At 38.7% G+C, this 72,089-nt stretch overlaps 2 protein-coding genes across 3 annotated transcripts; one reads left to right on the top strand and one right to left on the bottom strand.

Moving 5' to 3' along the window:
• Positions 1 to 2,961: 2,961 nt before the first annotated feature.
• DKK3 (dickkopf Wnt signaling pathway inhibitor 3) lies at positions 2,962 to 22,135 on the top strand. The gene is made up of 7 exons (XM_088525787.1): positions 2,962 to 3,157; positions 4,882 to 5,019; positions 5,535 to 5,618; positions 16,558 to 16,650; positions 18,134 to 18,278; positions 19,497 to 19,653; positions 21,442 to 22,135. The coding sequence occupies exons 1-7, from the start codon at positions 2,966 to 2,968 to the stop codon at positions 21,680 to 21,682; spliced, it is 1,050 nt and encodes a 349-aa protein (XP_088381913.1). The 5' UTR covers positions 2,962 to 2,965; the 3' UTR covers positions 21,683 to 22,135.
• Positions 22,136 to 24,687: 2,552 nt separating this feature from the next.
• USP47 (ubiquitin specific peptidase 47) lies at positions 24,688 to 70,618 on the bottom strand. Of its 2 annotated transcripts, none has more exons than XM_088525798.1 (28): positions 70,512 to 70,618; positions 57,414 to 57,617; positions 56,365 to 56,478; positions 55,376 to 55,514; positions 53,267 to 53,363; positions 52,468 to 52,613; positions 51,548 to 51,627; positions 50,919 to 51,068; positions 45,498 to 45,593; positions 45,249 to 45,401; positions 43,065 to 43,232; positions 42,459 to 42,590; positions 41,470 to 41,546; positions 41,110 to 41,165; positions 38,379 to 38,491; positions 37,406 to 37,510; positions 36,307 to 36,514; positions 35,778 to 35,893; positions 33,344 to 33,463; positions 32,192 to 32,969; positions 31,674 to 31,849; positions 31,416 to 31,496; positions 30,771 to 30,886; positions 29,794 to 29,912; positions 28,056 to 28,186; positions 26,595 to 26,642; positions 26,383 to 26,513; positions 24,688 to 26,124 (listed from the first exon to the last, which is right to left on the bottom strand). In XM_088525798.1, exons 1-28 carry the CDS (start codon positions 70,548 to 70,550, stop codon positions 25,950 to 25,952), a joined length of 4,068 nt encoding a protein of 1,355 aa, XP_088381924.1. In that variant the 5' UTR covers positions 70,551 to 70,618; the 3' UTR covers positions 24,688 to 25,949. The 2 variants fall into 2 exon arrangements, with proteins under 2 accessions (XP_088381924.1, XP_088381925.1); XM_088525799.1 differs by having other exon boundaries at positions 43,065 to 43,229.
• Positions 70,619 to 72,089: the final 1,471 nt, after the last annotated feature.

Here is a 72,089-nt window from a genome sequence, read left to right as displayed (position 1 = left end):
CCACGTTTCCTATACCCTCTCTTTGCTCTTCTCTGCCTCTCTCCTCCTCTCCTTTCTCCTTCAGCAGGGAATTTAGGCTTTCAGTTTCCGGGATTTGTGCCTGCTGGTAATAGATTTTGTCTTTGTTATAGTGTTGTGTGATGTTGTTTACACTCCTGTACCTCAGAAGGCTGCCTTTTCTTCTCATATTGTAGCTTTCAGATTAGCTAGACATCTTGCTATTCTTTTTCCCTGCCTCTAATTAATTGATAGATTGTTCACAGTACCAGATCTACTGAAAAAAGAAGTCTAATAATGAAATGGTAAATGAACAGGCAAAATAACAGCTGTCCAAACCACAGGAAGCAGAATATAATGTACTGCTTTTAAATGATGTTTGAGGGAAAACAAACAAACAAATCAACCATGCCCAGCTTTCTACCCCACTGCTTTCAGGTACATGCTCTTTGTCTCAAAGTTCATTCAACCAGGAGATGGATGGTTTCTGCTCTCCAGAATCAGTGATTCAGATGATGTCTGCCTTTGATACGGGTGCATTCACCATGACAGGAGAGTTTTTCACTCAAATCCACCCTTGGGATCTTGTGTGGAGGGTGACCTAGGAATTGCAGATTCTTTCACTGGTATATGTTGTTCCTAACTATACTCCCAGGTAGAATTCTCCCAGCTCACTACATCTTTCCTTGTTCTCAGACCTGCAAGAATCTCAGTAACAGTCATATAGTTGCTGGCTTTCATTTTCTGCATCTGCTTTGCCTTTCCTCTATATCCATCCGCCTCTTGTGTTAAGCTGAAAAATTACCAGGCAGATAAAACAGGCCTTTTTTTTTTTTTCCTCTCAAGAATGTTGTCCTAGTTCACTTAGTTCTGTATGTGTTCAGGAGGAGATTTGTGTTAGATGTATTATTTTGTCCAACAGAAATATCATCTCTTTGGACTTCACCTTAACTACGAAGAGGCGTCACAGTCCAAAGCACCTTGTTTTAACTAACATGACAACATTGTGCACCAGTCTGGCTTAAGAACATATTATTCTTAGTTATTCATACTATTCTTTCAAAGCAAGCTTTCAAACAGAAGCAATAATTCCAATTCCAATTCTTCCTGTTTTAGAAATATACTGGAAACTACACCGAGCAGAGCAAGGAGCACTGAGGGAAAAGCAGCCAGCTCTACACGCAGGGAGGAACGTGATCAGGTCAGGAGTCACATCCAGGTGCTAGCACAGCACCGTGGCCTAATACGTGCCTGCCTGCTTTCCAGTAAGGCTAATGAGCTCAAGCAAACCATGTGGTCACAGCAACCCTACCGAACAGAGCATACGCCGCAGCATTTCGGTACATGGTCAAGCAATGCATGGCCCTGTAGCCTGCAATATATCTCACCAATCTCAGCTTTATTTACAGCACTGTCATCAAGGCAACATGGGAGGGTCTGGCCTGCCAGCCGGGATCTGGCACCATGGCCATCATCACTGAAAAAGAAGGTATTTAGCTCTTTAGATCCACCTCCCCTAAAGTATTTAGGCAATTAACCTCTGTTTAGATTATTCAGAAAATTGGTTTGAGGCCCAGATTTACAGAGATATTTAAGTATCTGGTTTCTATTTCATTTCCTCAGGAGTTAGATGACTAAATTCCTTTGTGAAAAGACCTTGGGTCATTTTGAAATGTTTTCAGTGCATCTGATCTGATGTTCTAGCCAAGATCCTTAATTACTAGTTTTATATTCCTATACACCTCCCCTGAAAAGGAGCACTCTTCCTCTCTCTGCCCCTTTCCTAACACCTCAGCACCACGAACATGAACAGAATCTCCACGTCTGCCTCCTCCACTACCTATTCCCAATAGGCAAGCAACAATAACCCAGCAACAGAAAACATTTAATACCTCCCCACAAAAAAATGGCTACTCCTCAAAGCTTAGAAAGGTAAAATGCTAAATATCACTGATGTGGTTTGAATTATCCTCTTGCATCTGTACATTGTCAATGGCAATACTACTAAGCTGATCTGAGACACTGAACGAAATGCAAACCTGAATGAGCCATAAAGGTGGAAGAGAGCAGTAAGTGGCCTAAACATGTAGTCCCTTCCACTACAGGACTGTTTCGTGTGCTCAATTCCTGGACTGCAATGGAACATAGCTAAGCTATTAATTAATTCCAGACAACTCTCAGCACTCTATGTTCACTGCACTGCGTAGTCCAAGGAGTTTACGTACAAAAATCAAGCTATTGTAGTAGGAAACCAAGATTTATGGCATGTCCAAAATGAAAACTTCTGTGGCACCAAAGAAGTTGGGGGTGCTGTGGCTGGGAGACCAACGATGGTTTCTTTCTGGGGATGTGGGACCTTCCTATCCCAGGCAGCCTCTCCAACACATCAACAGGCATTCAGAGCTGGCTGAAGCTGCCTTAGGCTGCCACTAACCTTGAAATTTATCTTGGTAGACTTACTACTGGCAGACTTACTTAGAATATTGGATATTGGTAGACTTAACTATTTTGGGCAGATATATTTTACTCATTATACTTTTTTACTCCCCAGGCTCCAGAATAAAATGAAATTTTGAAGCCGCGGTACAAGAGGGTGGCCCGGGCAGCTGGCCGGCCCGTGATACAGCGCAGGGAGGAACAGGGACCGCGGAGGCCAGGGAAGATGCTCACAGCAGAGGTACAGACCGGTGGCGCGGTCCGACATTGCGGAGAAAACACGTCGGCCGCCCCCGCCGCACTGAACCCCATTATCCGCCCTCGGCAGCGGGCAGGTCTCGGCGGTGCCGGCTCCTCTCCTTTAGCATCTCCCCCCGGCCCGGGCGCGCGCTCTGCCCTGCCCGCCCTCGCGGGGCCGGGCCGGGGGCCGGGCCGCCATGCGGGGCGGCCGCTCCCGCGCGTCCCCGCCCCGCTCCGCTCCGCTCCGCTCTGCTCCGCGCCGGCTCGGGGCAGCGGCGGCGGCGGCTCGGGGATGCGGCGGGGAGCGGGCGCGGCGGGGCCGCGGCGGCGGCGGCTGCTGCTGGCGGCGCTGCTGGCGGCGCTGTGTTGCGGGGCGGCGGGCGGCGCGGCCCGGCGGCGGGCGGCCAGCCTGGGCGAGATGCTGCGCGAGGTGGAGGCGCTCATGGAGGACACGCAGCACAAGCTGCGCAACGCGGTGCAGGAGGTGAGCGAGGCGCCGCCGCGCGCTCCCCGCCGCACCTGCGCCAGGGCGGCGCCAACGGCCGCCCGCGACCGTTAAACCGCCGCGGGCGCCGCTCCCGCCGCGCGGGCTGTGCTCCCCTTTGGGCTTTGTGTTTCTTGGTGCTGTTTTCGTTTCTTCTTCCCGTCCCCCTTTTTTTTCTTTTTTGTCAAGAAGAGCTCCTTTCCGGGGCTCCCACGCAGCGCGTTCCTGCTATTGTTGCTCGTGGCTGCCGCAGAGCCCCCGCGCTGCGGGCGGAGCGCGAGCTGCGGCGGGGGGCGGGCGGGCAGCCGAGGGTCGAGCTGCGGGCGGGAGCCCTGGGGCCGGGGCTCCGAGAGGTGCCTGAGCATCGCTGCGCGGCTGGGAACCGAGACAGGGGAAACCCCCAAAAAGGGGTTTAGGTTGGTGAGGCAGTCCTGAAGACGCGCGGAGAGAGCAGCTTGCTCGCGGTGTAATTCACTGACTCGGCCTCAAATTACTTGCGCCAAGTGTCGCAGGACCCGCCTCAAAGCTGGAAGGAGCGAAATCTGCATCCTGAGCCGTTGGCTCCTGTCCCCAGCAAAAGGTCTTCGGCCCCAGCTCCTCTCATTTGTGGGCTTTTATGTATATATTATATATATATATATACACACACACACACACATATGTGTGTATTTATATATATATATATATATATAAAACCTTCTTAAAAATCTTTTAATTCTGTCTGTGAGGAGGAGAAAAAAAAAAAAAAACCCGAAGCATTTTACTGCTAATCCACTAGAGAAACAAAGGGCTGTCCATTTTAATTATCTTGTTTCTAAAGTTCTTTTATCATCTGGACAATGACTCTGTTCTGTCCCTGGCCTGCATTTCATTTAGGCTGTAAACGCATTGGGAAGACCCACATCTTTTAAAGTGTGCTTTGCAATGTCAAAAATAAGCTCAGTCATAAATAAGGTTGTAGTTAAAAATTCTGTTGATTTTACTCTTTGCATAGCAGTGTTTATTCTGGATTGAGGCCTGGCCTGTTTATGGCACAAAACAGGGAGTGTTGGAGCTGCGTGACAGCAGATTAATGCTTCAAACGTAAAAAAGTTTGCAGCTGTCATTTAATACAAGCAGACACACCAAAAGGAAGCAATTTTGTTCTGGGAAAAAAAATTGCTCTTCAGCCTGGCTGAATTTACAGCCTCATAGCTCTGTTGCAGGGATTGCAAATGACAAAAGCGACCAAACTTCTTCGGAGTTTGTACTGTTTGCGGGACTGGGACCCTTTAGTCATGCTTGTCCTTTGCTGTGCTTATCCCTTCTGTGCCAAGCCTCCCTCTGGCTGCCCAGATGGAGGAGCACATCTGGGTGCATGTGCCCTGATCCTGCTGTGAGGGTCAAGGGCCCCTGGCTACGGCTCTTTGTCCTGCCGGAGTATTTCCTCTCCGCACTGTTGGATGGGAAAATCTGTCCTGACCATTTGGTTTGTTTTCTCAGCAAACATTTTCCTCGCTGCCTACGTGAGCTCAAGGGTTTAGCCCTTCAGTGTTTCTCTAGTCCATTAAAAGCTCCCGTGGCCACTCCCTGCACAGCTGACTACGTGAGATTCTCCCATACAGTGAGGATCTATACTAATAACACCATGTATTTAAACAGGCTATTACTAGGGGCAGGATGAGAAGTTACTTGTTCTGTTTTGCCTAATCATTGCTGATTTTCAGTTGATTTAAATTTGCCAGATGGAAGCTGAAGAGGAAGGAACAAAAAAGCTGTCTGAAGTAAACTTTGAAAACTTACCTCCGAGCTACCACAATGAGTCCGACACAGAAACCAGAATTGGCAATAAGACTGTTCAGACTCACCAAGAAATTGATAAGGTATGAGAAAACAGGACGCTGCTGGTTCTTACACAACCATTTCTTTGAAAGTAATAACAATTCTGCAACTTTGGGGGAAGAGTACTAGAATCTGAGTGTTAGCTTCCTTTGGTGATGATAACTTGGGGGTTTGGATGTCTTGATTTGCTTGCCTGATCACTGTGCAGCAGCATATGCGATAACGGTTAATGGGAAATAATTTATTTTGTTAAACTGCTACCAAAAATGTGTGCTTCGAAAAGAAATACCTGCTAAAAATGGAGCATGGGCATGGTCATTATATGGAGCAAAAAAGAATGATCATCTTTTGCTCATTTAGCTTCCTTACTATGACGTATTAAATAGACAAGGAGGTCTTGTTGCTGTAGGCCCCTCTCCCCCGACATGTTTTTATCTTTGTGCCAAGAAAATGGGGGGTGGCAACAAAGGGGAGAAACACTATTGAAGAACATAGGACTGAGAGTAACAAAGGACTTACATGGTATCACAGTTTGATTTATCGTTCCTCTTGCTAGGTTACAGATAACAAAACTGGATCAACAGTTTATTCTGAGATGGTTATTACATCTATAAGAGATGGAGAAAACAAAAGAAATCATGTAAGTGAACATGCATTTCCTTTTGCTAATTAAATACTTGGGGTTCATTATTCAGAGGAAAGTGATACAGTTAATAAATTGGCTTAGCCAAATTTCTGAGTATTTTAAAACATACAAAACTGTTAGGTGTAAGTGGTCAGAACATTAAAAATAGGGATATTATTTGCCTGAGTTTTGCAAAAACGATGCATTTCCTGCACTTTGCTGTTTGTCAATAGTCTCTTTAGAAAATCCTGTCTTAAATGCAGGCTTTAGGGCTTTTATTAGCAAGACAAGAGGTGGTGAACTGGATGTATCAAATGGTGGCTTTTTTAAAAACTTGTTTGCTTTAATTTCTCTCATAGGAAAAGTTCTCTAACTTTTTTTTATAAGGCATGAAACATCTATGGGGACAGTTCCTGTTTTTAGTAGGAGTAAAACCTGAAATCAGTGCATCCTTTTTGCTAGTATCTCTGCCTAAATTTTCATTCTTCCAGTTGCTATTTTAATATTGCCATTAAACTTGAAAATGACAAGTGGCAACAATAAAGTTGCTTGTGTATCCTGCTCTTGGATTTTTTGTTTGTTTGTTTCTAGCAAAGACAATGAGAGGAGGGGGTAAGTCAATTTACAAAATAACCTGTAACTAATTCTAAGCTATGGTTTGGTTTTATATACAAACTGTTACATTTAGCATATTCCAAAATGCTTTTTGATAACGAAATATGTGTAAATGAAGGCAATTCTAGTTTTTTTTTTTTTATGGAGTGAAAACAGCTTACAGAAGTTAACTCTTCAATCTTTAGCAGTGGGACACAACACTCAGGTGTTGTTTCACAATGTATTTTGTTTGCTAGTCATAAGCATCTATCCATTCATCACAACTGTGAAAATATTTTTAAGTTAGCTTTACTTCAAAGGTCATACACAGATTCTTAGAAGCTCATCATAAATGCTTCATAAATGTTCTATCTACATTTTACTTATGGGAAAGTTGCCTCACTTACCAAACTGGTGTTGCATCTAGACCCAACATCATGATTAGTCTTGCAGCTGAAGAGTTTGAGGGCAGAATACAAACTTCTGTCAAATTTCCTGGGAGCAGCCCATATCCTATTATGATGAAAGTGTAGACAGAACTGACGATCAAGTTAACCCCGAATCATTCAAACCCTGGGAGGGTTCTTCATCAACACCCTCATTGAAGCTTCTGATGAAACAAAACCTTACTTGTTAACTTCTATTTCCCTTTCCCACTTATTTTGAACTTTCAACATCAAGGGTACAGACGATTTATTTAGAGGTTGCCAAGTTAGAGGAAATGGTAAATGAAAAAAACAACCATCAGATATATTTGGTTGTTATTTAAGGAAAGAAGACTAACATGCATAGTTTGACAGAGATGCCTAGCAGAAGGAAGTCTAAAAATACTTGAAAACTGTAAATACTAAGGAGGAACGTGAATTACGTAGGGTACTACAAAGGCAAAGAACTGTTCTAGGAGTAGTGGTCTAGGACTGAGAATTGGACAGTGGGGTTAGAGCAAGAAAAAACGTGCTGCCAATGAGACACCTATGAATCAAGTGTAAGGAAGATTTTGTACAAATTAGAAGGTCCTATTGCTTACATCTGTAAATTTAAGACAAAAAATACTGGGAAAACTATGCAGTGCCGCATAGGTCATTTTTCTATACACAATTTTCACATTTGAAGTTTTGTGACATTGTGGAAACCTTTTGAAATCTCTTTGGAGATCACCACTCTGGACCTCTAAACATAAGTAATATACATGCTGTTCTGTAATACACATTCTCACTACTTACCCGTGCTTTATCTTGCTGCTTGGTGTTGTGTAGCAAAAACAATAAGCAGTTTATAATTGTAAGTAAGTATTGAGAGTCATTTGAAAAAGGCAAATGCTGACATTTTCTAATAAAGCTTTTTGATGGAGAAGTTGGTAGTAGAGGCCAGCCATTTGCGACAGGATCTCTGTTTTGCTGCTACTAAGGTAGCCTTTAGACTGGTGCTCTCTTTAGAGCTTCTAAAACTTCTGTTTGTATTTTGACTCTGCAAAATATAGGAAATATGGGAAATATAGGAAATAGGCATGTGGTACCACAGCAACTCTAGTTTTGTGCTTGCTGGGACATTTTGACTGCTGAAAGCCAAACCTGTTTCACAGGCTCAGTTTATAGGCTCAGTTTAAAAACTTAGTTTCTGAAAGTTAAGGATTCTCACAACTCCTGCTCTTTGCCTACTCTTACTACAGTTAAGTGCTAAGCATGAAAATTTATCAAACAGTCTAGCAAACCACCTACTCCAAAATGTGAATTCTGTACAACTTACTATGGCAGTAATTAATAATTGCAACTCCACAATAAACATACGTATATATAGCACACACATACAAATAAACTGTTACAGAAACACAAATATAAACTGTTACAGAAATATTAGGGATAATCTTCCCCTATACTCTCTTCTCTCAGAAAGTGTTTCTTTTGGGCTTTGCAGTGCACAAGCATTCACTTTAGAGTGTGCTTACTGTTACTAACTGATTTGGTTGACTGTATTGTGCTGGCCAGAAGACTTATCAGTGCTCTGAGGCTCCAGAACTGGGCTGCTTGCCATTTCTGGCACAGAAATCCAGTTCTTGAGAGGTGCTGCATTATTTGGAGGTGCCATTACATTCTCAGACTAACATTCCCGTTCTCGGATGTCAGTGAGGATTGACCATCACCAACACAGTTACCAGGCTTAGATCCAACAGCCTTGCATCACTAAAGAGGCCAAACAGAGGCTGATTTTGTGGGTTTTTATATCCATGAAGCTTTTTACACCCACTTGCACCTGGGCCGACAGCCCAAATATTCTGTAATTTACTTCTTTTGGGAACACTGGTCAGCATACAAGTTAAAAGAGTTATTACAGTAGCAAACTCAAGTGATGAACACAGTTAAAGGAACAACACTCATTAGGTGCAAATGTTGCCTGTTGAGGCACAACTGTGCCTTGTCATTAGTTAAAGAGTACAGGTCTATATTTCTTTGTGGGAGAGTTAGGAGAGGAGCTTCCCATGCAAGGTGCATGGGAAGGTGCTTCTGCACGGGACACAGTGTCTGTACACACACGTTTGGTGCCTGCCTTCTGCAGATACAGCCAGCAACTAGTCAGTGTTTCTGAACAGCCTCAGACCCTTAGGAAATAAGGCCCGTGATACCAGGGCTTTATTTCCATGGCTAGAGAATGCTGGCTAGATCCCTGCAGCTCTGGCTCCTTTACCCCTGTGAAACCTCTTCTGTACAGAGCAAGCTGACTTGACAGGTTCTGGAAGTGACTGTCCAGGGGTTGTTTCTGAAGTAATTATGGCCTTGGCCTTGATGTGCTTATTTAACAAAGTTGCCTAGAGAATAAAAGCTCAAATAATTTTAAAGATTTATCTGTAGAGACAAAATAGATATCTTCATTATAATGGCTTGTTTAGAACTTCTTTCAGCCTGTAAAATGTTTATCTTCAATTAAGTATTAAAATAGTAAACAGAAAAAAGAAATAGTATATATTTTTCCCTGGGGTTCTCTTTCCCCCATAAGCGTGCAAGGCGAGATTTTCTAGAGAAAAAATTCTAAATGGCTAAGCTGTGGCACTTTGTAACCAAGCATCCAGTTCTCTGGGTATATCCAGAACTGATAAAATAATGTCTGAATTTCCTTTTGAGCAACTTATCTATGAGTTTTCTCTAAGTGTGTTCATGGCCATATATTGGGAGCTGTACTCTTGGAGATTCATGCTGCTCCAAGGAGAGGTTTCCTATCAATACTGAAGAGAAAAGAAGCTTTGAAAATTGAGAAGCAAGCATTAATGGGAAGGAAATTGCAATTTATCCACCAGCAGCACTGTGGGAGAGTAGTGAATGGCAGGAATCAGAGCATGTAACATCTTGGTGTTACCTTCTGCTCTCTGTTAATGTCTCAGGAAAGACACTTGTTTTGGTCATTCCAGCCCCATATTTGAGTCCAATTTTTTTGTTTTATTTTTTTCACAGAATTTCTAATCCCTGGTGATTTGTAGTCAAAAGCTCTAAACTATCAGTAGAGAGACTAAGTGCATTCTTGGCTTGAAATTCTGGTCCATCTCATAAGAGCTAAATCTGCTGGGTTTTCTGTCCTTAACCATTAGTTTGCACTTTTAGATTGCTTGTCAATTAACTATCCAACCTGCACTGTTGACATCTCTTGTTACATGCATCAGCTCTGGTCTAGTACATGAGCTAACTCCTCCCGTTAGGCCATTTTAAATGTAGGGGCAGATAAAGGTCCACAGTTTGTTGCATTTCTTTACTAATGATTTGAGAGATTTAACAAATCCAAATCACACACTAAACAGAGTAGCTCAAATAAACTACATTTATAATGTAAGGTTTTCTGCAAAATTCACAAATGGCTTAGAGCAGCAGTCATTTTAAAAGGCACACCCTATCTCCATAAGTTGTTCATGGGCAGAATACCCATCTGCTGTTGTGTTATATTCCTCCACAGGCCATCCCTGTGAGTACTTCTAAAGTGCTCAAAAATTGCCTTACATTTTAGAATAAAAAGCCTCTTGTGGACTAGGTTCCCTTCTAGTCTCAATCTGCCTAAATTCCTGCAGCAAGACTACTATGTCTTTTCTTATCTTACCCTACAAGAAAAAACTATTGCTTTTCACTAGCAGATCTACCCTCTATGTCTTTCACTCTCTTTTATAGTCTCTGGAATACCTTTAGGGTATGCACTGTGTTTGTAGAGCAAGACATATACCCTTCCTGTATGGAAGTTGTGCCCGTGTATGTGATGCATACCCTTGAGTGTTCGTATCTAACTCCGTAGATATAAGTACTTCTTAGTGATACATAAGAGGAGGTTTAATTTAGCTCACTGATAAGATGGTCTCAGTGCAAGTAACAGCGTATCTATAAGATGAGAATTTTATTGATCACCTGGAGTTCACTGGATGGCAGCCAAAAAAAACCGAATGTTAGCCTCAGTGAATGAAAAGACCTGTCAGCAGCAGTTTGCAAACATGAGCATTGCCTCTGATCCTGCATGAAGAAACTTCTGCAGCGAGGAATGATGGGGAAGCTATGCCATCATCAGCAGGGACGTGCATCACAGGGCTCTGCTCACACCTTGATTTTCTGACCTTAGTGTGCTTCAAGGTGGCTTGTCTCCTCAGGGAGGACACTGCATAGAAACCTGCAGATAGACATGGAGAATCAGGAGGTGTGTGCAAATACATGATGTTTTTGTAATGCTATAGCGCTGCAATAGCCATCATGTGGAGAAAAGGGAGACCACAGTTTCCATGGACTTGGATATCACGCGTGGTGATCCTGCAAATAGGTGTCAACAAATAGGTGTCAACAGCTGCTAGACCTTATCAGAGTGAAGAGAAGCAAGGTGCCTTTTGCTGAGAGATGGGGCAACCTAGGCAGGTGTTTTGGCTGAAAACACGGTAACTAAAGGTCAGGGAACATGGCTCCATCACATGTTTCTTATCTTAAATAGCAGCTCACATTTACAGGAAAAGAACCAGTGCAACAGAAAATGGGATCCTCTTAATTAAAGGTATCAAAATCCCACTGCGATAGACATGACATATTCCAGTGCTTTTCTACCCTCACTGAAAAGGCTCTGTTGCTGCCATTTAAACCCTGTCTTGTCCCATCTACACTGAGGAAAATAAGAGAGCCCTTTTTCTCTCTGGTAACAGCAATCTCCCACATAATCATATCTGCTTTAGGCACAGTCTGTTGTGGATGAATTCTTGCCCACGTTTGGTGCTTCTGTTCTGGTGTTATCTTTGGCTGACACCTAAGCACAGTAAGTAAGGCTATGGAAACTTTAAGGCACCGAAAACATGAATCACATAAGAACAAATAAGAACATAATGCATAAGATTCAAGGTTTGAAATAAATTTTAAGTTGAGGACAGTTGGCAGCTTACTGTCTGTGCTACTCCTCAGTTCAGTGAGTAAGATTAATAGGGAGCTAATAAATATAGAAATCCTGTTTTATGCTGGTTCTCCTCTCTCACAGATGTTTCACATCCTTTCTCTGTCTGTATGGCTACTTTGGATTGTTTTGCTTTTATAAAATTTCAAAATTTACATAGTTTGGTAGTGAATCATGGAATCCTTGTAGCAATTTCCAATTGTAGAGAGGAGACGCCTGCATAGAAATTCAGCTTCTGGGCACATCATTTTATGAGGGCTGCCTCTTTACATGATTACTAGCGGTTTGGAAATAATGGCACTTTTGAACTCAGCAGCACAGGTTTACTGTGTTCCTGTAGTTCTTACTGTTTTTCAAGTTACTTGGAATAAAAACCACAGTCCTTTAGACCACAAAGTTTTAGACACATCTGGATATTAAACAGCAAAGAATTACTGTTCTAAATTAATAGATCCACAGGAAGTATGCATTTTTATATATATATTTTATATATATATATAGTCTTTCAAAATTGAACATTTCTCCTAATGTGCTGCTTCTGATACTACTGCAAAATAGACCAAAATAAGTATTTTGCACTGTGTTCCTGATGGTCCATCTCTGCCAATGCACTTTTCAGGAGCATTCACAGAGACTGCAGTCTTAGTTACGGTGCTTACTGAGGAAAAGAGGGAGGGTGGGTGATTTTTCAGAAGGACCCACTCTGTAATCATTACTGGGCATGCAAGGCCTGGAGGGCAGATGAGCAGAATGTCATCTGAACACTTCTGAGGGGCCGTCGCTTTGACAGCGGGCGCTGTTACGGCTTAGAGGCCTTACCTAGATTAAAAGCAGGCCTGCCTCCTTCAGTTGTCAGATGGTATCGGAAGGCTTGTAGTCACAAACTGAAAGAGGATCAGAGTAAACAAAGCTCTTTGGTTTCCATAGGGAAGGAAAACATGGCCCTTTCATTTGAATTCCTTTTACTTTTCTCCTTATAGCTTCACTGCCAGAGCAATCAGTGACCTTGGTAAAGAGCTGCTACCGCTGCCCCTTAGCCACAGGCGTGTTTTATGCTCCATACGCTTCCCCCTTTCACGTGTAGACTTTAGGCTTGATAAATGTATTAATTGCCACTAAAAAATGTGTATGAACTCACCAGCAGCCCTTTCCTTGGGGCCTTCTGGGGTTCTAAGCTGAAGTGCAAAGCCAGGAAGTCAAAGGAAACTCATTCCAGACAGGCATTTGCTTGTCCCAGACAAATATTTGCTGAAGATATGAGTTAGTGAAGAGAGTTTTGTTTAAAACTATCTTTGAAGAAAGAGTTTTTCAGTATGTGGGATGGAGGGTGAAGAGGAAGAGTGGAAGAGACTAGTAAAACTTAACTTTTCATTTAAGACTGGTTTCATTTTGAAGTTAGGCAGTATCAGAATAGATTTGAGCATTTTTTTAGTGTTTTCTGAAAAAATACAGTTGATTAGGAATAAAGGAGAAGAAAAGAACAAAGCAAAATAAGCATAAGTTCAGTATATACTATATCATCAGCAAAGGAGCATGTTAAAAACATTATCATAGCAAAGTATAAAACCTCTATGAATACTGCAAAGGAAGGTGGGTTTCTGTAGGAGAGGAGATTAACTCTGCCCTTAGAGCTTCTCCTCTTCAAACTCACTGCGCTCTATGGGCAGAGAATGGCATGGCCCCATCCTCCTCCCTTCAAACAGGATCTGCCCAAAGCCCAGAGTGCTTTGAAGGCCAAAGACATGCCAGGGGCTGACACGTAAAGACCGTTTGCCCTCTTACATCGCAAGAGGGCTGCTTTGCTGCTGTGCTTTTCCATGTGCTGCAAACATTCAGCGAGGAGGAAAGCGCTCCGCTCACAACCTGTTGCACCACTGGGACTTGTGCCCTGCGGCGCCGCTGCATGGCGCACCCATTGGCATCCGCTTCGTTTGGCTGGTGGCTGTGTCACTACCAGGCTCCACTATCACTACAGTCAGTAACTTCTTAAAATCCCAAACGTGAAAGCTCGCTGTTTCTTAAGAAAGCAAATGATACCTTGGCATGATATCCAAGTTTCTTTCAGCTGCAGTTCAGTTTTAAAGAGCTTAACTCAAAGCACAGGGAAGCTTTTCCAGAAATTTCAGTTGTCTAGTTTCTTTTATTTTTTTTCCCTAATGGGCTTTGGAACAGATCCCAGTCCCCAAATTGCTTTCAGGTGTCGCAGATTATTCACTGCAGGGTACAATATTATAATTAAGAGTCCAAAGGGTGCTAAGTTTGTACTTACAGGTACATTGCACATGCTGCTCCCTCCTTTTGTGCTCCTTGTTGGAAGCCAGTGCCCCCTCTCTGTGGTGTGCACGCTGGTGCCTCTACAAAAACAAAAATATGCAGAAAAAATAAATTAGCTTGCAAAATACCAGGAAGACTTTTTCTTTTGTGACACCATTGCAGCTCATGAAGATACTCAGCTTTGCTGCTTTTTGGGCAGCTGTTCTATCTCAGGACTTTTGGGAAACTGTAACACAGCTGAGGAGAACAACAGGCTACACAGATTCAGGTGTAGGCACTGTTGGGGTCTGCACTGACGTGTGGATTGTAATACTGGAGCGAAGGAGGATGGTTTAGGGGGGAAGCACTGAACTTCACAGAATTAAGAGAGCGCATGAATACAGTCTTCTTCCCTTGTCTGGAAAGAAATATGAAGGAATTTTTTCCGCAACTGAAAACCCTCATGAAACTGGGGTTCTAAACTGCTAGGATATAGTTCAGTAAAAGAATAAAAAAGGGTGTTTAGCAGGGGTTTGCATTAGTGCTAGAAGCAGCAGCGACTGAGGAGCTACAGCTTTGGTGTTAGGTGGTTTAGAGCTAGAGCTATTCCATGAGCTTTAAAACGACTGTGGCAAGATTCCTGCTTGGGAGAGAGCAACAATTGGAAAAACTGACTGCATGAAAGCTGGCTGCTTGCCTGAAGGCATATGGAATAGGAATGAAATGGTATGGTTTATTTTGAACACGGCGTGGTGCAGACAGAGGGAGTCGTGACAGGAGCTGACTGAGCTAACCGGGAACCACAAAACCTCCAACACGCTACATAACATTGTGATTTCCACCAAGCTGATTATGTAGCAGCACAAACTTAAAAGTAAACAAACAAAACACACATTATTACTGCACTAGAAAAACGAAACTACAAATTATGGCAGCTTAGAGGACCCCAGATTCAGGGATACTCATGTCTTACAAACAGCCCCTTAACAACAGACGCGTGACTGAGGTGCTGCTTCACTGACGCAGCAGGAACCAGGCCACAGGCTGCGTTTGCCTCTGCTCTGCGCTCTGAGCAGCCCAAGCGTTTGAAAAGCACCTCTTATGGCCTGGATGGGTATCCTAAACAGAGCCCTGCTCTGCACGCAGGGCAGCCCTGTTTGGTACCGTGCAAGTGGCTTCTGTAAACTGGAATTTGAAGGAGATGTGAAGACAGGATAGTAGTTTCACGCCTCCAAAAGGCGAGGGGTGAGCTTCCTTTGAACTTCTGAGTTAACTGCATTATTTATTCACAAACCACATTTCAGCCCAGCTGCTCCAGCAGAAACACAAAACCCAATTGGAATAGGGTGGAAGAAGCTGGGGGGCTGGGGAGAAAGCACCTGAGGAAACAAATTCAAAATTAGAAGCTGAATAATAACTTTAAATAAAGGTTGCAGAGCTGGGAGTTGAACCGTTCCAGAAAGTGATGAATATCCACCAAGCAGCAGTCAAGTAGTCTCTTTGGAGAATTCTGGAATTTTTGTGTAACTTTTTTGATACTGGCAAATAGCAAAACTATAGCATCAACCTTATGATGATAGAAACCAAAATCCTGTACAAATGACTCATGCAGGAATCGTGCTGTAATTTAGTCCTCTATTGGTTAGACTGTTTCTAGCCTGGAGAAAATACATTTCAGACAACAGTTAGTCACTTGATTTTGAAGAAGCAGCTGTAAAGGGGAACAGAAAGCAGCTTCCCTGTGAACCAGGCTTTCCAGGTTCCACAGAAATATCCACCTGCTCTTGCTTTCAGAGGTTCTTTCTCAGCACTGCACCTCTACAAAAAAACCCAACCAACCCGAAACACGTAGGGAAGAGCTTGGCCAGTTTGTGCTTTCCCCACACGGGACACACGGAAATCGAGCTGTATCTGCCACGGCACTTGGGACATTTCTGGGTGGAGAAGCTTGAGTCTGAGGTTCAGGAGGGGACCTTGGGTGTCCCTCTCTGCTCAAGCACATGAGCGTCAAGGCCGCAAAGCGCATCCAGGCTCTGGACATTGCATCTCAGCCGCCTGGAGGGGCTTGGCGGCTGGCAAAGGCAGACGTGCTGGGCCTTAGGGAGCAGAGGTTTTTCTCCCTGTGATGTGTGTGGCTCTCAATTTGCCAATCCTAAGTCAGTGTTCAAATGGGTCACGCGCAGTAAGTGATCTCTAGGGCGAAAACAGTTAGCTACATGCATTCTGAAAGCATGGGAAATGCAAGTTACATTCTTGGACCAGCTAAAGCTTAGCAAAAGTGAACTCAGAGATACCAGGGGAATGACATCAGCCGAAATCTATTCCTGCCTATTTCACAGTATTCAGGTGAAACTGAAATGAGGATTTGAAACGGGTGTAGGTATTTCAGCTTCTGCAGCTGTGAGCTTACAGGCAATGAGCCATGGTAAGAAGAGTCTGTCTGCCTCTTGCAAAGGAGGCCAGAGGAGAAGCTTCTGTTTGTCCTCCTGCTTATGGAGTCTCACCCTGCTGCCTCCTGAGGGCAACAATCGCTAACTGTGCCTGAGAAACAGTGTTGTTCTATTACAGAACTACTGTCGTACGGAAAGACCAAGGAAAGTTGTTCTTTCTTGATTCCCAAATAAAAAAATATAGTCAAAAGACCTTCTGGCACTTCAAGGAGAGGTAAGGATTTCTGCCGCATTGTGGCAAATCACACTTTTATCCTTTTCTTTAGGAGTGTATCATTGACGAAGACTGTGACACAGGAAAATACTGCCAGTTCTCCACCCTGGAGTACAAGTGTCAGCCCTGTAAAACCCAGCACACAGTAAGTCCTAAATGATACGTGACCTTACGTGGTCTTTAGAAACTCACCTGTATTATTGTTGCTCATATCAAATCAGATTACTACTTAAAGAAGATGCACAGCTTGCTCTGTGAGGCTAAAAGAAAAACAGTCTCCCCCCACCTGCCTATTAACACAACTAAGTTTCAAAGTTTCTCTTCTTGTATACTTTAAAAACCTGCCCCCTGCTTCACTTAAGTGGTGATGGACAAATCCATTGCCCCAGCTATTTGCAGATTAGCCTAGAAGCAAGTCAGCCTTGCTGTGAAGTCAGCTAATCAGTAGGATTATTATTAACTAAAAGCAACAGACTGCTCCTGCAGTGATTTAAAACCTTAATTTGGTAACTTCAGGGAGATGTAATGACTAGGGATTGCTTCAAATCCTGCAAAATTCCAGTTTGGGTGTCATTAAGTCAATTATTTGAAATTTTCAAGATGTTAAATTGATTGCTTTTCACATTAGCATGGAGCAATTAAAAAGCAAGTTTAGAATGTTTCTGGAACCTACCCCTAGTCCCAACCCCATTTTTCTATGCACTTTTCAGCAAAACATTAGAATATAAATAGGGTAAAAATTGTGTCCTAGCTCTACTCCTGTTACAAAGTGGACTCAGACTGGACATGGAACCTCTACAATAGCAAACAAGCAGAAAACCTCTTTATAAGCAGTAGGTCATTATAGTGCTAGTGTAGTCTTAGTTGCAGTAAGCAAAACTGAGACTACAGTGGAGAAGAAACACTTCCAATTTTGTATGGTTGTCTAAACAGGGCTTTATAAAGACAGGGAAAAAACAATCCCCAAAACTGACCTACTAGAAATCTCTTAAGATATTCAAATTACCAAAAAAAAGAAAAACACACCCACCCATCAAAAAATGAAACACACTACCAAAACAAGACACCACCACCATGCTGCTTTCCTAGGGTTGATTCGTTAGGTTTGTGTTGTTGGCAAAGCTTTCTAGAGATTTGAGTTTCCACGGCACTTGATTACAACTAAGGTACGGTTCATATTATGAATAGGATTTTGCTAAGATCAAGTTTTGTTCTTTAAAAACAGCCATGCTGATCAGACTATAAACTACTGTGCTTAGCAGAAGGAATATTCTCTGCTTCCCCAACCCTTGAAGACAAAAGGCTGTCCTGGAATGCACATTTACTGTAGGTGGTCTGACTACTGGTCAGTTTTCATCCAAAAGCTTTAAAAAAAAAAAAAGAATTGAGGGCTTGCAAAACAGAGCATAGCACACATTGAGGTGTGCCATAGCTCTGCCCTTGAGGTCCTTGTCTAGCAGGCAGCTAGACGCGAGCCAGCCTGCGAGCAGCGGGAGCCTGGCGTGCTGCTGGCCGCAAGGCACACGCAGTTGCCTTCCTGAGCAGGCTGCTTCTGCGCGGGGCTGCCCGCTGGGGCCCACGGGCAGGGCTGGAGGGGCAGCTGTGTCACGTGCCCTTCCCTTTGCCAGCACTGCGCGCGGGACGTCGAGTGCTGCGGCGACCAGCTCTGCGTTTGGGGCGAGTGCAAGGAAGCGGCTTCCAAAGGCGAGAACGGCACCATTTGTGAGAACCAGCATGACTGCAACCCTGGAACGTGCTGTGCATTCCAGAAAGGTACCGAGGTTCCCGTTCTTATTCCAGGTGCTTTCTAATACAGGAGTGTTCACATTTAGCTGTTTTGCTTGGGTGAAGTGGTTAAACCTGGGCAAAATCACTGGGTCGTTCTCCCTTGTCCTACGGGTGCTCTACATGAACATTTTTATAAAAGCTTTAATAGCACTGGAGACCAGAAACGAGAGGAGCATCCAATGGACGAAAAAAGCCTACTACATATAAACAGTGAGAACAGTGTAAGAAATACAAAAATGTAATGTTTGTAAAGAATCTGAGTCATTTAAGAGCTGCAGAGATCTGTATTAAATTTCACTTTACGTAGGAAATATAAAGGCATGGAAAATGGCTGACAAATTGATTTGAATTATTGAAAGTGGCTTTTCCCTCATGCCAGCAGATTGGGTATCAAAATCAGGTTATAGATACATTTCATACATTTTATATGGGCTGTCTGTGGCACCACAGGGTACAATATTGACTGGATGGACAGGCTACATACTGGAGTGAGATGAGAGATTATTGCCAGTGCACACAGGCAGGTGAAACTTGATTTATAGAAAGGAGGAGTGGAGAAAGAAGCTAGAGAGCCTCAAACTAGTCCTAGATCCTACCAGGTCACTCTCCCTTCTCCCAGACTCTTCACTGTTTTCCACTCCTTAGTTTCCCCCTGCATTTTTCATAGTTTTCATCATTTTATCTCATCAGTTTTGCTTACTGCAGAATTGTCCATGTAACAAATTAAATAGCTGGGGAGCAGTTCTTACAACCAAGTTATTTAGTCTTTTGAACAAATTTTCTGTACTTGTAATCTCCGTAAAGATATAACAAGAGTTAGCAGAGACACTTCTGTAACAAAAGTGTTTCTACATGCAGGTTTTGAACCATTAAAACTGTGCATTGCAAAGGAGTCACTGTAATGTTAGTTTCCTTAATTTTAGAGCAGTCTTCAAAATCACCAAAGACAGAGTTGCAGTTATATTACACTGACAGCAGTGTCTTTGTGGACTGGATCTTGCTCATTAGGATAGATCTGTCTTACTACCAGTTGTCTTTCTCCTACCTAGTGGAAAGAGGGTTAAACAATGGATCCCAGTGCTTAAGGAGACTTCAAAAGAGACTTGTCTTTGTCATCACATATACGGAACTGAACGTCTGAATTAAGTCATCTCTGTTTAACACTCAGTTAATGATTCTCCTAAACTTCACTCTGCCACGCAGAACTGCTGTTTCCCGTGTGCACGCCCTTACCCGAACAAGGCGAACCCTGCCACGATCCTTCCAACAGACTTCTCAACCTCATCACCTGGGAGCTGGAACCCGACGGAGTTCTGGAGCGATGCCCGTGCGCAAGTGGCTTGACCTGCCAGCCACAGGGGTAAGGGTCCTCTCTCCGAAGTGCTTTCAAAGTTAACGATGAGAAAAGACCTCACACCTGTCTTAGACATGCCCGAGTTTGGCAAGAGCTTATTCTTGGTGTAAACACAGTTTGTAGTGTCAAGCTGGTACTGCTTTTTAGTCAAACAAGTAACAGCAGCTGCTTAAAAATGACATTTTGATTTTGTTCTCTGCATGCAGCCCTTATCAAGCATTTTTCTCCATTAGATCAGGTTTTGCTCAATAACTTTTTCCTACTTAATGTATCAAAAATATTTTAGTGGCTGAGGTAGGTATGAACACGCATGCTCTCGTACTAATGGTTTACAGAAGATAATTCCTCTCAACAAGTAAAAAGGCAGATGTCTTGGCTTGCTCTTCCCTGCAGTTTGCAATGATTTGAGAAGCTAGTTTCCCTACAGCTTACTTAGGACCTACTGCCCAAGTTTCTTGCTACCTTACACATTTCCCTCTAGTGGCTTTTGACAACATAGCATATCTACATTTCTTATTTACTGTGTAGATTAATTTCTCTTCCCTGTCCAATGTTTTTTTTTTTTTTTTTTTAAACACATGAAAAGCAAAGGAATAATATTTTCTTTCACAAATTTCATCTAAGGAAGCAAGCAAAACAGATCTTCAGCACAGTAATTTCAGCTTATGTACAAGTGCTATCAACCTCAGCCAAGATATCAGCAGTAGGTCAGATATAGTAAGGAAGAAAACATTTCAAATGAGAATATAAAAAGCAGATATAAATTAGAATGAGAATATATCTGAGCCATCCAACTATAGCCACAAGAATTACTTGCCTGTCTAGTATCATGACAATTACAGCAATACTGTGCATACTGCCTGCCAGTGACTCACATGGAAAGCAGGCTAAAGCTCTGAATTTTGTGAAATTACACAGTGAATTTGAACCTTTTCTATTAAAAAACGCTGCTCTCCCCACCCTACCACTTGAAGTGACCTTTGGCTGAAAGTGTGCCTAGTGCCTGATAAACAAATAAAAACATCATGCCTTTCTATTACATCCTAAAAAATAGTCAGCTCAAAGAGAAGTCTTTCTCAGCAAGAGAAACCACAATGTTAAGCAGGCAGTTAGTTGAAGAGAGCCTGCAGGAGTCAACTTGTCTGCTGCAAAAGGGACCTGTAGTCCTGTACAGTCCCTTGCACTGCCAAGGGGCACAACCTCAGTTAATAAGTCCTATTCCCCGTTTCCTGTCAACAGCTATAAATTTTTCTTGTTCTATTTTAAAGTTCCTATATCAAAGTGGGATCTCAGTAGGCAACCGGACCAACTTTCCAAGCAATAAAAAGAGCAGCAAACACAGCTACTGGGCTGTCCCATTTAGAAGCAATACAAAAGCTTGACAAATTTTACACTTTGACAATGCACAATATTGGCTTCAGAGGAATGCAGAAAATAAGACCAAGTATTTCATTTCTTAATTTGGTATTATGCCATTAACAAAGGAGCAAGCGCTTGTGGCACCACGATCTCTTGTGGCAGAGGAGTCAGACTGTGCTGAAGGCCACTGCCATCTTGTGTCCCAGGGCCAAACATGCTGTTCTAGCTCTGCATGTGCAAAACTCCTCCTCAGCTCTCCAACTGTCAAGCATGTAAAGTCAGAGGATTATCAAGTAAGCTATGTAGATATGGATGGCAGTTTTATGTGTCTACTATGCTTTCACATGGCGAGGGAATCAAGCATTTTATTAGGGAACAGGCAACAAAACACAGGAAGATGCCCTACATGACTATGCTTTTTTTTTTCCCCAACAGCCATAGCCCTGTGTCCGTGTGTGAACTGTCCTCCGGGGAAACCAGAAGCAGTGAAAAAGACGACCCCTTAATCATGGCCGAGATGCCATTTCCTGGGTTGATACCCAGAGAGCTGCTTTCTGATTACGAAGAAAGCAGCGTCATCCAGGAAGTGCGTAAAGAATTAGAAAGTCTTGAGGACCAAATAGGTTTGAAAGAGCCTGACTCTGCTCATGAGCTGTTTTTGGGAGATGAAATTTAAGTCCCAACACCAGTTATTCAGTTATTTCTATGATTTTTTGGTCTTGCTTATATAAACCCTAAACGCATACTGCTGGATAGAAGTGCAATAAAAAAGGTTTTCAACAAGCACCCTTCCCTGGGCACCAAGGCTGCATGTCCAACTACAGCTGATTTCATTCTATCAAACCTTGGACCAAACGTCTGCTTAAAAGACAAGTGAGAAATACCAGTGGATTCCTTTGGATTGGTACTTCCCCTTTTCACATTAGAACTAAACCTGCTAGTGCTTGTTCTCATTAAATATATTAACTTATTAGCAACCCTAGACATTTTGAATATTTCCTGTACATATATTTAGAATGGTTTATTTTTCTAGAGTAAGAACCATCTACTTGTTTCGAGGCTGTTTTTGGCTTTCAATCCTGAGCTCTGTATTTTTTTTCTTTCACAAATATAATCAATGAAGCTGCAATATATAGCTGCTGATTTTTTTCCTCCACATTGTAGGAGGAAGGATGAAAAGGTGCCTACTCTTTTATGTGAATATCCCCACCTTTGCAGCTGTGTACAAGGGAGATCATTTGTCCTGCAACAAACTTCAGCCTAACGTAAGTGCTGGTGTCCCCCAGCTATAAAGCACCCCTTGAGTTTCCTGCTTTCAGAAAGGAGGGACCTTGGCCCACCTTGCCCCCTTGGTGTCTGGAAACATGGCACAGTACCAGGGAAACAAACCTTCCTGCAAAAAAACCCACACCCCCAGCCCAGAAAACCCACATTTTTCCATATGGAAAACAAATGCAGTGTGCATACTTACATACATAAATACATCCATTTGCTTATAGGAACTTCCAAGGCTGGCTGATGTGGGCTGTATCTCCCAAAGGCAAAAAAATCTATTATTTAAAATTGCAAACCAAACGTAAACGGGCTGAATACCAAAAATGTAGAATCTCAGTCGTACACTAAATCTCTCTTTGTGTATACACACACACAGAAAGAGAACAGTGCAGCTGCACTCAGGAGGCCACACTCCAGATAGAGCAAATTCTGGCACCTCATAAACAGCAGCGTTTTGCACTCCACGGACGTACCTTCTTGGGTAACGTTGATCCAGGGATTGGCAGACTATCCTAGCATTCTTAGGGGAAAAAGGGAAAGTGAACACAAGTTAATTAGTACAGTTTCTCACTAAGACACCTTAAGTAGTTTTTATTCACATCTAGGGACTTGCACCTCACCAATTTTCCAGAGGAAATTCTTTAAGGAATGGCTTGTGTTTTTAGTGCACTTCACAGGTATGTATCTGTGTTACAAAATGCAAATATTATCATTACCATTTCAACAGGTCATTGATTTACAAGATCAATAGCAAGCCAGGAATAAGGTCTGATCCATGAAACTCCCCGGTTCCCAGCTGTTTCATAACAGTTTGCTACAAATGAACAGCTCTCCCACTATTCATGATTTTGGGGGGCTTAGATTTCACCATCTGTTCTTGGCTATATTACCAGCTGTCATGAGGCTCCAGCCAAGTAACTTTTCAGGAAGCTTCTTCCCAACATCAGTCCCTACTATTTATGTCAAAGCTCTGCACCATTAACTAAGCAAGAGCATTAACTAAGCTGAGCTATTAGCCTTCAAATCTTCTACCCATTCTGTTCTGTGAAAGCCTTTCAACAAATCCCTTGGGTGCACGAGCTCAGGTGGATAATGACAATCGCCGCACTCTGCACAGTGGAGACATTTCATTAGAAGTCTTTTAATTTAAGAATTCATTTTACCACCAATTCTCACATCAACACATGCACATCCACACGATCTCAGCCCACTCAGTTCACCAAATCGTCTCTCCTTTCTATCCCATATAAAATGATAGCACTTTAGACACAGTCCATCAATACAGTGGTTTGCCTGTTTAAAAGATTACTTCAAGCAAGCAGGAACTGTCCATGCTTAAACTGGGTAGTCCCTATTTAATAAGGCTACCCTATTTAACAGCAAAAAGTTTCCTGATGTTTCAACTGAAAAGGCAAAACAGTTGATTACTGTCAGAAATTTTAGCAAGATTTCAACAGAAGTTAATTAGCAACTCAACTATTGTTTTCTTTCCTTTAAAATACCCATGGTCAAATCCAAAACAAAATGATCACAATGTAAAGCAGAGACTGCAAAATGTCTCCCAGAACACCCAGATACATATACCAACACACTGGTACTGAAACATGCTACTGGCAGAAAATCACTATAAAGATGCCCTTCAGTCTTCCATCCAGGTTTCCACCAAAGCTTGCAGGTTTAAAACTAATTGCTATGCTGAAGCTCCCCAAATAGCACTAGGGATTACTTTACTCCACAGCTAGTTTTTTTTTGTTCCCCAAATGTCTGACTCTGAAAAAAAAATTCATGATGCATTTGATGGATGAATCCTCTCCTGTCTTCCAGCAACAGTTAAGACTTCTTTAGAGGTCTATATATGCACTTAACTGGTAGCTCAACAAAGCTATTCCACCTACAGGATGGTGCTCACACCCTGCTGCCATCTCACCTGTGTGGGAGATGAGGCAGTCCAGACAAAACGGAAAAAGGAGGAACGTGGAAGCTCCTCTCTGCAGCCCAGGCTCTCAAGCTGCGGGACTCCTTGGGCTGCTCAGGTTGCTGGACGGCAGGAGCTGCACAGTCCTTTCTCCAAACACCTTTGTCTTCTCTGGGACAAAACTTAGCTGCCAAGCACACCTGGAGCCTGCAAGTTTCACCAGTGAGGAATCCAATTCTAGAAAGGAAGCTTCAGGTGAAAAAATCTGTGAATATAAGCAAAGAGCAGGAGCAAACAGGTTTTAAAACACCACATGTCCATATCCCCTCTACCAGCATGGGGTATGTGTATATACAGTATACATGCATATACAGTACCTCAAAATTCACACCAGCTGTCTTGGAAAAGTCGGCATTTCTGTGAAATAATACTGATTTTTCTTTTTTTTCCCCAAAAAATCCACAGCACTTAATGACTAAAATAACACAGCAGAATGAACAAATGTTTTATTGGCATGTTCATTGTTGTAAACAGCATCTGGCATGAAAAAGTTTACCAAAATCATTTGATTATTATAAATCAGGTGGTATTCCAAAAACTAGGGAGACTTGTTCTCTATTGATCTTTATGGACCAAAGCAAAAAAATTGCTGTTCCTAGGCTTTGCAATGAAATCACGTTGGCTGCATCAGTCTTTGCACCACAACCTGAACTACCAAGAAGTTTGTATGTTGAGGTGTTGGAGGTTGCCCAAATACTTAACTACATATAGCTACAGAATCAACTCCAGGAAAAAAAAAAAAAAAAAAAGACTTTCAGTGGGTGGAGAAGATGCAAACTTGTAATAGTCTCAAAAACAAAATGTACAAAAAATTAACTGAACAAAACAGAAACTTCACTAACAAGGGGAAATACAATCCTAAAGTACCCAGCATTGTCAAACAAAATTAATACAAATTTAAATAGGCAACTATACTTTCAAATGTACACAATGAATGTTGATATGTGAACAGAAATACCATTGTAAATAGCTGAACTGCAGTTTTTGTTAAATGGAGAGGGCACGTTTTATTTACACATTGAATGCAATAGTAGAGCTGCTCACCAGCTTCCAGAACCTATTAAAACCCCAGTTTACCTTACAACAGCCTTTCTGCAAAACAAGCCAACACCTGCAGCAGCTTTCCAAAGACACCTGTCTCAGCTTGCCCAATTGCTGGAAGGATATCCTAAAACCTTACAACACTTGTAGCACTTCCATTCCACATCTTCGACCCCTTGTTGCTGCTTTTCTATAACCCATGTTTTAACTTTTACTTCAGACTCTCTGATGAGGTAATGTGTGTATCAGTGAAACAAACAGGAAAAAAAAAAAAGGATTCTTTCATGGCCTTTGCACAGCTTTTATTATTAAGCTATGAATATCCTGTTTGAGGCTAGTTTCACTAGCTATGTGCACACTGTCCTCAAAAATTTCCACTCATTTCCCTCCCCGCCCATTTTTGAGTTCTAATCTTTTATTTGCACATCCCTTTTAGCTTTACAGTACATTTGACTATAGTGCACAACATGATTCCAAGTCAAACAGTGACCCACCGGGGCACTGAGCTTCTGACTGGGAACGCAGCCCAGCCAGTGCTGGTGTCAGCACTTTACACCTAATGAGTGTCCTGCCGTAATGGCACTACACAGTAGTAGTGAACTTTTTTTTATTTTAACAAAAAAATTTCCCAGGGAAAATGCTATAGCAAGTATCAGTCTTGAGTCAAATCTTTATTTGGCGCTCCGTCCAGATATATTTTTAGTGCTTTTTCTTTACGAGGAGAGTAGGTTACCCGGTGTCCAGTTTTCTGCAGTCTGCTGCTTTCTTTTTTCATCAGTTCATTTCTCTGCTCCTCTGTTAATTCCATTAATTCTTCGGTTTTATCCCTAAAATGAAAATATATCTTAAAAAATACCTTAAAATTATCACTTTAATTCTAGTATCATGTTTCCCAGCAAGCCACATCATTTTCAAGCTGGTTTGGAGGAAGCCACAGATCATATTTCAGCTCAGCGTTTTCAGCCCTCTCATCCTAAGTATTTTTCCCCAAGACAACAGAAGAACAATGTTTGAGGCTTCTGTTTGTATCATTCCGCAATTTAAGTTGCGGATCTTTATACAGGTCATTATACTGCAATACATACCTATAAAATATTACTGCGCCATCATCACAAATATACAGAGGCCAGACATTCAGTGTAGATACTTTAGGATTCCAGTCCAAGTCCTGGTGAATCTCTAGTACAGAAATGTCACATGGAAACGTTCCTCTACCCTGAAAAGCAGCAATTACTTTGTGAATAAAATTACACATCTACTCCAATACAACATAAAATGTACATATAATCTTACTAACCTTGGCAAATTCTATGTTTTCTAAGGGTATTCCACTTATTTCACTCAGCTGTAAAACAAAGAAAAGATTTAGTTTTATTCCACAGCATCTACATAAAAGTCAGCAGGCATGCCAAATCTAGAAGTCAAATGAAATATTTAAAAGACATAAAATAATTTTTAAAAGAATGCAGTGAAACAGTACAAATTTTTGACGTTTGACACTTCCACTGTGACAGCACATGACATTTCTAACCCCAGCAGTAGGGAAGCAATAAAAATTAAAATAAAAGCAATTGATAATATGCACATTCCAAAATATGAAGTGAGCAGCTGCCTCATATGAAACAGTTGCTCCAGCAGCTGGCCCTCATCAGTTTGCCCACATCTAAGGAAAGGTACTATCAGGTAGACCTAAGACTGGGCAAAGTTGCAAAATTTATCTGGGGAAGTAACTGGAAAGAAAAGAGTGGGCTGAAAACATCTGCTGCCACAGAAATGTCATTCTCATTTGTTTTTACTGGTGGGAGCAAACAGATTAACGCCTCAGACAAGATGCTGCTAAATTATTCCCTGCACACAGTTCTTGAAGGGACAAGAGGAGCCAACTTCCCGGCCAGACAAGAGCAAAGGCATGAATACCTTCCCTTGGATTGGAGGCAGAGCAGAAACGCAGTGCAGGGCTAGGCTGAAAGCAGCAACTTGCTGCTAAGTGTGGAACCCTAATGTATAATCCCTGACAATTTTAAAAACCAAGGTTTTTAAACCAAGGTTTTTAAACCAAGACTTCCTTTTGCTGGCATCACCATGCAGGGCAGCCTTTTTGCATCTGGGTACGCCTAGGTATAAATAATGGTTAATCTTAAAAGCTGAACTTTGCAATATATTAGATTAATAAACTGTTCTCTGCATGAGATGCACTTAATACTCCAGATTTCTGCTAGGACAGCACATGGGCTGTTTGCCTACTAGTGGGGTCTTGGCAATAAGGAAAAACAAAAAATAACCACACTAAAGCCATTTTTCTTTTTAGACAAAGTATTCAATTTACCCAGATACACAGCCCCTGAGCAAGATTCTCAAGTTCTTCAAAGGCATGAAGAGATTGAAAGCTTTCGTACTTTGGAACGCCGAAAGAAAAAGGAAAAAAGGTGATAAAAGTCTAACTTTGCTTTCTCAGGTTACGCTTTTCAAGAATGAAGGCCAACAGTTGAATTCAAGGCTTCTTCGAAGGTGCATGTTTGTTTTAAAATACCTGTACTCACACTTTGGTACGAGCCAATTTTATGAAGCTGAGAAGTAAGCTGATTAATCCTATGGCTCTGGTAATGGGAGGGGAGAGGCTCTCAGCACATGGGGAAAAAGAAAAAAAAAATCACTAGATAGCTATGAAGTTGTCAGCACTACACAACGGGGCGGGCAGGGAGGAATCAATAAAGCTCTTGGTTACCCCAAGAAACTTGTGTCATATTCCACATCTTACCTTCTCTCTCAATTCATCAACACTGCTGCTTTCCAGCACTACTTCCTGGAAAGAATCCAGCTTCATCTCTGACGGTCTCCATCGTCTTGACAGAACAGCAAGCTGTGACATAGATTTCATTTTTTCTACTCCTAGAAAAAAATAGAGTAACATCACAAAATATCCTAGATTAGAGAGTTTTACATAGCATTTGTACACTCAAATATGACAGACTGCACACATGCACAAACTAGCCAAGATTAAGTGAACAGCAAAAGGAAAAGAAAAGGAAGAGGATGGGCAGAATTAGTTACACTTTTCTTTGCTATCTCCTCATTTCCAAAGAGCTGTTCATAGCTGCCATTTATTCAGAGTAGCACCATGTATTTCTCTGCACAAGTCAGTCCATCACACACAGCTTGGTCAGGTAGCAGTATCTACCCCTCTAAGCAGGGTCTGACCTCTGGCTTCTGCATTGCACGTCCCTCCTCAACCCCTGGAACGTGTTCTTTACCAAAGTAACCTTGCCAGCTTCTACTTCGAGTTCACACAGTAACTTTCAATTTGGTAGTAAAATCTGCTTTAACCTACCACCTTTAAAGAGTTTTAATACTTTTTCCAGCATTTTCACATCAGTTCCAGGTAACAAATTCTTCTAATCTAAACAATACTGCTAATGCAACTATGAGATAAGGCTAAGTGACATGAAAAGGTTGACTTTTTAAAATTCAGACTGTAACTATCATTTAGCATGCAGAACTAACAGCTTTAACACTTGTCTACTGTTACAGCCTCATTCTGCATGAAAATACTAACACTGTTCAAGCTTCCTTAACACCTACTTGTATCTCCTCTATGGCTGCATTTGTGCTGCAATTCAACACTAAGCTATTACCTGAAATGAAAATGCAACCACTTAATCCTTCTTAGCATTTATTTTAAGTCTGAAGTAATTACACAAGATGTCTTTGAAACCAGAGAGAGTTGCTAAATTAAATATGTTTGCAATTGTATGTCTACTATGACACTTAACTGTAAATTACTCTAAGGGATGTCATTTAACTGCCTAATGCCTCCCATGTGGAGCTGAGGGAAAAGCATGAAAGCGGTGGTGATGGCATCTCTGACAAAGCAGCTCCCTTATCCTTGTGCAATGCCTGTGGCGCAGCAGGTACACATAGCTTTTTGTTCTCCTGGAACACAGTGGGATCAGCTGCACCTTCTATAGCTGGGTTAGAGCAGCACATTTGGGGCAGGACAGTTAGACACACTATTACAGAACACCTGGAAGTCCCGTGACATTTCTGCAAGCTGGGTTGGCTGCAATGATCTACAAAGTTGTTACTTCAAAGACTGACTCACTAGAGGAAGCGTGACAAAATACTCCAAAACTAACCTAAAAAAATTTAAACTGTAAAACTTTAAGATATCAATCAAGTGTAAAGGAACAGAAATGTCTATGGGAACCTGCAGGCCTCCCAACTTCCCAAACTCATTTCAAAGTTTTACTAAAATTTTGACTATGCGAATATAAAAACATCATGATGAAACAACTATGAAAAATGCTTATGACACTAATGGAGTAAGACTTTTGTGAGGCTTCTAAGCCAGGAAACTTCAGTTTCTACTGGCTCTGCATCTTTTCTTCACGCTTTCTATCTACCCTCCAGTAGAAACAGAAAATCAGCATGGCCTTTTCTATTAAAATTCCACTAGCAGAAGCCAAAAAGAGAATAGAAAGGAAAAGCATCATGATTACCATCAAGTATTTCTAAGAAGACCTCCCAGTTGCTTGAAATATTGATATCTTCTTCATAGACATGATAATCCAGGAACACAGTGCCTGGGTTCTTCCAGGTTTTCTTTCGTAAACGAAACCTGTGAACATGGAGATAAACTGTAAGTTTTAATCGGCTCCTAGCAAACTACCACTGCCACATAGTTTAAAACAGAAGAGTTTGACAAAACTGAAACACAGCTCATTTATTTGAGGTGCATTTTGCTCATCAGGTTCAGCTTTAGCATTCTCAATAGTGCTGACAAGATATCGCTCCTCTCTCATAACACTGCAGCATTCAGAAAAACAGGAGCATAGGCCCATGTGTACTTGTTCAGTGCATGAAATGTGAAGAATAGGAAGAAAAGAGTTTTCTATACAGGATGAGAAGATCATGTGTTCCCAAATATCCCCTAACAGTTTTCTCTGTTGTGCGTTCCCAAACATCTCCTAACAGTTTTCGCTGACAATCTGGGAAGTAGTTGGGGAGCACAGAACACTGGTATCTGGTTTATGTACTCATATCTACTGCATCTCATCCAGTCACAAGACAGAAGGATGAACTTTGATTCAGATAGAGAACAGCATAGAGCACTGCAATGGGATCAAACACGAGTACAGTGCTTCTATTGCAACTGCATACTCCTGCACAGAAGCAAACAAATTTTGCCACGTCCCATGTAAGCCTACAGCACTGGACAACATAATTGAGCACGGCAGACTAACCCTCTATTCCAGTCAGGGGTTGTACTGGTGAGGAAAGAAAAACTCCTCACCACTCCTTTGACAGAATGATACCAAGAACTGTAAATTAACACCTGTATTCCCAGCCTGATTCAAACATCACAGTAACTTGTTTCTGCTCCTTTCACAACTTTGTTATTCCAAAAAGGAAGAAAATACCTTTAATAAAGAGATGTTTAATGAAGTAACTACAGTGCTGATTGCAGGTTCCTTACCTGTCAATGGTCAAGTCCAGGCCACACTGCTCTTGCAGCTGAGGAAGGAGCTCCTCTTTGGACTGTCGGACAGTCATTCCTTTAGCAAAAACTGCATCTAGAAGAAACTTGCATGGCTGCAAAGGTAACAGATACAAAAGGATCAGACAGTTATAAATAAACAAATCCACAAAGCCCTTTCCTTCAGGATTATCTTTTGCCAAAAAGAACCGTATTAATCTGCTAATCATTCTGAAGAGCACTGCCTGCAGTGCACAAAGATAGCTACTTATTTTAGCACTATACTACTGAAAACTACAACCACAAGCAAATATACTTTCTTATTTGGCAAGAATTCCCCATTGCTTTCCTATATTTAAGGAAAAGAATTATCTTCATTTATCCTCTATTTACACTGCAAAATAAAGAAATTCAAAGGAGATTTAATAGATTATATTCCAAATGAATATTTCAGATAATGCAAGTAGAAACAACCTCAATTCCCCTTTTTAAAATCAAGCATACTTGCAAGAAAGTAGCAAAAAGTCTTAGTTCTCTCTCTTTTTTTTTAAACTCCAAATATTTCAGAGAACAATCGTGGCTACAGCATGCATTAGTATCTTCATGAATCACTATTTATTGACAGCGAGATACTTGAAACCTTACCTCTGGCTCATTTACTAAAAGCTGGTAGACTTTGACTCTGTATTCCCCCTTCTTAAGGGCTCTTCCAAGCCTAATCGTAATCTATAAAGAAAATGGAGTATTTGTGAGAAGCGATCTCAAATTTGAAACAACATTTTGTAACCACTGCCAAAACTGACATAATGATACAACCTGGTAGTGAAAGACACAGGGTATAGTTTTTAAATTTGGCTGCATTGTACCAATACATTTAATTATTCAAAACTACTTCTCGATAACCTTATTATCATCAGAAAATGATGAAAGGGTCTCATTCAGCCGAACACTTTCAAACTCTTGATTGCTGGCATAGACTCGAAAGACTTTGAAGTGAGAGGATGGAACTCCAACAAATGGCTCCAAATGTTGCTTGAAAGCAGACAGTGTAATTCTTTTATCAACATGCACCACCAGCCCTGAGCAAAAATGAAAACAAAAACAGCATGAAACACCAAGCTACAAAAAAAAGTATTTTCGAGTATTATTTATACTCACAGTTATCATCTGCAGTAAAACTACTAAAATTATGGTCCATGGTCCTATTCACATTTTACTTCTGGGGGGTCATAGGAGAGGCACCAGCAGCCCAGAGCTGGCGTTCTCCAGGCACCCAACATCCAAGCTTTCTTTGATTAATTTTTACTTGATGTATCAAATTTTTTCTATACTGTCATTACACAGAATATATCACATAAATATATGCATAGCATATAAACAGTAATAAAAACTAGATTATTTTAAGGCACTTAAGTACATACATTTTTGTCCTTCTCCTGAACCTTCATCTGCAGTATAGGGTTCTGACTTAAAGTACATATATTGTGCTTCTCCTCTACTCTTGCCACTTTCATCATATTCACTATCTGTTCCAGAATCTTCCTCAGCTGTATCCCAGGTTTCTTTCTTTCCCTGATTGGCTTTGGATCGCCTACTGCTCGTGATGCTGTGAGAATCGAGCCCGTTTGCCAAGGGAATCGGGGCACTGTCCACATTGCATAAAGTGTCACTGCTGTGACTGGAACTCAGGATGTCGCTGTCCACTGAACTCGTGCTCCTGTCGTTATTCACATCCGAATCCGACCGCTCCTCAGACTGCAGGTTTTCCGGATCAGAAACCTGAATCTGGTTTTCAAGCTCTCTGTTTTCTGCTGATGCTGAAGAGTCTATTTCATTCACCGGCGATTCGATGTTTTCAAAATCACTGGCTTCTGTGCTTTTGCTGCTATCCCCATTATCCGCCTCCTGCTGCTGCTGTAGGGAGTAGCTTTTAAGCTTTTCAGTGCTTTCTTCCAGAACTGCATTTACATATTTCATATTACCAACAGGTCCTTTTACTCTTTCACAAACTTCATCCAAGTTGCCTGAATCTCCACTTGACTTCTGATAAACTGTCCGTCTGAATTGAGACACAGGGGATTGCTCTGGTAAGGAGACATACAGTCTAATTGTATTTGCATGACGATCCAAAAGTTTCCATAAATGAGAGTCTGTATACGCTGCATGACGATCTAGAGACTCCGAGCTTTCAATAAATACCTGAACATAAAATACAGAACTTAATGGCAAAGTATCATCTGAAGAAATAGCCAAAAGCAACAACAGCAAACTCATAGGATTCATCTTGAACTAGAAACTGCATCAATTTCCCATCTTCTGCAATCAAGCACATTCTAAAAACTGCTTTAGGGAAAAGACATAATAAAGAACACATAGTTTAATAGCCATTTTCATAATCATGTTAAGACTGAAGTGAACTGCAACCAGACTGACAGGCTGCAAAATAAGCACTTTCTCATTTTTAAAAGAAGTATTCCTATGTTCATGAAAGTATTAATATACCACAATGTGCACCCTCAATCTATATAGGCTATAAAAGTGCAAAATGAAAGATTTAGGATCAGAGAACATACTTTGTTGCTTCTAAAAAAGCCTTCAGCTTTCAATGTTTTGCTGGACACATTCAGAAGACGCAAGTCATTGTAGCAACGTTCGAACACTACCCGCATCGTTTCAGCAGGCAGGTGCATAGCCTAAAAGAGGATATAGTACGATAAGATTTGCATTACACAATCATATCAAATATTTGAATATTCCTAGAATCATCATAGAATGCTTAAGGTTGGAAGGGACCTCTAGAGGTCGTCTAGTCCAACTCCCCTACACACGCAGGGTCACCTAGAGCACATGGCACAGGACTGCGTCCAAGTGGGTTTTGAAGATCTCCAGAGAAGGAGACTCCACAACCTCTCTGGGCAGTCTGTTCCAGTGCTCTGTCACCCTCACTGTCAAGAAATTTTTCCTTAAGTTCCTGTGGAACTTTTGATGCTTCAGTCTGTGGCCATTTCCTCTAGTTTTGTCAGTGGCCACTAATGAAAAGAGACCAGCACCATCCTCCACACTCCCTCCCTTGAGGTACTTGTAGACACTGATCAGGTCCCCTCTCAGTCTTCTCTTCTCCAGGTTGAACAGGCCCAGCTCCCTCAGCCTCTCCTCATAGGACAGATGTTCCAGGCCCCTGATCATCCTCGTGGCCCTGCGCTGGACTCTCTCCAGCAGCTCCACATCTGTCTTATACTGTGAAGCCCAGAACTGGACACAGTACTCCAGATGTGGCCTCACCAGGGCTGAGCAGAGGGGCAGGATCACCTCCCTCGACCTGCTGGAGATGCTCTTCTTAATGCAGCCCAGGATCCCATTGGCCTTCTTGGCCACGAGGGCACACTGCTGCCTCATGGTCAACCTGTCGTCCACCATGATGTCCAGGTCCCTTTCTGCAGAGCTGCTCTCCAGAAGCTCGGTCCCCAGCCTGTACTGGTGTCTGGGGTTATTCCTCCCCAGGTGCAGGACCTTGCACTTGGCCATGTTGAATTGCATGAGGTTTTTCACTGCCCAGTTGTCCAGTCTGTCCATGTCCCTCTGGATGGCAGCGCAGCCCTCTGGGGTATCAGCTACTCCTCCCAGTTTCGTGTCATCAGCAAACTTGCTGAGGGAGCACTCTGTGCCCTCATCCAGGTCATTGATGAATAAATTGAACAAGACTGGACCAAGGACTGACCCCTGGGGGACCCCGCTAGCTACAGGCCTCCAACTAGACTCTGAACCACTCATCACCACCCTCTGAGCTCTGCCATCCAGCCACCTCACTGTCCACTCATCTATCCCACATAGAAGTAGTAAGAGGAGGTAAGCCCAAAGGTAAAAGTGGTCTAAGCAAAAATTAAGAACACAACGGGAGTAAAACTCCCAGCCCACTCAGTCTCAGTCCATTTCCCTCCATCCTCTGACAGATTTTTTTTTTCTCCTAAGGTAGAAAGACTCCAAATGCCTGGATTTTCTGAGAACTGGCAAACTTAATTTGAACCAGAACCTGTCTCATTCCTCACGGCATAAATCAGCTGAAAATATACATTATTGTCTATCACAGTGGTACATTTATTAAACTGAAATAAAACTTTTGAAAATAAAGGTTGCATCTGTTTCAAGCCCTCAAAATAGAAAATGTTGAAACTGTATCTGTTTCCAAGTTTTTTCCATAGTTAATACTATGAAAAGTTACACCAGTCAGAACTGAGTTACACAGAGTGGCTGTCTTTTCCCAGTGCAATAGCAGCAGCAAAGTTCCATGGTCTAAGACTATCTAAAATCAATCTGTATCTTAATGACAAAGGGCTATTGGCATGAAGAGGGTCTGTGCAGAGAATAAGGACAGCTTTGGATACTAATTTCACTTACCAAAGCCAACAGGGGAAGTTACATATTGGTTCAGTTGTCCTGTAACAGTGCACTAGTTCTGGCACTGACAGGACACCTCAGGGAGATAAATCAACTTACGAGCCTGTAAGGACCCCAGTTTGACTCTCCCCCAAAATCACAGGGCAGCTGAGGCTGGAGGGCACCACCACAGGTAGCCCAGCCCAAAACCCCTGCTCGAAGCAGGGTCACCACCACGGTCAGTGAAGTGTCTAATACCTCCCAGCATGGAGAGTGCACCATCTCTCTGGACAGCCTGGGACAGTGTTCAACCATCCGCAGAGTAAGAAAGGGCTTTCCTGTGCTCATCTCCCAAGCAGCAGATCGTTCCTGGTAAGTTCCCAAGCCATATGGCCACACAGTACCTAAGCTGGTGCAAAGCACTGCAGAACTATGGATGGAACAAGAACCAGACTGCTTTTGGCAGCAATGAATAAATACACAAGCTCAGATGTAACAATGAACTCAACCCTTACACAATGCATAGCCCAAATGAACTGTAGCAGGTGCAGGCTCTCATATTTAAATCATAACATTTTAACAATTAGAATGACTTTAGATTTGTAATAAAATGCATGAATGATTCTAAGTTACCTTTGAAATGAGCTGTTTGAATTCTGAAACTGTTTGATTCAGATAAGCTCGTACACTTATTGGAGGAGCAACAGATTCAGTCTTTAGGTCAACTACATGAACCTTTACCATGACCTCTGTAGGAAAGGAAAAATGAAACAATCATGCACACATGAGATAATTCGACAGAAAAAAAATTTGATGTCTGATGTACTGGTTAAGGGATTTCATAAATCCATCCAAACAATAATTTTAAAAGCAGTTCAACTGCAGAATTCCACCTTCAGATCAACTTTACTTATCAAGGAGCTAAAGCGATTCCACAGCTTGTCCAATTTTTGAACATCCTGTAACTGCTTCAATTAGAATAGCATTTGCTACACAGTGCAGTATGTAATTAGGAATATTGCCAGTTTCACAAGGACTGGTATAAGAAAGCTTTTCTTCTCTTATACATCATGAGGAAGGCCTATATTACACAACTGTCATTTTCTTACCATCACACAATGTATGATTTTAGTGCATCTTTGTATGCAATTACATGACTTACCACCAGGTTTATAGCACTGGAAAAACTGATCTGGTCTTCTTGTTTCCAATAGTAAGTCAAACATGTAAGTTGATTTGACCCCTCCAAGTAATAGTCCCATTGGTGTATCCTCTTCTCCTTCATAAGATCGCTCCAAGTAGTCATGAAACTCATCATATTTAACAAGACGACAACAATCCAAAGGAACAGACTCTTCCAGATCCATTAGCTACAATGGAAAGATGAAGCACTATTTAATAATGACTTATTTGTAGGTATAGCTTTTTTCTTGTGAACTATTCATGCACATTCAGGATGAATCTGTTACTTTTTCTTGAGTCTACAAATTTCAGTTTGGGTCAGGGAAAAAAGTCTACACATGTGAGACAGAAGCCTGCATTGAGATACCAAGAAGTCTGAATAAGGAAACTGGAAAACACGCACAGGGAACACATGGAGACATGGCCAAGAAATGCATGCAGACAGATAAAAATGCGGCAGAACAGTTATATTAAAAGGCATCTTAAGAGGCCAGGAAAGTCATAGGCACTAATCATCACTTTTCATGTATCTCAAGGTGTTAACTCTCTCCAAGTCTAAATTACCTGGCTGGACGTGTTTGAGCAAATTATGACAGAAACAAAACAGCACAAGTATGTTCAGCTAAGCTAAACTAAGCAAAAATTGCAGGCCTTCAACTACTGCCTCTTTTTGGAAGACAAAAATCAATAGGTATTTTGGTGGCCAATGATGTCACTGTATTAGTTATGCAGGAAGTTCTCTTAGCACAAATCTAACAGCACACTTTTACTGCAATCCAAATAGAGAAGTTCAGCATTCTTTTGAATTATTGAGACCACAGACCAGCAGGTCTTACTGTCTGATTTTAGAATATTGGTATATGAAGTCATACTGCCCTTGAAAAGGATGCATCATCCCAAACACAGAAATCACGTCATGGCTAACAGAAAAACTTGGACAACAACTCCCAAATAGAAGCAGCCCGCTATTAAAAAACACAAAGCAATACAAATTTAGAGACTGATAACACAACAATAAAAATGCAAAATGGTAACAAATTATATCTAAAAATTTGACTATACTGTTACCCATGATATACCTTGTAAGCTATTTCAACAGCTTCCTTCAGTGTCTTGTCTTTATGAACTTCTAATTTGTTCTCCATCATGATTTGTTTAATAGGATGCATGCAGAATAATTTAATCTATGAAATACAACAACAAACAAAAGTTATCACAAACAGTAAATTTTTATTTTCAGCAAATCCAACATAAAATATACATCTAGTTCTACTTCAGATATGGAACAATTTCTATTCAGCTGGTTATACAGCTGCACATAGAAAGTATCAAGGGTACAATAGCTAGCAATAGCAGTGAAGTATGTATTTATGTACCTATATCTTTTTAGAGACTGGGGCATAACATAATAATCAGGACATGTTTAAATTCTGGACCGCGCAAGAATTAAAATTAAAAACACATCATTGAAAATATGCACGTAGGAACAACGGGTATGAAATTCCTTTTTCACATACATAGCTACATATAGAGTAGAGAGCAAGAAAGCAATTGACTGATTCCTAGGCAGAGCAGTTCACTGACATAAGCGGCCATCACTTCACACCACAGCCGTATGTTTTGTTTGCTGTCATCAAATCTACATCAAAAAAAATCCACCTCTAGGTTGAAGAATTAGCTACCACAAAATCAAGAAATATCATTTCAGAAAGCAAGGGAACACAATATTACTTGAAGAGATTTAATTGTACAAGACAGCTAACATGCCATGGCATGTTTGGAATTCATTTTGCTTAAATCGGATGTCTGACAGATTTAAGAGTTTTTTTTTTTTTTTTTTAAATAGTAATTCTAGTTCATATGGAACACATGGACTCTACAAGAGTACCTCTGGTGACATCTAACATACTTCTCTCTGTTGAACTCATTCTAAACAACTAATTCTAAAGAAATATAAATATGAGAATATTTATTACAAGAGTTATGGTACTGTACTCACAATTTATTTTTTAAAATTTACTGGAAAAATAATTATTCAATAGAAATTCTAACCTTGCAAGTGTTGCGCTCAATTTCACGCTGTCTCTTTTCTTGTTCTTCCAATTCTCTCTCTTTCTGCACTAATTTTTTAATATGCTCTGGATATTCATGTGCCTCAAGAAACTCTGCCGGGGCAAAAAAAAGTTTTAAATTTATATCAGAGAAGTAACATTTTGGTAGACTTCTTAATTTAGTTATTCTATTATGGGTAATATATTAGCAACTAGGCATAATCGAACAATTTATATTTCTTGCTTTCTTCCCCTCTCCTTTCTCCTCAATTTTTCCCAATACCCCTGTCATACATTCTTTCACATTGTAAATGAAATTGATGTTACCCCCACCTTTTTTGTTCTCCCAGGTTACATACAAAACATGCCAGTTAGGCCAAAAAACATTATTAGCGCAGGGAAATAAAATACAGCCCCAGTTTAATAAGTTTCATTGTTTACAAGGAAACATGCTAAGATAGAAGTACATAATAAAAAAGTGTCTTTTCCAATACATAGGAAAACTGTGTTCTAGAAAAATGAAAAACCTAGCAATTAATATGATATTATCGATATTATGATAAAAAGTAACAGAATACAGATCACTGTACTACATGAGATTGTTCCATAAAAAAACAAACATGCAGTATTTCCATCAAGTTAAAAACAAACAAAAAAACAAATACAGTGCCAGTATTACCTAAGGAATGGAACAAACTTTCAAATTTAAAAATGCATTTGGCAGCACAAAGAAATGTGAAATAGCCAAGATTCACTTTTGCTATTTGCTTCTTGAGGCATTTTCAGCCATAGCACTTGTGTGAAAATCTATTCCTCAAGACAGCTTGGCCCAAAGATGTGATTTACATGATTTTTAAAATAAGTTTTGTTTACATTCTTCAGCCATAGAAAATTAACAATCATTGCTTCTCGTTCAGAACAAAAAGTATTGTTTCAGTCAAAATGCTGAAACAACTTTTTTAATTGTTTGTAAGACTTACTACTTCATCTGTTTGTTCATAAAAGGCTTTATTCCAACAGTATCCTATTTGTGTTGAATCCACTTCAAACCTGTATAAATTATCTACTTCAGATACTTTCATATGAAAAAACAAATAATGTGTTTTAAAAATATTTTTTCAGTTCCTTAAGTATCATAAATTCTGAGCACAAATGGAAGCCAGCAAAACTGATCTTACAGAAAACCTTTTTCTCTCCTTATTTCCACAAGGAAAATGCCATTGTTCAACTTTATAGAGAATGCAATGCAAAAAGTAGCATTCCTCATATCATGTATGGAAGTACTCTAAGCAAGTACTTAAACAATTTCTGCTAAAAAACAGACGTGGCTTGTGTTGATTAAGATGGTAACATAGCTCAAAAAAGTCTTAAATCCATACACCAATACATAACAGTTGCAATTCTCTGGCTAATTTGAATTATTTTAAAATGAATTTAATTTCTAATGTGTATTCGAAGAAATTAAAACTTGTTTTACTTGGTCTTACAGCGCTTATTTTCCCTAATTCTTGCTAATTGTCATCCCAAGTTTCTCACTGCGCAATTGAAAATGTTATCAAGAGAAACAGTTCAGGGAGAGCAGTGACTATTTCTTTCCTTCCTAAAATATTCACAGCAGAGTAAAACAGACAAAAAGTTATCTACAAAGAGCTTTTACTCCCTCTTCATCTGACACACATCTTATGCACATAAACATATCTCCGTATGCACCAGCATTTGTATACTTAACTCTGGCATTCATCAACTCTATGCAAAAAACAGATACATTTTACATGCTTGTGTGTTATAAACAAATCAAATATACAGATCTTTTGTACTCCTGCACGCTCCTCAAAAATGAGTACTCCCTAAGCAGAACTTTTCCCTGTGAGATGCTGCAGATAAAGGACCTTTGGTCCTGCTCTGATTCCACTTCAATAACGAGATGCAATTCCAATGTACCAAAACACAAGCAAATGAACTCCAACTAACAACGTACTCTTCCTAAGGAGGATTTTAAGATTCCTAACAGTTCAAATCCATTCCTCAGGACAGTTTATCCCTTGACCTTTTAAAAAGCAGGAGAGGAGTGCAAATTTATTATAGGTTTGACTTGTCTTTAAAAATTAATGGGGCTCCCCAACTGCTCAAGCTACTTTAGAAATTTAATCACTGATTGATTTTTTTTTTTTGTGCATTTCGTGACAATAAAGTTCTGGCAATTGATCTTTCTACATAAGGAAAAACAAATAATTTACAATATTCATTAGGCTAACTCTAGTAATCAGACTGATGAAATACCCTTTATCAGGGCAAATTACTGTTCCCCCCGCCCTTAAAAATACAATTTTTAAATTACAAATGCTATTCTGGCCAACTTCCACCAGTTATGATCTTAGGAAAATACTTGATTTTGACACAGCAACAATGTGGTTAGCCACTGCTCTTCAGGCTTCCTTTCCATAGCTCCACTTAAAATGGCAGACAAAGGGGGGAAAAAATAGTGTTGTTTCCTTCTGTGTTGAAATTAGATTGAAAACAAAACTCTGCTTTCCAACCTTTTACTTACACAATATTCTCAAAGACTGTAAATTAGACATATTATTATTTCCAAGCAAAGTGAAATAATGAAACTTATATAAAGAAGCTTACTTTGTGAAAACTATTTAGACTATCCTAAAAATACAGATACCATGCAAGAGTCTTCCTATGCCAAGTTAGGATCTTACTAGCAAGAAACTGAACACACTTACTTGCATTTCTTGTTGGGTCCTTTAGCCTATATATCAGCATGTATGCATTTGTGGAGCTGATGAAAAAATAAAAATAATTAACTGAACTTATCAGATAAGAAAACGTGACCTTCACAAGTCTTTTTCCAGCCTTCTACCCCCTCCCAGTAAAGGGCTGTGGCATACATATGTTAGAGCCATATAGTAACCAAAATGATTTTTCAAAAATACCTATCACATTACATGGGAGGATCTAAAACAGTTGTCAGGATAGCTTTAAAACTATTTTAAGCATTCCTCACTTTTTAAGTTAGCATGTTAAACACATGCATCTTGGTCATTCAGTTAATTATACTCAAAACCAAGCAGAGTAGGACTAACCTAGCAAATGCACTGGAGTAATAACCTCTGCTTCCAGAAGATCCACCATATGTTTTCTTAATATCTTCCTGAGTTATCTAATAGGAAATCAATGGAACAATTATTTGAGAAACTTAGAATTATCATTTATTCTCACAAGGAAAACTGGCTTCAATCAATTAACACAACATTAACCATTCTTTAGTATTTCATATCTGCTTATTTGCTGAGAGAAAAACAAAACAAAACAAAAAAACACACACCATTCAGGTTCTGGATTGCAACAATAAATTTAACAGAACTACGAATGTACGTGCCTAACCAAACAGCTATTCTTCAGATGCAGTGGATGACAAAATACCAAACCTAGTGCAGCCTGTACACAAGTAAAGGCTTCTTTATAAACCATTCCTCTCTGAGTATCAAGATCTTATATAATTCCATGACATTTCATCATGAGGTGTGCTAAGTATACTTTAAAATTCTTTAAATATTCTTTAACAACTGTCATGGGAAGAATATGATCTACTTTTAAACACAGAGAAACATAGGGGAAGACAGTGAAACTGAAGGAAAGATAAATGGGAGAGCAAATGGAAGCTAAAGACCAACTGTTCTTATCATATGGGCTATATCAGGATACAAATACCCTAAATACCACACCAAGCAGCTAAATTAAACAAGCAAATATAGATAGTATAGAGGGAGTTAACTTGGAGACCAGTGGCATGATAAGACATACAGCTAGCAAATAATGCTGGTACAGTGTCCGAAAATCACTGTTATCTGCATGATAAGAGCTGTTCTTTTACTTCAAGTACAGCACAAAACTTAGGAACAGGAGCAAGAGAAAGGAAGAGACAGAAGAGCTGACAAACCTTTTACCAAGTGAAATTCCAGGCTTACATTTTTAAAAAATACAGCTTCATTTAAGACAACTGAAAAAAATATATTACAAATTTCAACATATAATTTATGGATACGGAAGAAAAAAAAAATACTACTTTTACCTTGCTAACATGCTGATCATTAAAGCTGTACCACTGGTCATCACTGAAAGATTTTATACAGGCATAATAATGGCCACCAGCAGCACTTCCAGAATGAACCATAACAGAAAAAAGCTCATAGAGTAAAGAACTCTGGGGAGAGAACAAAAAGGTAGGGAAAAAATAAACTGACAAAGGTAGTTCTGTTCATTTTAGAAACTTATTTCTACAATATCAGCACAAATATATAAATATTTGCATGTTACAGAATAGAGGCAATATGCTAAATGCTATATGAGAGGCAAATAAGTAAGGACACTCAAAGTATATACATTGTTGAAATCAGCATAAGATTCAAAATAATCTTCTAGTGTCAATAAAAACAAGGACTGATCAAAACTTTGCAGACCTTCTACACTATTCTGCAGGACACTTCCATAAGCGAAAGTTAGGACCTTAACATCTCCAAATAAAGAACACAGCTCACAAGTCAAACTCATCTTCTATTTGAACCTCTCTTGCAAAAATAATTTATCTGGAAACTCTCAGAGTCTGACCAGTTAGAAAGACATCTAGTTTCCCTGCTTTCTTTAAAAAAGAAAAAAAAGTTAACAAATAATTATTTACCTTTTCACTGCTAATTTTAGAAATTCTTTCAGCTGCACTGTTGTTTTCGAGGCAGATTCCTTCATCAACACCATCATCATTAGAAAAATCATTGCTCAGCTGATCACTGTGACAGCTACCTTCATTCTCTGCTCCACTATCAGTGCAACTCTCAGTCTGAGGAGACTTCTTAAAAATAAGCCATTCGCATTAATACTACAGATCACTTAAAGATCACATGGAGAAAGTAACAATACATTTATGAATTGAAAATACTAGGCAACAGAAGAGTAGGAATCATTTTAACTCATCACTAAAGCACCATCTATATTTTACAGATAATGAGCCTGAGATTTCAAGCTCTTAATTTTTCTGAAACAAAAAATGTTAGAAAATTACATTTAATTAGGATGTAATGATAGAGCATGAAACAGTGATCCTATAGACTATTCTTTAAAACATTCCCAACTGCCATTAAATATCTGCATTCTCCAATTTTGAGATTTATTCAGCTCCCTTGGAGATTTTTTTTTTTAATCTTAGCATATGCATTGTACTATTTTTAAACTTCTGCAGCAGTTAAACACACACAGATGTTCTTAACAGTTTTCCAAGGGAGCATATTTAAACCTCAAGAAAGTGCAGTAAATGGCTGTGAGATCAGTATTAACAGCTTGTCTATCTATAAAAGGAAAGATACTTAGTGAATATACAGTATGTTTATACTAGAGCTGCCAATTCCAAATGAAACCATACTGTATTATCATCTCCATGCAACCAGAAACTAAAGGAGTTTTTTTTTTTTTCCTGTCAGCTGCTCAGATTTATTACTCCTCAAAGGGTTCATCTTAAAGGTTGTATTACAGATACATGCCCACATCATGAAATACTGCATTTTGAATTACTGCTCTCAGGGGGAAAAAAAAAAACCCAGAAGAATAACTTAAAAACCATATTTCAAGATTCCAAACAGCAACTTTTATCATTTTTGCTATGAAAACTAAATCCAGGTCTTCTACGCAAGCAGTAACAAAGTTGAGGCAAATATTAAGAAAAGTATTGACCTATGCAAATAGGGAAAATAGCTTTATTAAAGACTTAGCACTCCTTTGGCTTGCTGCATGACACCTCTAATCTGCTTTCATTGATAATATTTGGCTGGAACTATCTGCATATCATACAACTGAGTCCAGCAAAGACAAACTCCAATATTCACAGCAATGAAACCTTCTCTTTAGAGCAGATTTTTTTCTTCCTGTTAACTGTATTCGATGAAACTCCTTGATCAGTACTTTAATGTCTTCTACATATAACTGTATGCTAATTGGTTTAATATCTGGTTTACATCAATTACGAACCTGTTCCATTTACTACTTTACTCAAGGTTATTAGTAGCCTATCTGCTACTACAAATCAAGGTATTTGATTAAATACTCTCAATTCTAATACCAGATATTTAATCCTACTGTATCTAAAATTCTGAATTCTGTTATAGCCAAAAATTATAGACTTCTCAAATCCTGTATTATATGCCCCCATTAACCAGAACTTACTTGACCAGAAATATATTAATCAGTCAAAATGTTTTTTCATTTCAATTCATTGGACAGAGTTGTGATAGCAGAGTAAGACTAACTAATGATCCTAGACTAATAACTAGCTTAAAAGCAAGTGTCACCAGCACCAGGAATGCAGTTTATTTGGTACCACTGCTACTAGCCGATCCTCTTTCTACTTTCTAACAAACATAGTTGAGATATTTTGGCCTGGTTGTATTCTCAGATTAATCATCCGTTTCATCTAACCTACCACTAACATTGAGATGTATCAAATTACTTACAAGGTATCTTTTGCAAACCAAATATTTTTATGGGGCCTCTTTCACTATATATATAAAATCTAGTACTTCTCTTATTTCTTCCCTACAAGTAGAAATATATTTTTGGGTAAATAGAACAGTTACTAAAGAAATGTCAGCTGAGTTCTGTATTTGCTTGCTCTGGAGAAGCCTTACAACTTGTGCTTTTAAATCACTCATGTGAATACCCACAAACATATTTTGCAAGTTCAAATAAAAGATAGCCACCTCTGAGGAAAATTTCATGTAGATGAATATTGCTAAAACAAACTTTTTAGACTAACATTTTAAATTTAATTTTAAGAGAATTCAAGAAAGCCAGACAATTCTCAAATTAAACATTTTACCTCATCTTCAACATCAATGAAAACATTCATGTCTAGCTCTTCAGGAAAAGTCATGCGATCATTGAGTTTAATTCTATGCATAGTGGTATAATCAAAGTCAAATCTCTTGAGTTGCAATGTCAGCAGATACGGGAAATGCAGGAATCTGAGTCCCTAAACAGAACAGAGTTGAACAAAAAATACTTTAACACCATTGTCAGGATTGGTATTTAACAAGTAATTTAAACAAATTGTCTTGGTAGCACTTACCTTTCTTGCATCACATTTCTTCTTGCATCTTTCACAAAAATATTGATTAGGGCCATCAAGAATCTCAGGCTGAATGAAAGCATGCAGTGCTTCTTCCTAATAATAGAATAGATGGCACCTGATTTTTAAAAACAATTTTCTGTGCGTGCATAAGCCAGAATGATAAATTTACAATAAGAGTGCAATTACTAATTACTCCATTTGAATCTACAAAGATTTGAATGACAAAACTTGATATAGACGGACAAAAACAGGGCCAAAAAAACCCTATTAAGGCCAACTTTTCTGCTCAGACCAAGGGTAAGCAGTCAAAATATGAACAATAAATTATTCCTGAATACATTTCATGCAGCATTTGATAGATCCATATGGTCATGATTTTTCACACACCTTCTAAAATAAAGCTTATTCCTGTTACCTTGCACATCACATTCAGTTTAGTTTGTATAATCAGTGTCAGTGTTACACATTTGTATAATTAAGCTTATTTGATACTCTGCTTTGGCCTTGCCATTTGATATTTAAAAGCAATCAGTGATAGATATCAATAAATCCTCATTGCTCTATCTGAAGACAGTCTTAGTCCCACTCTGCAAAAGGACTTAAGTTATTTTTGGGAAAAACAAATGTTTTTTTCCCCTCCAGTGAAAAAGGCTGGGGGGAAAAAAGGGAGGAAATTTTGAGCATTACTCCAAACATAGTGAAAATCATCCATGGCCATCTTCTATGAACATATAACAAAAAAAATAATTATGTCCTTCAATAGCTGCTTAAAACATCTGCCTTAAACAGGAGTTCAATAATTCCGATTCTCCTTAATAAAGGAACAAGAAAGCAGACTATTATATCTCCTCCTAACATCATTTTCAGCAACAATATTGTGTAAAAACTATACTTTGAAAGTTGTTCAGATAAAAACCACCAAAATACTGTGATGAGCACAGTAAATTATTCTACCCAAAGATTTTTAGAAGATAAAACTTTTAACCCAGTTAGCTTGTAAGCTGAGAGTAGCCTGGGTTTCTGAACTTCAAGTGGTACTTAGGAGCTTTCTGTTTACCTTTAGAGGTTAAAACTGAAATACCATTGGCATGTTATTCAGATGGTCAGTTTAAAGAGAAGAGGATCAACACAAAATGCTTTGAAAATGATCATCTATTATGATGGAGTACAGCTGTTCCCCAAAATCCGAATAAGAGGGACTATAACCCTACTTAGATAAAGTCGTCGAAAGGGCAAACAATTAGTACATTTTGGCCAAATGCTTCTATAAACTCACTAAAGAATATTCGGAAGTATTTAAATGAAAGCACAAAAGTCATTAACCAACATGGAAACTACCCAGTGTAGAAGGTATCACTACTGGCCACAGAATTGCCTCTTATGAAGCAAACTAAAGCAAACAGCAGTCAGGGCAATGCTAATTTTTGCATTGTTCAAAAAAGAGTTGCAAGCTACTGAAACAAGCTATGTATGAATGATGGGGCAGAAATGATCAAGTAAACTCACATGATGTGCAATTTAACAAGGAAACACACTATACATTTTTAATGCATGGAAAAAAAAGGTGTTCCTACACATCCCCCCAAACTGAATGACTGAACGTATGAGATACAATGCATTACATTTAGTTATTTCATTGCTTATATCATTCAACTTTTGTATGCATGTTATATCGCTGTTCTTTTTGTCCACTCCTTTAAATCTTTCCAGACTTTCCACTATGTAATCTTTGCAATTCTGCTAAGCTTGTAACACAATTCGTATGCTAACGTACTTTATTTTCTACTCTAATTATGCCTAGTTCCTTCAGTGAAACCAGTGATACATTTTCTACTCCGCATATTTTATCACAGCTTTTTGCCTAACTGTACTTCTGGAAAAAGGTTTCTCTGAAGAGGTAACTGTTATGCAGTGTTAGATCAACTAAGTATTTCCAGATTTACTGGTATACTTCAAAATATAGCATGAAGTCAAGCAATAGGTTGCTATGAAAAAAGCCATTCAAACTTTTTCTAGTTAACAGAATCTAAGAACAGGCAGGAAGGGACTTCTGGAGGGCATCTGACTCCACTCCCTGCTCCAAGCATGTTCAACTTGGAATAGGTTGCTCAGGACCTTGTACAGCGAACTTTTGAGACTCTCTAGCTCTTTATTTTGTTTCTCCACACACAAAAAAAATATATTATGAGAGTCATTTGGCTTGGCAGATATCTTACTGCAAGTATTTGTTTAAAGCAGTAGAATCCTTATGAAAAGACACATAATAGAACATAGGCTGAATTGTTCTTTAGGGAAAAAAAAAAAACAAACCCTAACCAATCCGTACAGACAGACATCTACCTCAGATTTTCATAACTCATCTAGATTTCTCCTCTTCTCCCTTCAGCAATCTACATGCCCAAAGAATACTCTCAACTAAAACCAAAAATATTACTACCAGCTGAGTTATGCTTTTAAGACATTAACAATGAAGAAAACCATGAGTTTTCTAATCCGTAATCCAACTTTCCACATTACCCATATCCTAACTTTCACTAATAGTATTTGTTTGGCAATTACACCACATTGAAATTAAGTTTACGAAGGAGGAGCCCAAATTCACTTCTGCCCAAAAAGGCCTACTCATATCCATACTTAGGCCCTCAGCAGCAAAGCTGGCACGCACAAGATGGAGAGCATTAGCAACACTAAGTGTAACTGAACTGCGTTTACTACATCTCCAGAACAGTCTATTGGTACTATAAAGCTGATTCTATTTTCCTCTAGTAACAATTTTAGGATGCCAGCTGGCTTCCCATTGTACCCACTCTTTTCTCAGCTATTCTTCATCTTGTAAAATCCTGTCTAAATCAATAAAATCTAAGAGGCTGAAAAGTTTCAGATAATTGCTGTCAAATCCAGGCATTTACACAAAAGATACTATTTACAAAACTTTGTGTTCTGCTGTTCCTGTTTACCCTAAAATAAGTTTATAGGTCTGTATCTCTACCAAGCTCAAGAAGAGACTGATACACAGTGTTTAAGGGTTTCTAAAACCATGTCCTTGAATAAAGCAGTACTGAAGAGGTACTTATATAACCCTGACAACATCCCAGTGCCCCAAGGATGCCCTAACGCAGGTAAAGCTGTAGTACATGACATGGACTTGAGAGGGAGGGAGAGAAGGTAAGAGAGACAGTCAGAAAAATCAGAAAAAAAATGATTCAAAATGCAAACCTTAAAAATAGACAGAATAATTTTAGAATTACTTTGTATTAGAAAATAAAGGAAATAACAATATTCTTCTCAAAAGATCTTCAATGTTTCCACTTACTTGAAAATACATATATTTATATATAAATGCAATGTTTTAGGTATCTACATTTTTGGCAGTACACAATGTCGAACAGTGGGATAATAAAACTTTACTTGGCATTCTACAGATTAACCTTACTTAAAGCTTGTATATCCATTCTCTCTTTTTAGAAAGTAATGGAAAATCACTTACCTCTAACTAGAGTTCTTTGAAGGTAGTATCCTCCTTAGATCCCCTATCTTGGGTTGTATCGCCTGCTGCAAGTTCCCTTAGGAGCTGACTAGCAAGGTCTAAAAAGTTTTATATTCCCTTCTATAAGCCCTATTAGCGCATGTGTGAAGTTTTTGATCCCTCACTCATACCCTTTTACCTATACCTACTGAATCATCACCTATGGATCAATGGAGGATACTACCTTCAGAGAATTCCATTTAGAAACAGGCGATTTTTCCCTTCTCCAAAAGCAAGTATCCTCCATATCTCCCCACTGTTGAGGACTACAAAACTAAAAATAACATCTGCTATAGGTAAGACAAATGCAGGGAGGAGAATCAACTGAATATGATCAGAATAAGAATTAAAAATAGCTCAAAAATTGAAGCATGAATACAAATTGCAACAATGTAACTTTCAGTGTAACAAAAAAATCTTAAAACTGATTTCCTTATAGTATAGTAAACAGTGATTTACAGGACAAATATCAGATGTCACTGAAATTAATCTGTTCTTAGTTGTTCCTGTGTTTTTACAAATATACTTTTTTTTTTTTTTTTTTTAAAAAAACACATCATTCTGCTATAGACTTCTTCCCTACCAAAGAAAATAATTTCAATTTGAGACATGTATGATGCATTGTTAAATGCAGAATGCAATTATGAAATGAAGAAAGCTTTCATTTTTGTTAATAGATCAAAAAGTCTCTTGGTCATTGAATAAAAATGACAACAAAAATCTTCTAGATATGAGTTTTAAAGGTGAAAAGGGAAGCCAGTTATAGAAGCAAATCTCTAACTGGCATTGCAGCCAAAATACAGCTTCAATTATTTGAATCAGTACTAAAATTTCAATGCAATTTTAAAGATTTCAAAAGATTTTACTAACTTATCTTTTTTTGTGTGTGAGATCAATATCCCTCATTACTAACTCCTCAAAATCTCTCATTACTAACGCCTCAAAATTGGCATTTGAGGAATTAAAGCATGAAATAATCTGAAGCTACAGTTTAATGAAAATATGATAGTTCTTAAAATTACCATTAAGAATGACAGACTATTATTGCTTTTAAAAATAGTGCCAACGTACTAAATATGAAAGGCACGATTAGTTTATATACAATAAAAAATACCAGTAAACAAACACATGTTGTGTAATTGGTATAAAACAACCTTTTCCCAAAAACTTTGATGTAGTCTCATTCTCTCTCATAACTTCATCCATATTACAGATCATTTAAGCCACAATAGTGGTATTTTCTCTTTGTAATGACTGTTTTTTTTTTTTGGGGGGGAAAAAAGGAAAAGAAATAAGTTCACAGATTTACTAACTATATGTGCTTGCCAACATCAGCAACTGGAGCAAAACAATAAAGAGTATGGATGCACAACAGGAGTTTGTGTTATTATAACTTGCTTTTTAAAAGCATGTAGTATTTAAGAAACCTCAAAAAATACAGCAATAACATGGCTAAAACTAAAATTCCAAGTTAATGTTCTGTTCTTTCACTAATGTTTTCAATAATGATAGGAAAAATTTGCAAATGTGCCAATGAAGAGAACAGCAAAGTAAACTCAGTGATCTCACAAAAATATCTTAGGTAAACTCTGAGAAATTTATCAAGAAAATAATTGATGACTGCAGCCCTAGGGCAATAAAATTGCACTTCCCCTCCCCTTATACATGCACCAGTAGGACTCATTGAAGGGTGAAAGGAAAAAACAAAACAAAAAAACAAAAAAGCAAAAAAAAATTCTTCTAGAACTTGCTAGCTGGTTCACTGCACAAAGACGAACACCCCAAGATGGAGTATCTAGGATGATACTTACCATGTAACAAATTATACCACTGTCGCATTATGTATTCTATGTGTGTATGGATGCACTATTAGTCAGCATAATAGTACACACCACGCTAGCAAACGCCTGGTTGGAGCCATATGGCCGGATGACCAAAGGAATATCCAGGTAAGTGTCGATTCTCCAGCCTTCGTAGCCACATTCTAGACATCTTACATAGTCTTTCAGTTTGCCTTGATACAGCTGATTTATAAGGTCGGCCTGAAACAAATGTTCAAGACAGCTTGAAACAAACTGAACATCACAGATTTCTCTCCTTCAGTTTTACAAGAAAATGTTTTTTCTATTACACTTTAATTGCACATATGCACATTTAGAATGTACTATCTTTCTCCTACCTTAGAAGTGGCTTGAGTTAAGAGAGCCAACAATGCTGCCCATGACAATACTGAAGGTGAGTAAAACCCCACAGGTATTACTCACTGTCTCCACTTCAAATAAAGAACTAAGTTTTCAGACTTCAGAATATTCCAACTTTTATTTGGAGAATGAAAATATAAGCAATACTCTCAGAAAACCCTTATATTACAGTAGGCATAATAGTGTCTCAAAAAAGAAACAAACAACAACTATTATAGGCTTCAAGTAATCTGATACTTGAAGTTCAGAGTTCATATTCTTCACAATCATTACTCCCAAATGAGCAAACACACCCCTCCAAGAAGTTTTAGTAAAATTACCTGTTCTGTTTGCTTCCACTTCTGCTCCAATGCATCAAACATGACTCTACAAAGCTCCTGCACATCATGCTGTTGCCATGCTGTTAAAAATTGAAGTTCAAGAAAGGTAAATTGACTGCAACATTGCCTGAAGGCTAAAAATAGTTCTTAAAAAGCTAACTTGTTTTCAATTCTGTTTCTAAAATACTATTTGCTGTCTTGTATACTCTTGGGCCACCATTCAATTCCACAAGAAGTTACCTCTCAAATGGTTATGTTAAAGCAAAGAGCAGCCGACTTGCTCACAATATATTTGCACTAGTGAGGGCTCTGTATTCAGCATGAATAAATATGTAAATAATATGTAAATGGTAACGTTTCAAGTTATAAAATAAACTGGCCTTGACTTGTTTCCCATTGAATGCTAGTTGTCCAAAACTCAAATATAATTCCTTGTAGCATAAGAACACCAAAATCCAATTCTTTCCTTATCATCATGCAAATACTCCACAGGAATAAGGAAAAGTAACCAGCACATTATAGGACAAGACTGTAGTGTAGAGGTGTTAAAACAAATGCAGTGCTTGATTTTATGGAATTCTCCACATTATTTAATTGCAATGTGCATTTGACAGTTGTACTTCAGAAAATACGCAAGTTTCTCATAAAGAGCTATTTCTTTAAAATAATTAATGCCCATAACAACTGGATTACAAAAACATAGTGTTTTTTCAATTCAATTCTCTAAAACTAGCAGAATTCATTTCTTTAAGCGTAAGTATCCACTTAAGCTCTTTTGTTTCTATTGAAGGGGGTTGCAATTCCTCTTGTAAATTATTTGGGTATTTTTCTATCAACAGCAGTTTAAGCCTCTTATAGGCAATGGACGACAAGAAATAAATAAATAAAAAAAACACATGGGCTTAATAGCTGCCTATTACCTTCACTACTATCCCATCCAAAACTCCTGGTTACATCTGTTGTTTCAATTGCTCGCTTTTTGCTGGTCTGCAGTAAAACAAATAGTCTTTGAAGCTGGTAGGGGATGCTTGTCACTGGATCCTCTTCAGATTCTTCAAACTCCCATCTATTCACAACATAAGTTATTTGAAAATTTAAAATATTTTCAAAGTAACATTCAGAGAAACATTTAAAATCAACATTTCAAGCAGTTTGCTAGACAGAGGGTAACTGAAACTGTCTTGCGGAAAGTTAAGGTAATTCTTACCTCCTTTTCATATCTGTAGTAAAGTACAATGCTAAATATACTCAAGTGTATCAATCTAAAATATAAAGAATTTGCAAGCGTTCACTGCACGCGCACACACAAACTGCACTTAGTTTCAAATTCCATTTCATGTTTAATACTTAGAATACAAAACAATTCTTTAAAAAAGGACATAAGGACATATCTGAAAGCTCTGGTAAAACTAGATGCTTTTAAGCAGATATAATGGACAGTAGCTTATGCAGCTTGACTTTAAGTTTTAAAATAAATGAATCTTTTTCTTCAAGTAATTTTCTCCAATCATTTTTCTGCAATCTAACCTTCATCTGTTATCCGTACCACTCTGTCCACTCTGATTCAACGAGTGCTACTTAAGTTGAAATTCATTTCAATACCCAAACAAGAATGTTTTGACATGACAAATTTATACAGCTCTCCTATCAATATATACTAGGACACATGTAAGATTTTACTATGAACCTTAAGAAGGAGTTTTGATCATACATACTCACTTGTATAATGCATTTCTAAATTCGGGAGTCATGAAAAGTGTTTGTAAAAGGCTGTTCAGGTAGCAAGTCATTGCTTGATTTACTAGCCCCACATAACCTATAAATACAATTAGAACAAGACTGAAATACTGTAAGAGATAGGGAATTATTTTGAGAATTAAAATATATTTGACTAGAAAAAAATACCGTGGTCTTTCTTATTTAACTGCATTCAGCTCTTATCATTAAAAATGGTTTTGCATTATAAAAATTGACTTCTGTAATTGCTCAGAAAGTTTACACGTCACACTTCCTTGAATTACATGAAGTTATTTTAATAATTATGAATTGTTCCACAATAACAACCACCAATATTTGATTTAAATCACTCAATCTAGACATAAGTAATATCATGAATATTTTTATAGTTTTTACTACTTTTACTGATAAGTCCAAAATTTTAAAGACACTTCACATTCTAGCTTAATGCCTAGACTCTAAATATCCTAATTTAAATAATTTGTATATCTATTGGTTTGTACAATCATCTCAACTACAAATCAAAAGCCTGTAGCATGACCATGTACTTTAAAACCTTCTTCCATAATAATCAAAACAGCTCCTAAAAGCAGCTTCCCATTTTTATTAGCTGATTTATGAAATATTAATTTTATTAATATTCCATTTAGATTCTAATTGTCTCCATTAATCACACTTGATAAGCAGCATTTACTGGAGCACAGTATAATAAAGAAATGAAACATGCCTTTTATATTTTGAAGCTCAATAAAATACTAAAAATTCTATACTGGTAATAAAAATGCAGTCACCCCTTGCAAAGCACAAAGATCTTCTGTGAAGAGACTAAGTTAGGACATACATATTTTATACTACTCCAATCTAAACTGTTTCTCTTAACTCTATTTAGCTATATGGCAGAAAAAATATTAAATGAAAAATCTTCAAAATACATGAATTAACATAATATTTCCTTTGTGCCTGCCCAAAACATTAACATCAGGTGGTTGTCATACTACTCAGTTATAACTTAATGGGCACATCATACATCACAGTGTATGTGCAAGTGCAAAACACAGATACTTTTTGCATCAGGCATATTGCAGGACTGACTGGTGGTCGAATAAAGGGCAGACAAGGATTAAACACACCACTAAACCAAACAAGTGGGTGGTGGTAGAGAATATAGACAAAAGTATGAAACAGCATAGAAGAGTATGAAACTTGAAGCAGACAACAGTTCCAACTAAGTATTTCATGCTCCTGATATTACAATCCCAGAAATAAGCAGCTGTCAATCTTCACACAGAGCTGTGTGGTATTTTGGCAGAGTGTAAGAGAGAACAATAATAGTCTTGACAATTCCAACCAGCTTTTTTCCCCCGGTGCCCTCCTCTCAGGAAATCTCTTCCCCTGACAACCACTTACTCTACAGTATTTTGAGCCAGCAAAGGGAGGGCAAGTCAAGAGCAAAAGGCTGCAGTGCCTAGACTGCGAGAGGAAGCAGCAAGCTCTGGCTCATTAGGCAAAGGTTGTCTTCTCTTCTGCACAAGAGAGGCACCCAGCCTAATGGAATCTGCCCTGGCAGAGCTTCACTTCCCCTTCCTGATGGGGTCTCAGCTTGCCCATGGGAAGCCAGACAGCAGAAGGATAAAGTCTCTTGGGGAAGCACAAGATAGGCAGAGAAACCGGAAGCCGGGATTACATAAGCAAGATTTGAATAACAATTAGAGTGCAAAGATTTGGGAACAGACCCTGTTTAAAAGTATGTTAAGTACTCATTAAGCTTTCAGTGAACACACAGACATTAGGAGGTGTACTTTTCAGGATATACTTTGGCTACTCAACTTTGGATGTGGCAGCAGATTATTACAGAAAAGGAGATTCCCCTATTAAGGCTTTGAAATGCATTGTCACAAGTAAGAAAAAGTGATAGAGATTTTCTGTTTCCAAAATGGTATGAAAAGATTCTAGAAAACATGACAGAAAAAAGGTATTACTTTTTTTTTTGAATGAATTATAATTTCTTTCAAAAATCCTAAAGACTCTGCTGTTTGAAAATATGCTGAAATAATTACAAAACAGTATTGTCTTTACAAGACAAATTTATACCTGTCTCAGATTTGCTCAGGACTGAAGAATAAGAGTAGTTTTGACTGACGTAATCATTGGTGCAGCCAACAGAGCCTTCTCTTGGAAGAGGGCCTATAAATCTGTCTTGGGTACTGTCATCTGTTGTACCCGACTCCTCCTAAAAACATAAATATACTTACTTTATGCAAAAGTTAAGCAACACTTAAAAAAAAAAAAAAAAAAAAAAAAAAAAAAAAAAAAGCATCTTTGTTCTCATAAGTAAGAAAATAATTTTGTCAGTGTATCACATACCAAAACTTTAGGAAATTTTTAGGAAAGTTTAAGTTTTCAGTCACATGCAAGTCAGTCACTTCAGTTTTGCTCTAAAAATCCTCAACCCCTTCAAAATACATTCTTTTAATTAGCAGAAGCAAATGCTCTTCAGAAAAGCAGCAATATAGTATTGTATAATCAAATAAATACAGTACTATATAATGCATACAGACATGTCTTGCAGACAAGTCTACAAGATCAGTTTAACAGTTCTTCTTACTAATGCTTACCACTCTTTGCACTGAACGGAAAAAAGTAAATTGGAAGCAAGTAACACTGTTGTTAATACAAGACTGTCCTTACTGAAAACTGTGAGAGCAGCCTAACAACTTTCAAACACCCAGAGGAAAAAGATCAAGTATATGACAAAAATTCTACTGTTAAGACTTGTCTCTAAACAAGATTAGTTAATTACATAATCCTAGAAAACTACTTGTAGCAAGCATTACATAAAAAGTTGACAAAACATGAATAAAATGTGACAGCAAATTATTACTTAAGGTAAGGTATTTTTACTCAAGAGAAACCAGCAAGTATAAAATACTAGTCTAAGAAGATCCAATTAGAAAGTTCCTGAGGATTACATGAAACATGCAACAAAATTTCATTTCATGTTAAGACACACATGTTCAAAAACACATCTTATCCTCTCATCCCAGCAACAGCTTACATAATTTCACAAAGATTTTGCTTACCGACATCATACGAGGCTGTTCACCACCTTTGTCCGTCAAATGCAGAAAGTTCTTCTTCCCCGACTCAAAGCCAGCATCAAGAATACTCTTGTCACTGTTCTGCTCTATTGGGGTCTGTTGAAAGAAAATTAACAGATTTTTTAAGCATTTTTAAATGAACTTCGTGTGCAATTCTGTCCAAAAGTACATTGCTTCAAAGAATTTCTGGAATACTAGGATAAAAAAGTTATTCAGCATAAACAAAACATAGTCAGCATTAATAATGGAAAAATTTGGTAACAAATTAAAAGACAGATAAATTTAATCCTAAAGTACAGATTAATACCTAGAAACTGGTCAGTACAGAGCAACAAGACACTGGTCAATAAATTTTTGGCAAAAGCCAGATCATCAAGTGACCTATAGACAGCTTGCATACACCCTTTTTAGAAAAAGAAGGGAAGTTGAGCAAGCATAAACATGACTTGAAATAAAAAATTATTTAAAGTTTTATAATGTCTATTTTTAAGAACTCTTATGAAGCTTTCCATAGGAATCCATAGGATTTGCATAAATTAAACCAAGCTGGATTTACAAAAAAGTACAGTGACATCTCAGTCAATTACCTTGTACAGTAATATAAGCAGGTAAGAAAGCAACTAACAAGTCACTATATACCTTGTCTCTGTTAAGAAAACGTTTCTGAACAAAAAAAATCCATACAAAATGAGGTTAATAACCACAGATGATATTAAAAATTATGAAGAGGGAAAGTAGAATGACATCTGAATGACCACAATTTCCTTTGCTCAGTGTTAAGTAGGTATACCAATTAAAAGAGTATTTGGAAGTAAAAAGTAAATATTACATAAAATAAATTCAGCAAGTCAACACAGCAGTGATAGCCTGGGTCAGGAAACCGATTACCAATTTTTATAAGAATTAAATGGGAAAATTTAACAGCACTATGTTATGAAGGGTGCTGTTCTATAACATGGAGATTTGAACATCTGCTATCAACAGGAACTTTTATAAAAGGGAGGGAGAGATGGGGGACACTTTTGCCATACCATATCAGTTATGGTATCTCCATCGCCCCACACTAAATCAAAAGTTCCATTCACATAGCCCACTTTTGAAGCCACATCTTCAAAGAGCCTTTTAAGTGGTGTGGAAGCTGGCAGGTTTAAGGTAATACGTTCATTCACTGTCTTGGAATTTGTGGTATCTTGTACTATGCACAGCACTCTGGGCTCTTCAGCAGCACTTTCTATCTGAAATGACAGCAGATAATAATTCAGTGAGTAAAACTAAGAACTAAGAATTTTAGAGTTAACTTGAAAAAAAAATAAAGACAAAAACTCATTATAATGACATGTGATACACTTTAAGAAAATCAAAAGCTGGATTTTTTATGCTTGCTTTCAAATATAAAGACCCTTCTAGTTCTGGAAAATCTTCATAGAAGTACAATTCCTTTCCCTAGGATAAGGAGTTGGCACAGGTGGGCCAACATACAGAAAAATAAGTGCTCAAGCTTCACACAAAATTTCAGCCTTGAAGCTGATTGAAACAAACAAACAAAAAATCACCCCTCTAAAAAAACACTGCTTCCCACCAAGAACAAACTTTCAAATTATGGATATTTGTATTTTCACATTACCCCTATTTTCCTTTAGCACACACATAAAGACTGATCAGGTAGAAACATGCCTTTTGTGACTCCTGAAAATGCAAAAAAAAAAAAAAAAAACCCAAAAACAAACAAACAAAAAAACCTGCAAACTTCCAATAATTCTCCCCCAAAAGGATTTGGATATCTTATATTTGGATATTGTTTCTAGAACCATAAGGAATAAATAATATTTAAAGACAGGTCAAAAAATAAAGCATGAAGTGGATAAAGGGAATAGTCATTCCTCAAGGAGTCAGCCACTTCAATTTGTAACAGAGAAAACATTAGAAATGTCAATCGGAACACCCAAATCCATGGTTTCAGTCCCTGTCTGCAGAGCATACAACCTTGACCAAAAAAACTCAGACCCACAATCCGCCAACATCTTCGGGTAATAAAAATACAAAAAGTTGTCAACCATGTCACAAAAATACCCAACAGAGAAGAATTAAAATGACAACCTAAATAACATTAGCATTCTTCAGATTTCTAAACAGCAGCCGTATGAGACAGATGCTGGCCACCAAAGTGGTCAAGTTCCTTAGGAGAGCTCTAACATAAGCAAACCTTTCAATAAGAAAGGTTTTAGCTGTTCCTAACACGTTCAAAACAAGTTCTTCATTTGAAACTCAACTCCTTGTCATACTGCCTTTAAATTGTCAATGCCAGTTTCATTCTCTGCAGAAAGCAGCCATAAATTCACCTGCACACTTTCTCCGCCACTTTTGATAGTGAATTAGTTTTGACTAATATTGAAGTTTCTATTGAAAATAGTCAGAAAGACACTAGAAGTAACTGAAAGATTGAGAACTACATGGAGAAAAGAAAAACATTAAGAAAACAAACTACGGAGATCATACAAGATTGGCCATTTCGGTAGCTGGATGTTCCATATCAGACAAATCCTCACTTCCTTGTTCACACATATAATTCTGACAGATTGAACTGTTTAACTCAAGGTTATTATGGCAAAAGATACCAAGTCATCATTTATGCTCTCAGTGCTTCAAGTTATTCGTAATAAATACACGAAGCACAAATAACTCAAAACAAACTTTCTCTGTAACTAGCATTCACATATATTTTGTGAATGAGAAGACACAAATATCTTCGTGTAGTTACTTTACTGTAAGTGCAGTGTAAAAGGCAATACTAGCAAGTGATAGACCTCTGAATTATTGACACACAGGCTCTTATAAAACTGAGTTTGCATAGCAAACACCAAAGACTTTAATCACATAATCAGATATACTGAGACTCGCACTTCCATTTTTCTGATGAAGATTCAGAGGGCTACAAAATCCCACACTAATATAAAAGCACATGAACAGAGCTGTGAAGCTTCCACTGTTAGAAATGCATCCAGTACATATACACACAGCCTTTGTATTCAAGAACATGCACAAAAACCCAACAGCTCATGCTCACGTTAAGAATTAACAAAAGCTACAGCACATGCTGTTACCATGTATCTTAGTCAAATCACTTCATAAAAAATTGACTTCATCTGTCTACCTGTGAAAATTTCTTCTTCATTTCAGCAAAGATACTTTGTCTGCAACTCCAAAACATATCCTATAGTGCATAAAAACAAAATTAACAAATCATAATTCTTTGAAGTAGTGAAATTACTTTTTTTTTTATAGTTTTATAGTTTAAGTAAAAGAACTATTACTGAATTCTAAACCACCATTCACAGAGTAACTTTAAAGAAAGAAAACTTCTATAGTTGTAGTGTTTGGATTCTCTATTAACATGGGAGTTCAGTGCATTTTAACATCTAAATTAGGCAAGTCTAGGAGCAGTGCTACATAAAGTATTACTTTTTGATATACTTTTTTTAGTTAAGTTTCGGTATACTACAGATACTTCATAAAGTTTAAAAACGGTGTAATAAGAACATGTAAACAACACTCCAGGAAATAAAGCCATCCTAATAAATTCCTTCATTATGTTAAAAAACATCTTTAAATGCAGGTAAACATTTTAACCTTAGATGGCTCAAATGTAAGATTAGCACATAACTAATCAGTTTGTCATTGCACTTAATTTTCAGGTTAGCTAACTTCATACGAAACCCTTCCTTACTTTCAGAGATATTTTCTCACATTAATATGACCATACCTTGATATATTCAGTTTAACATAATAAAAACATGAAGTTAATGACTTCCATTATTTCCAAAACTTTCAGAGTCTGCCTTAGCTTTTCTGTTGCACTATCAAAAACACAACAATAAACATTATCTGTGCAAAGCTGCTTGCCAACTATAAACAAACTTTAAGTGAACCACTTTCTGAATCTGCAACTTTATACCTTGCATTATTTCAGAAAAGAAAGAAAAAATAAAAAAACATTCAGGAAAAGGAAATATACTCAGGAAAAGAATTATCTTACTTCACATCTTTGCTCTTAACTGCATAACTGCATGCTCTACAGTCATCAAGATCACTGCAACATATAAACTACTGATGTAACTTTTACCTATGTGGCCCATTTGCAGCTATAAAAATAGACAAAAATTTCACAATTTAACTTCTGTCAGCAGAACAACAGGTAAGGACAGCTTTATTGCCTTGTACGCAGAGAAGAAAGAGTGCTAGGCTAGAAGTTCTAAAAATTTAAGATTTTAAAAACGTGTCTAGTAATCATTTTCTTCACACACCAGCTGGTAATTTCAGACTTGACAGATGTTTCAAACTAAGACAACACTTTTAAATTTTTTTCCTATCAGGCTTACCCGCTCTCAACATATACCCTGACTTCAAGGTTAAAGTCCATTAAATATAGTAGTAAAAATCAGCAATCCTAAATTACAAAAATCATCAGCATACTATCCTGTTCTAAAGATTTAAGTCTTCCAACATTCCTTGTAGCAGGCAAAGTCTGAAGGACTTTGGCCCACACTTCCTCTTCCTGGAGACAGAGAAATTAAGCCTGGTAAACAAGGGGCACACATAGCTTCCAGGTATGCTGTTTCACTTGTGGCAGGTGGAGGAGAGGAATGCTCCAGGCATCAAAGCTGGACAGAAATACATACAATTCACTACTTTTAGTAAGAGCTAAGAAGCAAGCATAACAGTATTCTTACTTTCCAATACAGAACTGCTAAAAGATTTTCACTTTATTTCACACCAAATACATTCTGCACAGTCCACCTTGATTTTCACTACCTCATTTAATGAATCAATCAAAAAATCAAGCTTGCAAACTATATTGCTTATATGATGTTTAGTAATGAGGAGCCTTCAACTGCTCTGACAGAACAAACTGCACACAAGCGTAAGGGTTCCCAAACCTGCACGTAGGCAATGATGTGATGGATCAGACTTTAAGAATTTTTGTAACATACAGAAAACAAAAGAGCAAACGACAAACACATTAGACACTGGTGGACATGGTAGAGAGCCACTATGCATAAACATTTTCCGCTGCATATTTCTAGAATACTTTTGAATCAACGAGCTATATGGATGCAACTCCATGAGAATAAATAGGCTGTAAGATACAGAGCATACAGCACACAGTAGCACTGAAGTACCATACAGCACACAGTAGCACTGAAGTACTTCATAGCGCAATTCCGTAAACACTTGAATAAATGAAGCATTATCATTAGCATCATCTGCAAAACTGGAACATCACCTATAACCAGCAGCAGGCTTAGCAGTCCATTTACATGTGGTGGTTTTTCTTCAACTTTGAAACAAAAAAAGTGTATAGTATTTCATTAACCATATGTGGACCAACACAGATAAAATTTATTTTCTAACAAGAAAAGAGCCTCCAAGATCTTAACTCTTCCTCCTTTCAATATGAAGCTATTTTAAATAAAATTTAAAAAAATGGGAATTGAAAGTGAAACCTAGAGGTTATGTGAAGTTTGAGCTTAACTTCATCTAATGTTTCCATATTTAGAATACTTCAAACAGGCAAAAACACAGACAACATGAACAAGTAGAATCAGAAGTTTCAGGTCAAGAGTTTAAACAGATTTGCAGCTTTTGGCTGCCAAATGATGTTAATGGCTTACTGAGACTTAAAACAATCACCAATACAGAAGTCCCTAAATGTTCACACCCTATAAATAATTCTCATAAACCAGTGCGATATGGAGGAAAGGCAAAGAGATCACCAGCAAGTGCCAATAATGTGGTCGACGTCATGCGTCCATCTACAAAAGGGCTTGGTGATTAAGCCTAAGACAGCATTTCACAGTCTTCACATAGCATCAGTAACCTAATTTTGTATGAAATGTACACAACCAAGTACTGCCTATCAAATTCCTGCTTGGCAAAGTTGGGAGTGTGCACTCCGGGCTCATCTGATCACATGCGTATTTCCAGCAATCACAAATTTAAACTTGGTAGCTTAAACCACAATAGAAGCAGTTTTCACTAGCATGCTTTAACTGCTGAAAGTGTTGCATAAAAATGTTCATGCAGTAACTATAATTGAACTGACATGAGGTTTGTTTCAACTCTTCAGCAACACCAAATTGTTCTGGGATGAGTTCCTTGAGGACCCACAGCTATACTCTAAGAATCTCTTCATCTATTCCAAGAGCTTCCAGTCTGCTTATCAACAAACTTGATTCATAATGACAACAAGGCATTCTGCATGAAACATGAAGGCCAAACTCCTTTGAAATATACACCAAAATATCAAGAGAAAAACAAGGGGAGAATAATGAGACTGATCTAAATTTCCATCTCTATTCTAAAAACTCTTTACCTTGTGAATTTTGAACTAAGGGCTTCAAACAGTTCTTAGAGTCCACAACTCCCTTCTCCCACTGACTGAGCTGGCCATGCTTTTACTAGGCCTTTTTTAAAGGATATCTTCCCTAAAACAAACAGGTGAGAAGGTCACTCCCCTGGGAAATAAAAGGTGTGGAGAAGCCCCTAAAATGAGTGGAGCATTGAACAAAAGTTCTCCATCATTTTGGATACTGCTGTAGTTACTAAGCAACCCAAAAAGAGAAAATTGACTCATATTTGGCTGTGTTTTAGAAAAACAAAGCAACCTCTTGGAAAGCGATAGCTTATAACACTAATTCTGGGAACATCGTGAACTGTTATTCAATACAGATGCCTAACTGCAGCCTAGTTTTAGATAATCGGGGGATAATGCACTTAAGCCAGGAATGCCTGAACCAAAACACAAAATAATATCCTATAGTACACCTGTGGTAAACAGAGTAATCCATTTTTCTAAACGTTAATCTTAGGTCTCAATAAGAAGAACCATCTTCAGTTAACTCCATATACATCTCATGCTTTTACTTTCCTTGAGGCAAAATTATTTTGAACAACCTTCACATAACCATTTAATTTTGCATTAGATTTACTGTGTGATATAAAATTTGTGTATACTTGAATAATATATTTCATCCTCAAACTCAAATTTTGTTGCATCTAGGCAGACTTCACACAAAATCCAACAACTGCCCTTGGACGCTAGTGTCTAGCATTACTTATGAGGAAAAATACTGAATTCTGAGCCTAATGCCAACCCACATTCAAGAATGCATATGCTGATTCTGGCTTGTTTTCTAATCTCTGCACCTTCTTGTTTTTTCTTTTCTTCTTTTTTTTGGGGGGGGGGTGGGGGGGGGAACTGGAGAACATCAAGGATTCTTGAAACTACTTGAGGGCCTTTCAGTCTATCCATTTGGCTAGCAACAGCAAGACGACAGACATAAGAAGGATTGCTAATTTACTAGGTCTGCCTGCAGATCTTACAGAATAATACCGTGCAATTCTGTTAAACCACTGCTGGACAATTTTTTTCCAATCTTGATACATACACAACATAATCTTCTGGTTAACAGCAAGGACTTAGAGACTTCACTTATCCTTCCTGCTCCACATAAAGGAAGTCTGCTCAACAGAAATACAAAACTATCCTCCACAATCAGCAGTTTGCAGTCTGCATTAATATTTTGACTACTCTATTCATAACCATTAAAAACACTGAACCTAAGGCTAGTCCTTTGTCTTCCTCCTTTGTATTAGAGAAGATGGACACACAAAATATTTTTAAGGAGGAATAAAAGTATAGAAAAATGATCAAGAAAGTGTGGCTTTGAGAACTTCTCCCCTTTTTTTAATACCACTTTGTAAAGAGCAATGAAATTATTGTTTCAGTTTGGCATGACTGAACAGAGCAGGTCTGTTTTTACTGTCACTGCTTATCAACTTCTAGTACTCACTTTTCCTGTTCAGCTGGAACACAAAGATTTGAGAAAACTTCACCACCAGAAATACAGGTAGAGGCCTTGAAGACGTAGTTAAAAAACAGGGGTGGGGGGGAGTGGGGGTTTAGTTTTTTGCAGAAAACTTATACACAGAAAAAAAGTCTGTACAGTATTTTAGGAAACAGTATTTTAAGAAAGCATCAATATGATCCAAGTAGATGTAGGTAAATGCCAAAAACACAAGAACAGGCTATTCCAATTACGCTCTCCATTAAAGTCTGACTTCAACCTTGTAAACCCTCATGCACATGTTTCAGTTTATACAAGCAAATTGCTTCACTGTTTCGCTCAGTAGCATTAGACCTGGGTTATATCGCTTCCTTCCACTTCAGTGTATAGCATTTAGCTATGTCTTCCTCTCACAGTATGTACTGTATTTTAAGAATTAATGTCCTACTGATACCCAGCATCACTATAATTAAGAAATTACACATTTATTCAATAACATGAACTTGCCTGCATACTTTGTTATCTTAGTACAGTAAGATATCATTAAATTTACAGTGTACATAAAACCATTTGACACTTTCAAGGCAGCCTAAAAACTCTGAAAGCAGAAATGTTCTAGCTATATAAGCAGTTCAGGCTGGAAGAGCTGAAAGAAGCAGTCTTGCTCCCATTTGCTTATTTCCACCCCCACATTGTCCCCTTTCTCTGTTGGTACAAATAGTCATGCAGAGCTGGCTCAGATAGCTAATCCGTCATAAAATTAATCATTTCTGGATGCTTTTTTCAGTGGGTTAGTTTTAACCTGAACCAGCCTTCTAGTAGTAACAGTAATAAGTCTACAGCAGTAATAAGTTACTAGATAACAATGCCATATAGATTTTACTCTTCCTTCTATATATTCATTACAGTGATCTGAGTCAGTCTCATCCTTTTACAGTTCCATTTAGTTTGCATCTTGCCTTCATCTTCTTTAATATCCCCTGTTCCTTGCCTTCCTTCACAAATAATCAAAAAAAAATATGTAATGTCAGAATAAAACACTTCACACTGTCATCCTGTATATGGAGAGTCACAGTAAGAGTGGATGTGCCTTCAAGCTTATTGTCCACTCTTTCAATAAGGAGCAGCCATGAACTTTAATCTATAATACTTCCTTAGGCTACAATTTTACCAAAACACTTGTGTTCCTAATTAAGAGATATAGGTATAATTATGAAGCTATAACATTGTATGCATGAGGAAAGACACAAATGATGCTTTCCTACATTCAAAAATTTATGAATGAAAAATACTTCCCATTTTAAGCAACTATATCTGCTTTTTAAAAAAATGTTTATTTAAATATTTTTAAACCTTTTGACAAGGATATTGTCATGAAACCAAATTAATCAATAAACATATTTGCATTCCTTTCCTTGAGCTCTTGCAGTATTCCTCAGTACTTCCCCTTCTAAAGGATGTAAAGCTAACATTTTTTTTTGTATAATCTCTAGACTGAAAACTTTCATGGCATATCAAGCTTATTTCTTATGTAACTTTTAGCCTTAGAGCATTCACCAAGCTTATAGAACTCATATACATTTCCTAATGTTATTTAAAAGGCTTTCACTACATCTGATTATGGAGGAGATATTTCATGTTCAGGCTCTACTTCAAGAATGTTCCTCTTGACATGCAAAGAGTTTCTTGGCCACAGTATATTTCCTTTTAAAGGGTCCAGGTTGTACAGCTGCAGAATAATTTATGTCAAAGAAAACATTTTGCTGAATTACTGCACTACAACCAATTATTTTATTTCAAAGAGCCAAGCTAAAAATTATTGTGATTTTTCAGAACCACCTAAAGACTTGTACACTGCAGAATGACCAACATTTCCTCCTCCTAATCTTATTTCATCTTCAAATGCTGAGCAAGATCATTTGTTCAATACAAGCTACATACAAGCAAATAACTGCAAAATATGAATATAGAAAAGACTATGCCAGAAACTGGCTAGTGAAACTGTGATCAAATTGGTAACCATTTTTATCTGAAAAAATACAGGAAATATGTAAAGACTTTCTAGTATTTTCAGCGAATACTTATCTAGTTCTACTCAAAACAACATTATTTTGAGAACACAGTTTTGCTCAAGATGAGAAACATGTAACAGAACACAATAAGCAGCTCACCTGACAGCATACCAAATTTAAAGGCTTAATCCTAGCCTTTGATGTCAGCTTGAAAATTTTGCTAGAAGAATATGAGACCTTTGCAAACTGAATAAAAGGTGGCATATATAACTCAGTCACTCTAGAGTTTCCAGAGATCAGAATTTCATGTTTTTAATATATACACACACATTCTCCAACATATTTTCAAATGCAACATGACGACTGCACAGGTATTTATGTTTTCAAAAAATTAACTATATCTATTTAAAAATGGCAACAAATTATTTGAAATGAACAGTGTTGCTGTACACTGAAATTCCAAGTAAAAGAAAGACAGTATACAAGACATAGCCAACATACGACTCTGGAGTTTGATACTGACAGATATTTTAATTATTTTGTCTCTGCAGAAGGCAGAGAATGTCTTAATTACCAGGAACAAATTTGAGAAACAGCACATAAGTGCACCAAAAGTTAAGGATTTAACTTACTGTAACAGAGTATGCATTCAGTTTAACAAACTTAACTATCACCAATCCACAAAAGAATAGAGATAACTGCATTTTTGTTTGCAGTGATGTTCAACAATTACTTCCACAAAAGCTTTAAGTGGTAAGTTATTGAATTGTCAGACTCTGCTACGAGTAATAATTTTAGCTAGCAGCATTTAAAGACCAGGGTTCCGGTAGCAAATAACTGCCTGTAATACAAAATCTTTTCATTGGGTGATCTGAAAGGGCTATTAGATTATTATCCTGATTATCTTTCTTACACTACAAATCAAACACAAAGATGCATAGAAAGTAGAAATAATTAACAAAGTTTACTTCGAGAAACCCAGAGGCTGTCCTAAGTGGGAAGAGATCTCACTACCTTCATGCCATATTCAAATTACATTATTACATGATTATTTTTTAGATAATGTTTGTTCACAAGGAACAGATGTTTTGTGGAATTCTGTTTGGATGCTCTGTATGTTTGTTTTTTTAAAGTAAATTCCAGATTATTTGCTAGGTCAACAAAGCAGTCAGTTTCTCTCCTTGCTGCAAAGGTACCTTCATGTTTTACAACAGAGCATACAAAAAGTGAAGCCAGGAAAAACTGAGAAGTTATACAGCTGTAAATACAAGCAGAATCTCTTAATACACTGGAATAGAATGAAGACAGAATCATCGGCATTAAACGAACTGCATCCATTTACTAAACTGAATTACAAATCAGCTTACTTGTATTCTTGGTCTTCTAAAGAATAAGTTAAAGCGATAATCATCAAGAATTATCTTTTATTTTTTCAACGCAGAAGATTAAAATCAATTCATTAGTACAGGGATGAAAGGACTCCTATTAGTTAGCTGTGGGAGAAGTCACACTACCTTCTTTAATTTAATGGCACCAAGTACAAAGAATATATGTTTCTCCTGACAGTTGTACTTTGGATAGTCCATGCCGGAACATGTTAAAAAAAACATCTATGCAGCATTTATGAAAGTAGTAACGTGGACACAAGATCATAGCAAAACAATGCATTTTATATTCTCATCAATTCTGGGAGTCTGGGCAATACTTTTGAAAGTCTGACGCACCTCAGTTTTCAACAGAAAACCTAGTAAAATTTACTCACATTATCAGCAAACAAACATATACATCTTCCTCAGTGATTCTGTTAATACTATTTTATTATCTATATTTGAGTTAGAATCATATATCATAAGTTTGACATCTACTTTAGAGATGCAAGCTGAACCTATACCATGTAACAAAGATAGTTTTTTTGTAAGATATGAATATAATTATGTCTGAGCATAGCAGCTTAGCTACTAGTATTTTCCATCCATGGAAGTATAATATTATTCTCTACAAAAAACACAAATATAAAAAATGTATTATACCTGCAATCTCAGTACCTGTCAACACAAATATGTTTACATACATACATGACCTGAAGGCCCATAAGTAATCCAACACCTTTATTTCTCCTCTTAAAATGAAGGGGCTGTTAATACTATAAATAGCTCCTACTATCATAGCATTACATAAGCTTGTACTCAAGAATCAAAATCACTCTCACATCTATTACTGCAGTTTAAGGTCATTCCCAGACTGACCTAAAGGAAACAGATTTCTTCTTGCTCTCTTATATCAGAATGCAAAGGAAAAAAAATACAGCAGTATGCTGAGTTGTAGGAGACCTTGATTCATATCCCAGCTTTATCTTTGAAACAGAAAGAATACTAACTACACCAAGTAATATCCACCCAGCCCTTTTGTAAAGGACAAAAAAACCCCGAAAAACAAAACAACAACAACACTGTAATGGTTTATCAACCCTGAAGTAGGAGAATTGAAAATCTCAAACACCTGCTTGGTCTCTGGCTGTTGCTAACAGCATAATAGGAAGATTCAAGGAAACAGTGTCAGGAACTCAGATCTGGAAAACTGTGTTTACTCATAGCTCTCAGTGTCCTCTGCCACAAGTCTGCTAAGAATCTCCAAGGAATTTACTGTGAATGTTATAGCACAGCACTTGTAAATCTTCCTATCACTGAACTTAAAATGAAGAAACACTTCATAACATTGGGGAAGTTACATTGCAATATATATTTTACCAGATGGGCTTAACAGCTAATCTTCTGCTCTCTCGAAATATCTACTTTTTTAATATTTCCTAAAAAAGGCATTTTTTAAAACCAGAAGTCCGACAGAGTTGACTTTTTAAAGAAAAAAAAATGGTCAGCATATTTAGAGTATCCTCAACATTGTTCCAATTTACTTGCAAAATGCACAGGGGAGTAATATAGAACATGAGAAAGCTTGTTACGAAAAAGGAAACAATTCTCCGCAGCAATAGAGATGAACAAAGTTTACAGATTTCATACTGCATGTTTAAGATAGTCCTATCTATAACCATAAACTTTTTTTTATATTCATCTTCCTTTACTCAAGCTTACCCTCCCTACAGATAAAAGTGCATGCAAAATGCTAGTCCAATGAGTCAGTTAAAAATACACATCTGAATCATAGGTATGTTCTGAATACAACCTTAAAGCCAACAGGGATACTATTAATATATATAACTAGAGAAACAGCTCAGCTAGATACTTTTATTAATCAACAAGTCTATTCCAGGTATCTACCAAGTCTTAGGACTCGTCATGAAGATTTCCTTTATTTATAGGCTTTGAGTCTTTAAAATCATCTATCCTCCATCCATTTATTTATGTTTTAGAGATTCTTTTCCCCCCAAAAAACTTAATGCCTTAGAACTTTGAGTTTAAAAAAAAAAAAAAAAGAGAAAGGTGATTCAATCCTCCGATACCTTTTATTTACCTGCACAACTATACATAAACACATTTGCTTCCAAAATCCAGTACTAGTGTTTGCTTCAGAGTTCTGCTGAACTCCATAAAATTAACTCCCTTGCCTGACAGCACTTTCCATGTGTGTGGCTGATGAAGTAAGTAGCTATAAGAGACCACTGACTTTTGATTAAAAAACAACAGGGGCAGTTTGAACAATTTAACGGAGAAGTAAAATGCTCTGTGGGATGGTGAAAAGGTTGGGCCAGGATTTGCGGAGATGCGGCTGTGCCGCACGTTCATGCGAGCCTGGCTCGGGCCAGGGCTCCCCGCGGGCCGCTCTTACCGACCCCGCAGGGCTCCCCTCCCGCCCCGCGGTGTCCCTCGCGCTTGACACGTGTCATTTCCCTATCACCTCCTCGCAGAGGCTCGGCCTTCCTCTTTCACTCCGCTCTTATCGCTGTTCGAGGCCGAGCGCGAGCCCTTCGCCCTCGTCCGCGCGGCGCGGGGGGTGGCAGAGGCCGCGGCCGCCTCGCGGCTGCCATTTCGCACGCAGGTGCCCGGCCCCGCACGGCCGCAACGCCGTCGCCAGGGCCCGGCTGCGACCTTCCAGCTTCTCCCGGCCCGACGGCGCTCCGTAGGCCCCGGCGCTCGGGAGTCGCCATCGCCCAGGCAGGTGCGGCCCCCAGGCAACCCTGGGCCCCGCGCAGCGGCCTCCCCACCGGGCCGCAGGCCTCAACTGCCCCCGCCGCCCCTCCTCCTCTGCAGGCCGCGCACAGCGACGGCGAGCCAGACCGGGCTGGGGCCCCCACCCGCGCTCCTCGGGCTCGCCTCACCTCTTTGGGGACGAGCTGGTTCTCCTCGCTGGGCACCATGGCCGGGACGGCGGAAAGGGGCGCGCAGCAGACTGCGCTGCGCTGGGCCGGGCTGAGCCGAGCGGCGTCAGCGGGGGAGGGAAGGAGGCAGCGCCCGCCGCGCCCTCCGCCCACAGCGCCGCCGCCGCAACAGCGGCTCAATGGCAAAATGGCCGCCGGCGCCGCTCTCGCGAGAGCGGGCGCCACAGCCTCGCGGCCGCCTGCCCGTCCGTTGGGCGGGGGCAGGTGGAGGTAACGCGTCGTGTGGCGCAGCAGGGCATGGCGCGGGCGAGCGGCCGCCCTGCCTCCTGCGGCCCTGTTCTAGGGCCCAAGGTCATAGGGCAGTAGAAGGCACAGACAGCACTACTTCCAATAAGGGGAAAACTAATTAGCTCTTAAAGTTATGTGTGGAGCATTTATTCCTTTCAGGTGTGCAGGGAAGGTTTATAAGGGCTGGCTGCATTTTCCTCTTTGCTATGTGTGTAGTAGCAGAGCTAGTGATGTCTGAGAGAGGGAGATTGGGGCTGTGCTTAATCCTTCTGTGGAGAAGGGGGTTGAGGACTGGCTGAACCTGAACCTGGGCCCCCACCTTAGGGCTGTGGTGAGTTGGGGGAGAGGGGGAGGAAATGAGACCTCAGAATTGGGCTGGCCTTGCTGGAGCATGTGTTCATCCTTCCAGTGTGCTTTAAAACATACAGGTTATGGTTTAAGTTAACCCATTAATTTCTTCTACTCCAGATGTGATCTGCCTGTGTTGAAATGTGTGGTTAGGAAGGTACTGGAAAGAATAAAGGGATAAAGTAGGTGTAATCCTGCTTTTCATCGTGTCCAGGAAGTGTTTTTTGAACTAGTAGTGTCAAACTCAGCATGTCCCTGCTGCTTTTTAAATTGAGGGTTCGTAGCACCATTCCAAAGGAAATATTTATTATTCACTTATCTCTGGCATTGTCTGCAAAAGACTTAGGTAATTCTTTTTTTTTTAATGCTGCCTCAGGCACATAGTTAGTCTTTAAAATGACTAAAATGCACATTATAAGAAAAATAATTCTATGTTAGTGTCAACTGTGAACAGTTGTGATAGTAGTGTTAACAGTTTTTCAAGTGGGAAAAAAAATAAAAATAAAGAAGACTTACATGTTTTCAAAGGAATATTTTTCTCATTATTTTAGTGTCCTCTTGTGGAAGAATGCAGAATTGAGAAAACTTTTTTTTTGGTGTGTCTAAAATATTTAGCATTTGGGATAAGCTTAAAAACCTGTTTTATTTAGGTTTACTGAAAATCTCTTTTGATTTAGTGAAATAGGGATGTCTTTTCCCTTATATTTAACTTTCTGGGTTCTTGACTATCATCCTACTTTTTAGAATGTGAGACATGTTTCAGAGTGAGTATGTAGTTGTGAACATTTATAAACAAAAGTCAAGGAGTACATCTCTATAGATGATAAAGTTTATAATTTCATTTTCATCTTATGGGTATGATGAGGTAGATACTATGTTTTGTACCTTTTATGAATTCCATTCCCTCTGTTGTAAATTTACATGATTCACTTATTTTTTCAG

Source organism: Tinamus guttatus, unplaced genomic scaffold (assembly GCF_059628265.1).
Source record: "Tinamus guttatus ecotype Peru unplaced genomic scaffold, ASM5962826v1 Tinamus_guttatus_pri_ptg000240l, whole genome shotgun sequence".
Taxonomy (NCBI): Eukaryota; Metazoa; Chordata; class Aves; order Tinamiformes; family Tinamidae; genus Tinamus; species Tinamus guttatus.
Note: the sequence above shows the minus strand (reverse complement) of the source record. Positions and strands in the feature narration are given on the sequence as shown.

What these genes read in the sequence shown, in the direction of transcription:
- DKK3 (XM_088525787.1), top strand. Translation starts at nt 2,966, where the DNA reads ATGCGGCGGGGAGCGGGCGCGGCGGGGCCGCGGCGGCGGCGGCTGCTG. An exon ending in TGCGCAACGCGGTGCAGGAG is followed by an intron (nt 3,158 to 4,881) that starts GTGAGCGAGGCG and finishes TAAATTTGCCAG; the next exon opens with ATGGAAGCTGAAGAGGAAGG. An exon ending in GAGAAAACAAAAGAAATCAT is followed by an intron (nt 5,619 to 16,557) that starts GTAAGTGAACAT and finishes CCTTTTCTTTAG; the next exon opens with GAGTGTATCATTGACGAAGA.
- USP47 (XM_088525798.1), bottom strand. Translation starts at nt 70,550, where the DNA reads ATGGTGCCCAGCGAGGAGAACCAGCTCGTCCCCAAAGAG. An exon ending in AAAACATAGAATTTGCCAAG is followed by an intron (nt 26,514 to 26,594) that starts GTTAGTAAGATT and finishes GCTGCTTTTCAG; the next exon opens with GGTAGAGGAACGTTTCCATG. An exon ending in GGCGCAGTAATATTTTATAG is followed by an intron (nt 26,125 to 26,382) that starts GTATGTATTGCA and finishes TTTTCATTTTAG; the next exon opens with GGATAAAACCGAAGAATTAA.